The sequence below is a fragment of the Camellia sinensis genome, chromosome 10, assembly GCF_055761805.1.
Source record: "Camellia sinensis isolate YWXY chromosome 10, ASM5576180v1, whole genome shotgun sequence".
Lineage (NCBI taxonomy): Eukaryota > Viridiplantae > Streptophyta > Magnoliopsida > Ericales > Theaceae > Camellia > Camellia sinensis.
Genome location: NC_138970.1, coordinates 120,208,442 through 120,280,530, shown reverse-complemented (window position 1 = coordinate 120,280,530; position 72,089 = coordinate 120,208,442). Strand labels below are relative to the sequence as shown.

At 35.9% G+C, this 72,089-nt stretch overlaps 4 protein-coding genes and 1 pseudogene across 7 annotated transcripts in view; all 5 read right to left on the bottom strand.

Annotated features, from left to right (window-relative positions):
* The window catches only part of LOC114314014 (serine/threonine-protein kinase STY13), an 8,337-nt gene extending 8,086 nt beyond the window's left edge, over nt 1–251 (bottom strand). Inside the window, exon 1 of the mRNA XM_082890377.1 lies at nt 15–251. Coding sequence (XP_082746503.1) covers nt 15–251 — 237 coding nt within the window. The remainder of the gene's footprint in view (nt 1–14) is intronic.
* A 16,561-nt stretch (nt 252–16,812) lies between these two features.
* LOC145800658 (uncharacterized) lies at nt 16,813–17,283 on the bottom strand. Its single transcript, XM_082890376.1, has one exon. It carries the CDS (start codon nt 17,281–17,283, stop codon nt 16,813–16,815), a length of 471 nt encoding a protein of 156 aa, XP_082746502.1.
* A 19,720-nt stretch (nt 17,284–37,003) lies between these two features.
* Nucleotides 37,004–66,996, bottom strand: LOC114314042 (omega-amidase, chloroplastic). Of its 2 annotated transcripts, XM_082892164.1 has the most exons (10): nt 66,519–66,996; nt 66,268–66,384; nt 64,468–64,692; nt 63,814–63,907; nt 51,516–51,590; nt 50,667–50,745; nt 46,502–46,517; nt 42,087–42,167; nt 41,307–41,389; nt 37,004–37,371 (listed from the first exon to the last, which is right to left on the bottom strand). In XM_082892164.1, the coding sequence occupies exons 1-10, from the start codon at nt 66,786–66,788 to the stop codon at nt 37,296–37,298; spliced, it is 1,116 nt and encodes a 371-aa protein (XP_082748290.1). In that variant the 5' UTR covers nt 66,789–66,996; the 3' UTR covers nt 37,004–37,295. The 2 variants fall into 2 exon arrangements, with proteins under 2 accessions (XP_082748290.1, XP_082748291.1); XM_082892165.1 differs by lacking the exon at nt 42,087–42,167.
* Nucleotides 47,998–49,990, bottom strand: LOC145801281 (ubiquitin receptor RAD23b pseudogene; annotated as a pseudogene). The gene has a single exon (XR_014342525.1). The product of XR_014342525.1 is annotated as a ubiquitin receptor RAD23b pseudogene (transcript).
* LOC145801282 (uncharacterized) lies at nt 55,254–56,617 on the bottom strand. 2 transcript variants are annotated; one of them, XM_082892166.1, is made up of 2 exons: nt 55,732–56,617; nt 55,254–55,418 (listed from the first exon to the last, which is right to left on the bottom strand). In XM_082892166.1, the coding sequence occupies exons 1-2, from the start codon at nt 56,477–56,479 to the stop codon at nt 55,393–55,395; spliced, it is 774 nt and encodes a 257-aa protein (XP_082748292.1). In that variant the 5' UTR covers nt 56,480–56,617; the 3' UTR covers nt 55,254–55,392. The 2 variants fall into 2 exon arrangements, with proteins under 2 accessions (XP_082748292.1, XP_082748293.1); XM_082892167.1 differs by having other exon boundaries at nt 55,885–56,617.
* Nucleotides 66,997–72,089: the final 5,093 nt, after the last annotated feature.

The following is a 72,089-nucleotide window of genomic DNA, read 5'->3' as shown; positions in this document are numbered from 1 at the left end:
GAATTCAAGCTTACCTGTTGCTCAAGCTTGGGACTGGTATGTTGATGGGGTTGCGGGACCGAGACCGTAGACCCCATAACTATGCAATCAATAAGGCCTCGACAACGTCCGATTCTAGCGGTGGAGGTAGTGGATTTCCCTTTCTTTGTCGTCGTTGTTGTTGTTGTTGTGATGACGGCCACTGGTGATTGTCGGGGACTAGATAGAGTGGTCTTATTCTCCTCGGATGCATTGTCGCCCAAACTCATCATGATTTATGCATGTGATATATGTATAAGGCATACATTATATCTATATCTAGTTGGTAAGAGAGCCTGCTCTTCTATTTACTAATCAGAGTTTGAATCTCCTAATATTTAAAGTCTGACGGTGTAGCTGGATCAGCTAGCTTCCTCTAATTTGACTTATAAGAATAAATTTTAAGAATCCTGTCTTGAAGGTGTTCTGGGCATCAAAAAATAAATAAATAAATAAATAATAATAATCTATATCTGTGTCGGTTGATCGTCACTCAAATCGGAAGAGTAGGCAAAGAGAGAGGGGAAGCATAAAGCCTAGTCCCATGCTGATTTTATAGATTAGTTTTTTTTTTTTTTTTTTTTTTTTTGTTGCATAGTGCTAATACATAAAAGGACATACATGGGCGGACCTTGGGAGGAACTACCACCTCACCTCTTACTTTTATTCAACTTCCAAACCCTATATACATACACACACGAAAGTACAAAGGACACCACCTTTTGTCTATGCAATATTGATTGGACAAGAATTCTGGTACAACTTTTCAGCCTAGATTAAGTAATTCGAAATAATATATATTTTCTTCGTTCATATCATTTATTTGATTAATAAATAGCGGAGAAATAAAATAAATGAAAAAAAACAAAGTGAAACATATTTCTCTTATAATTCATAATTTTTAGTAAATAGGGGAAACAAAAAACCAACAAATTATTTTTCTTTTTATAATATCAAACCTACGCTAAATAAAAGAAAAATAAATAAATAAATTGACACCTATAAAATGTTATTTTGCTAATATAACATGAAACAATTTCTTTTTCTTTTTTTCTTTTTTATTATTATATATAGTTTAGCCAAACATGATAGGAGAAAATGCATTATCTTTTTTCGTCATTTTTGTTCTTTATTTAGCTAAACAAGAGAAAGAGTTTTTAATTTCTAAATCTTCAAATTGATTGTTATTATTAGTCTTTTCATTATAAATGTAATTTTTTTATCGCTGTCAATTTCTTTTATCCTTATCTTATTTAAATTTAAAAATTAAAATATATTATTGTGTTTTATTAGCTCTCAAGATATTGTGATTTTATAAAATATTAATTTCTTTGCTGAGAATAAATAAATAAATATGAAGTGAACAATGAATTGTGAAAATATTAATGGGGGGAAGTATTTTTGACATATAATTAGTAAGCAAGTCTATCATAGGGCAAGCTCGTGATTCTTTTCTCCAACGTTTATTTTCATTATTCCACCAACTGAACCTTTATTTTGAATATGAAGTGAACTTTTATTTTCATTATATTTCAAGTATTTTTGACAAATAATTGAACTTTTATTTTATCAATTAATCCTTCATGTTGGTCCGATGTGATGTATTTAGTTCTAAAATGACTAAATTGAACCAATTCAGAAGTGAGGCTTTTTTTTTTTTTTTTTTTAAAAAAAAAAATTGTAGGCTTAATAAAAATAAAAATAAAAAAGGTGTGTCAAAGATATTATTTACAGAATTTATAATGAATTGTTAGTTATAAGCTATTGTTATGTGGATGATGCTTATAGTACACACCCTCAAGTATGTAAAGTTGTGACATTTGGAAGTTATTTATCATAACATGTCATAACTAAATATTCTTCAACCGTAAATAAAAAATAAAATGAGTTATAATCAAACACCATGAGGTATAACTAAATATGTATAACTAAAAAAACTGAATCAAAATCAATATTGAGTTATAATCAAGTCATAACTAATACCACAATAGATCATACCCAAACATCACATGTCATAACTGGAACATATGTGCCGATCAAAAAAATATAACTAGAACATATGTTACACACCTTTTTAGAGGCATACCATAAAATCTCCTTGTTATGTGTTGCATTCTTATAAAATGAATTGAAAATTTTCATTTCATTTATGAAATTGAGAAAAAAAAAATGTTGCAAACCTAATAGTAACCTTGTGACTAATATAAAACGTCAACTCCTAAATCCGTCAAAATCTAAACTTGTTACATTTATATTCTTAAGTTATACATGTTTAAAAAAAACATTAAAAAAAAACAAAAAAAAAAAAAATTCTTGTTTGGCGAGTGTGAAAGTTGAAATAATAAAATTCAAATGTAGGTGGTTCAACAAATGTTTAAATTGACACAAAAATTGAGAGATACATAATTTGATGATATGCTAATGTGTCTGTAATTTTCTTTACAAGTACTAAGGAGTCTTTGCATATATATATATATATATATATCCAAATAATTAACTGGCGATGCTGTCGATGATCATTCAAACATTTGCACATGAGAGAGACAGATGAAGACAACAATGGACGGAATTTTTTAGGAAGGGAAAATATACCAAATTAGGACCCACTGTAAAACCTATCCAACACATTGTTTGTTTGAAGATGTTTGGTTTTTTATTTTTCATTTTTTCCATCGCATTCTCCTTGCACACTTGCAAAATAATTTGAATAAATTACAATGGGTCAATCGGGAACAGATTTTTTAGTAATTTTTTAATTAAAATATAAGATAAAAAAAAAAAAACTAAGGTAGTGTTTGGTTTAATTTTTAAATTAACATTTGGATCAAAAAAACATGCACTACAAAAAATTAAGGTTTTAAAGACCAAAATTTAAGAACAAAATTATTTTTTAGGAATCAAATAATTTTATGGCGAAAAGTGTCGTCATTATATTTTTAGCAAGGAAAATTAGACACTAGTGATGAATTATTATCTTTTTGATATCAAATTTTTTGTCTTAAAAAATAAACCATTTTGAGACCAAATTATTTTGTCCCTAAAAGTCAATTTATTAGTCATATTTTCAAAATTTTGTCGCTAATAGCCTTGTTTTTGACTTTTCAATACAACATTTTCGTAACTATTCTCATGGCGATTGAAATTGGTCCCTAAATATATTTTGCAACAAAATTTTTACTTTTAGAAACCAAAACATTTAGTTTTTAAGACTCTTATATGTTGAAGTAATGTTTGGTTAACAAATTTTCAAAACTCTTTTTAAAATTGTTTTTTCTCTCTCCTCTCTCTTTTTTTTATTATTAATAAATCAATTAATCTTTTTCTTTCTCTCCTCTCTTCTCTCTCGTTCTCTTACATTCTACAAGTCAATCAATCAAATTTTCTCTCATATCCATCTATTTAACTACAAAAAAAAAAAAAAAATTACAAATCATTCCAAAATTATTTTCAAAACTCATAATCAAACAAATTTTCAATTTTTAAAACTCTTTTCAACAACTTATCTTTTAAATACAACTCACAACTCAAAAAGCAAAACTCTTTTAAAAAACTAAACCAAACGAAGTCTAAATACAATGTTTTATATATAGTGAAGGACGAGGCTAAGGAAGAAAACTACAGTCGTGGTAATACAATCATATATATAAGAAATGAGAATATATACAGGATATATATAATATATTCTAACGCCCCTCAAGCTTAAGGTGGTGACACAGAGATCAACTTGAGCTTGGAAAGTAAGTTAGAAAAGTGTCTTGAAGGATGAGCCTTAGTGAAGATGTCAGTTGTCTGATCGGCAGAGGTAACAAAGAGAAGATGAACAGTGCCTCTATTAATATGTTGTCGTATGAAGTGACAATCAATCTCAATATGTTTTGTGCGATCATGGAAGATATCATTATGTGAAATCTTAATAGCACTCTGATTGTCACAATAGAAATTAGTGGTAGCAGGATGAGAAACCCCCATATTAGAAAGAAGCCAATGAAGCCACACAAGCTCCTAAGTAGTGTCAGCAAGAGCATGATACTCAGCCTCAATACTAGAACGAGCAATAGGAGTTTGTTTCTTGCTACGCCAGGCAATGAGAGAGTCACCCAAGAAGACGCAGAACCTTATAGTAAAACGGTAGTCGGTAGGATCCCCTGCCCAATCTGCATCAGAAAATGCATGTAACTATAGAGAAAAGTAAGCAGAGCAGTGAAGACCATGAAACATAGTGCCTTTAAAATAGTGCAAAATGAGAACCAAAGCATCATAGTGTGGTGAACGAGGAACAACCATGAACTGACTGACAATGTGAACAGCATAAGCAATATCTAGACGAGTAAGTGTAAGATAAACAAGACTACCAACGAGCTGACAATATAAAGTAGCATCAAATAACATGTGTCCATCAAAAGGTGTGAGACAAGTCTGAAGATCAACTGGAGTAAAGGCAATCAATCTTGCAATTGGTGAGACCAGTACAAGCCAAGAGATTAGAGGTATTCTTGGCATAGGAGAGAAAATAACCAAAGGAATCATGAGAGATTTCCAAGCTGAGGATGTAGCTAAACAAACCCAAATCCTTCATCTCAAACTGGCGACTAAGAAATAATTTGTGGCTAGAGATACCCACTGCATCATCCACATAGAGAAGAAGAAGAATAGTACCATGTTCCATCTTACGAATAAATATGGCAGAATCATAAGCACTGGAGGAAAACCCAAAGCCATGATGGTATAACTGAACTTGGCAAATTAGACACAAGGAGATTGTTTCAAATTATACAAAGTACGGTAAAGTACGGTGGAATTTGCAGACTTTAGGTAACGAAGTAGAGGAACTAAGAGGAGGTTGCATGCAAACTTCCTCAGTGAGATCACCATTGAGAAATGCATTCTTAACATCCATTTGACAAAGACTCAAGTGGCGAGCAGCAGCAACTACAAGTAAGCTGCAAACTAAAGTAAGATGATAAATATGAGCAAAAGTCTCCTCATAGTGAATGCCATATTCTTAAGTGAATCCCCGGCAACAAGATGAGCTTTGTAACGCTTAACAGAACCATCAGAGTGGGTCTTGATATTGTAAACCCATTTACGACTAACAACACTATTTTTAGGAGGAAGATCAGCTATATCTCAGGTATGAGTTTTCTCAAAAGCTTGTAGTTCATTAGTCATAGCTTGTTGTCGTAGAACTATGATGAAATCATGAAGAAGGACAGAAGCTTGTTTTACCCGAGTAGAATGACAAAAAGGTACCTCAGGTGTAGAAGACGATGTAGTGGAATCAAGGGATACATGAGGTTCACTGTGAGAGTGAATGAATACAAGACTAGGAAGTGAAATAGGAGTAGGAGCAGGAACAGGAGCAGGAAGTCGAGCAGCAGCAGGACCAAGAGGCGGAGTAGAATCCTCAAGATGGGCCGAAGTCAACATGTCAGAAGTACTGTTTGTATCAAGCTCATCAAATGAAATAGATAGATCTGTAAAGAATGATATAGTTGGAGGAGTGAAGAAACGGAATTAAGATATAGAGGAGAACATCATGTGTTCCCAAAATATCACATGACAAGAGGCACGAAGACGACAAGAAAGATGATCCTAACAACGATAGCCTTTATGTTTAATCTCATACCCCAAGACGCAACACAGACGGACACGAGGTTCTAACTTGGAACGCTCATGTGGTTGAAGAATGACAAAACAAGCACATCCAAACACACGAAGACCAGTATAGACAGAAGGTGTGCCATACAAACGCTTTTATGGGGTTTGATTGTTGATGATAAGGAAAGGGACACGGTTGATTATATAGACGGTTGTGAAAGCAGTTTCCTCTAAAAAACACTTAAGACAAGAATAAAAGATTAAGAGAGCACGGACAATGTGTAAGATATGGTGATATTTGCACTTAGCACGACTATTTTGTTGCGAGATACCAGGACAAGAATAGTAAGGTGTGTTATTTTGACGAAGGAATCTCAAAAAATGAGTTTCTTTGTAATCCAAGGCATTATCAGCACGAAAAATTTTAATGATGGAAAAAAACTAAGTCTTGACAGTTTGTGAAAAATCATGGTATATTTGTTGTATCTTAGAGTGAGATTTCATAAGAAATAACTAGGTAAAACGAGTGAAATTATCAAAAAAAAATAACAAAGTATTTAGATCCCCTATAGTGGCATTAGGTAAAGGCCCTCAAACATCGAAATATATGAAATCAAAAGGTGCATGAGACATAGAGGTACAAGTATTAAATGGTAAAGCAGGTTGTTTTGCAAGTTGACAAGATAGACAATCTGCTTTATCATTTGGAACAAGACCTAACTAACCACTGGAAATTAGAGATCGTAAACAAACAAAAGATACATGACCTAATCGAGAATGCCATAAAACAAGAGGAGAACTAGCAGTAGCAGGAGCAGCAGTCTGGACAGAGGAAGGACTAGATGAGAGAATGTGAAGATAGATAAGCTCGTACAAACATCCATGTCTACGACCTATCACAAGAGTTTTTTCCATCTTCGGATCTTGCACAACACAACCAGTTGGAGAAAATAAAACAGTGAGGCCAAGATCACAAAGTTGAACAATTGAAATAAGATTAAGCGTAAGGTTGGGGATCAGATAAGTGTGAAGAAGATAGACATTAGAAGTAGAAATATGACCTATATGACAAACATGCATTTGAGAGCCATCAGCAGTGTGAGTGACAGGTAAATTAGAAGAAGATGTAGTAGAAGAGAAAATTGTAGGGTCAGAAGTCATAAGGTTGCAACAAGCTTAATCAAAATACCAAGCAGAGGTACTTGGAGTGACTGAGAGAGTAATAGAGGGTGTACCAAAGATAGAAATAACCTTTTTTACAGTAGCTTCAATGCCTTGAAGAGTGTAACCTAGTGAAGGTCTATGAGTGAAAGAGAAGCCAGGGAAAACTGCAATAGATGCAAAATTATTCGAAGAGTGATATCACCTAGGTGTTATAAATGATCCAAAATAGCCATGGTACTGAGGAGAACTGTCTGATCAAGCCATGATAAAGCACCAGGGAAGCAAACCCAAATAGAAACAGTGTTATAGGAACAAAACCACAAAAAATGGAGTGTTCCAATGAAATCAGAACGTTGAAAATATGTGAGAACTAGGCTGAATCGGCCAAAAAATCACTATTAGACCAATCTGAGAGTGAACTGGCCTGAGAGAGCTAGGGATGATATCACGCGACTGCTATGAAGTGTGCATGCTGACATCAACAAAAGAGATAGAAGAATGAGGCACTGGTGTCTATAAGGCTGATGTTAGGTGAGGTCAACAACATAGGTGGCGTCAACTAGGATGAAGAAGCGCAAATTATTAGAGCAGCTAATCCGACGTAGTGGCTTACGTCAGAAAACACGTAAGTTACAATAGTGTGTATGAGTATGATGTCAGAAAGCATGGCATGCTTTTGTTAGCGTGTATAATTAGTAGAAAGCGGAAGCGGTTGACACGCTGATGCTTTCGTTGGCGTGTGAGAGCGCGTGGATGAGTTTTGGTGACAAAATTGGTGGCATTGGAATCGTGAGGAGATTCTGAGCAAGATGGTGTGGTTTTCTGAAAAGAATGATGGGTACGAGTCATGAACGGTGGCTGCACAGTAGCAGAAAAACAATGGTGCTTTTCAATGATGTTTGCTGGAAATGATAGAACCTTATAGCTCTGATACCATATTAGAGAAGTTAGGAGGGGGAAAGGAGAGAGAGAGATTTGTATATTGAATTAAACAATAAATACAATGTCCTATATCGTGAAAGATGAGGCTAAGTAAGGAAACTATGGCTACGATAATACAATCATAAATATGAAGAATGAGAATATATACAGATCTCTATCTCTCTCTTAGTGATGATTTTTTTTTTTTTACAAAAAGATGTGCAAAATGTAGAGTGAATGGAAAAAAATCTTTTGACCTTTTAGTATTTATTGACTTTTTGACTATTTTAGTAATTAATCGATTTTTAAATTATTTTGTAGAATTGCCAAACGTGGTCTGCTCAACTATGACGTGTTTTCGAATTGTCCTCCAATTTTTAAAAACTTAACACTCAACCCCATTCAAATATATAAATTATAAATGGCATAAACACTATTAATAAAAAATATTAATTTATAAGGTTTTCATTATCTTCCTTAACTAATATTTAAGACCCAACCACCTATTTCTTTTCTCTATTTCCCTTTCCCTCAACACCTACCATCTCAACCTCCCCTTTCCTCTTTCCCCTTTCCCCTTCTCGTTCTACTTACGGCCTCTCATCCTCCGTAACCTACTCTATGAGCATTGATTCCAAGATAGATCAAATGCAAAATTGTTTACAAGACAAATCAAAAATCAAAAGAAAATAAAGGCAATAGATGAAATATTTGTTGGAATAATCTTCTGTGTAAAATTAATAAATTGAAACAAATCAAACAAATAAAATAAATTACGTACCAAATTTATTTTACCAAACAAAATAAATAATTAAAAGATCAAGTCGAGTGTGTGACACTATGTCCTTAAGACAGATTTGCCCCGCTATGGTGCTTACGGTTAAGTGGCGTTTATCTCCCAAGATACAATGATTTTTACAAATTGTAGCAGCACTCCAAATAATTTTTTCAGAGAATAAAAAACTTGTGTTCTTACTTTCTGAATTTTTTCTAAAAATTATATGAAGATTATATCATGCAAGAAAGCAAAACGAGAAGGAAAATGAAGAATTTCGGATTGAATGACTACTGGAAAATGAAGTGCTATATATAGACCCGAACAGGTTTGAAAACCAAACTAAACTGGTGGATTTTTTGAATGAACAGGTGCAACAGATAACTGCTGGGCAGTTTCTATCTGTTGGAAAACTGCTGGCAGATTTGAATCTGTCTGGCAATTTTAAATCTATCCGGGTGAAAACTGTTTGGATTGATTGAACTGTTGTGGAATTTGGATCTGAAAAGAGGCACACATTATGGACAAAAACCTTTGAATTTCAATTTCAAATTCAAATTACATTGGCACAAAATTTAAATTAATTTTTCCGTAAGAAATTTGGAAAAAAATTCAAATAAATTTTGTCTAAAAAATTAATACTAGAACCGACCCGACCCACAACCCACACCCGCGCCTAGCTCGGCTCAGCCGGCTGGACGACAACGGCGGCGCGCGTGTGTGGTGGTTTAGGCTTAGGTTCACTTTGTCCATAACTCCTCCCTTCTACAAACTTGGGGTGCCCCTTGGGGCTCAACCCAAATGTTGCTACCTAGAACTTATATACTCACATAAGTTCTCTTAAGTTTTCAATGTGGGATAACCATTTCAAGGAAACCCACATTTTATTTCTTTAAATACGAACCTGAAAATGACGTCAAGTTCTCATTCACTCATAAATGGCTTTGACGAATCGCCTTCACCGTGTGACTTGTCACGCGGCAAGGAACACGTCACCTGTTCAGACCTACCCCAAAAGATGTGTGGACCCCACTCAATTTTAGGCTCAAAGATGACCCAAATTAAGCCTATATAAAACCAATTTTCCAACAATCCCCCACACGAATGGAATTTGACGGAGAGAAAATGCAACAACATGATCTAATTACAGAGAGTACATAAATTGGAAATATTCTACAAATGATAGGTAACTTTTGGCTTTAAACATTCCTTTGTGAGACATTACTGGATTTACTAGCTAATTAGTGAACATGATGTCTTGAACTATTTAGCCATTTGTGTAAACCAAAACAATAGAATTCACACAGTATATTACCAGACACAGTTTAGTTCTCACTATTGTGTTCATTTTGGCCCTGAACAACCTGGTTTTTCATGAGTGCTCTAGAGAATTGTAACCCTTTACATATCTCATAGAACCGGCCCAGTTCACACTCACATAGGTGATTCTTATGAAGAGTATCCTACCATACTCCACTAGGTTTACCTAGATATAAGAATCATTAAAAGTATTACTTAACCTAAACGCTACAGACATCACTATTTCATCATAGAAATTGGTAGGAGTTTGACTCCTCAGTGATCCTTCTGAGTCATACACAACTCGGTTGTCTCTTTGAATCTAGATCTTGGGATCTCCAGTCAATTAGGTTGGGTTGCTGTTGTGGTAACTCTTATTTAATAGGCTTAAGTCCCATTCCTTTCAATGAATTGTCAACTAACTCTCTTGCTAACCTTTTGGTTAATGGATCTGCTATGTTGTCTTTAGACTTCACATATTCAATGGAAATAATTCCATTAGAGAGTAGTTGTCTCACGGTGTTATGTCGACGACGAATGTGTCATGACTTACCGTTATACATATGACTCTGTGCTCTACCTATTGCTGATTGACTATCTCAATGTATGTATATAGTAGGCGCCGATTTTGGCCACATTGGAATATCTTCAAGGAAGTGGGGAAGCCATTCTACTTCTTCCCCAGCTTTATATAAAGCTATGAATTCTGATTCCATAGTAGACCTAGTAATGCAAGTCTGTTTGGAAGATTTCCAAGATACAGCACCAACACCAAGAGTAAAGACATACCCACTGGTGGACTTTGAGTCTCTAGTATCTGATATCTAATTTGCATCACAATACCCTTCAAGTACTGTTGGATATCTAGTATAATTTAGCCCAATGTTACGAGTAAATCGGAGATATCTTAGAACCCTTATAATTGCTTTCCAGTGTTCTACTCCTGGATTACTCATATATCTACTTAATTTACTTACTGCATACGCTATATCTGGGCAAGTGCAGTTCATTAAGTACATTAAGCTTCCAATAATTTGGGCATACTCTAATTGAGAAATATTTTCCTGTACATTCTTATGAAGAAACAAATTAGCATCCACAAGTGTTCTAGCAAGATGATCATCATCTTTGCTGAATTTGTCAAGTATTTTCTCAATGTAATGAGATTGTGACAAAGCATAACCTTCTGATGTTTTGGTAATTTTTATACCAAGAATTACATCAGCAATGCCCATGTCCTTCATGTCAAAATGTTTTTTTTTTTTTTAGGTACATCGGAATAGAAAGAAAAACAAACAGAGACTATGCCCTAGCTCTCTCCTCGGAGAGGTGGACAATATCCGCAACTAACAGACGACAAAGCTCTTGAGGAGGTTCAGAAACTATTAGCAGCTCAGCTGGTTGGTTTTCCCCAAACTTTGCCATTGCGTCAGCACATATGTTGGCGTCCCTCTTGATATGTTGAATGGAGCATTCACAGCCTCTCAAGATGATGCGAGCATCTTCCACAATGCCTCTAAATGGGCATCTTTCGCCCGGTTCTTCGCTCAAAAGATGAACCACTTGCTCCGCATCAATTTCAATGATAGCTTGATTGAAACCCCGTTGAAGGATAATTGTAAGCCCTTTATAGACAGCCCACAATTTCGCTTCCAAACTGGTACATATCTCTAGCCTTTCATAGTAACCGCTAATCCATGATCCACGTTCATCCTGAAATAGCCCACCGAATCCACCCCCTCCTCCATTCCGGCGAGTGCTACCGTCCGTATTTAGCTTAATTTTTCCTGCACTAGGACAAGACCACACTGTTAGGCTCTTGAGTTTGAGTGGTTTTGTAATGTCTAAGTTGAAAGCTTGGGCTATTGCCTTAGTAAAATTAGTTATACTATTCACACTCTCAAAAATATGAGTATTTTTATGTTCAAAAACCCATTTGTTCCGATTTTTCCAAATATTCCAAGTTGTGACAAGAAACAAAAAATGGAGTTTGTTTTTCCCTTTTATGTTCTGGGTGAACCGGTCTTTCCAAGACAGGTGAAGCATATTGGAGAACCAAGCTTGGCCAAAAACTGCACACCAAACCTACATAGCTTTGGGACAAGACCTTAATAAATGTTCAATGTCCTCCACACTCCCACAAAACGGGCAACTCGGGTCATTAGTCAGACCCCTCAGATTTCTCATGTGGTTTGTGAGAATCTTTTCATGTAGTACAAGCCACACGAAGCTCTTAAGCTTCTGAGGAGCCTTAAGCTTCCAAACCCAACTCCAATCCCCCTCCAGGTTTAGGTGCTCAACAATCAATGCATAAGCACTAGATGTAGAGAATTCTCCATCTGGGTATTTAACCCATCTGGGGTAATCCTCTACATTCCTAGTGTGGGGAGGTTGGATTTTCAGGATACTAGTGACCAAAGGTAAGGGAAAGAGGGTATGCAACAAATTTACATTCCATTCACCAAAGTCATCCATAAGTGAATCCATAGTGATAAGTTTAGGGGGAGGATTTTGGATATTGGATAAACACAATTCCTTATCCAGGACCCCTTCACCACACCACCAGTCTTGCCAAACCCGCACTTTGGATCCACTACCATGCTTCCATCTCACTCCTTTCACCAGGAGATCCCTGGTATTTAGAATGCCTTTCCATACATGAGATATACTCTTTCCTTTCCTCCTGTTAAGGAAGGAATGTTGCCCCAAGTATTTATTCTTAAGAACTTCCACCCATAAGCAATTTTCCCCCTTTAACATTTTCCAACCCAACTTGGATAGAAGGGCTAAATTCTAATCTCTGGCCTTCCAAATTCCAAGGCCACCATCTTTTTTCAACTTACACACTTGATTCCAGTTCACAAGATGAACTTTTCTTTTCTCAGGGGTATCACCCCAAAGAAAATTCCTGTTAATTTTGTCAATGTCATCACAAACTTTTCTCGAGATCTCCAAGGTTTGCATGGCATAGGCAGGCATAGCACTAGTAACAGATTGAATTAAGGTTGCTCTCCCTGCCAATGATAACATTCCCGATTTCCACCCAGCAAGTTTAGTCTAAGTTTTTCCAGAATACAATTCAAATTTTCTTTACTCACTCTGGAATGGAGGGTTGGGACCCCTAGGTATTTCCCTAAATTTTGTGTTAAGGGAATTCTACTCAAAGTACTCAGGTTTCTAGCTCTGCTCCTAGAAATATTAGGGGACACAAACATATGAGATTTTTGGAAATTAATTTTCAACCCCAAAATAGTACTAAACTCATCCAAAACTTTCAAGATGGTGTTGCAATTGTGTTCATTGGCTTTCCCAAACAGAATCAGGTCATCCGCAAAAAACAAATGAGATAAATTGGGACCATTCTTAGACAATCTAAGGCCAGTCCATTTTTTCCCGTGCACCATTTTACTAATCATGACAGAGAGCCGTTCCATGCACAAAACAAAAAGGTAGGGGGATAAAGGATCCCCTTGTCGAAGACCCTTAGCCGGTTGGAACGCATCAAGAGGTTCCCCATTCCACAAGATAGCAGTGTTAACACTAGTAACACAGCTCATAATCATATCAACAAAGCGCCCATCAAATTGAAACTCTTGCATAGTGTGTTTAAGGAAATTCCATGATATATTATCATAAGCCTTTTCAAGATCAACTTTGAAAATCATGTACCCCACCTTACCTTTTTTCTTCCGAAGGGTGTGAATAGCTTCCTGAGTAATGATGATGTTATCATGAGTGGATCTAGCCGGGATGAAACTACTTTGATTAGGGCTGATGAGAGAGTCCAGGAGTGGCCTGAAGCGGTTAACCAGAATTTTGGAAATGATTTTATAAGTGACGTTGCACAAACTAATTGGACGAAATTGTGTCACATATTCAAGGTTGGTGACCTTCGGAATAAGGGCTATATGAGTTCTGTTTATCACAGAAGGAATGGAGTAGTAGGCAAAACAATCTTGAACAAAATCAATCACAAACATTCCCACAACATCCCAAAAGGTATGATAGAATATGGCTTGGTACCCATCAGAACAAGGGGCTTTGAAAGCTTTGATATTTTTAACAGCCCTCCAAATTTCAGTCCCAGAAACAAACCTACACATCTCAGCCTTATCCTCCAGACTAATGTGTTTAGTTAAGTCATTCCAGTGATCAAAACAAATTGTAGGAGTAAAGGCAAATAGGTTTTAAAAGTGAGTGTTAACTAAGCTTTTCAAAGCAGTGGGGTTATGTCACGACCCCAAACCGGCCCACGACCCCAAACCGGCCCTAGTAGTTTGGTGCCGTGATGGCCAGTAATCCAAGATTACCGAAGGCCAACTTACAAATTCACACACAATCAGAGTACAATAATATGGGGCTAACAAGTATGGAAGCGATTTATACAAATAGATTAGTCCATAAGAGCTGTACATAAGTCAAATGAGATAGCAATCATCTGCAGATGGGTTACAACTCAATTACAAACGAATCAAAGTACAAATTACATCTTTCATATTAACAAAAGGGCTTCACAAGCCGATATGAATAAAATACATGAAATACAGCTAGAAGCAAAATCTTCAGAATTGCCGACATCCTCACTGCCGACATAACATGTATACAAAACACGCATCTTGATCAAAAGGCTTCTCAAGCCGACGTATGCAACATGCAAGTATTACAAATCGAGAAGCATAATTTTCAAGACTGCCGACGTAATTACAGGTTAGGCCGACATAATCAAAATCCAAAATAAGCTCCAGAAACACATCTAGGCGTCACCGCCTTCTTGCTCATCACCTACATATATATATAGAGAGGGTGAGCTTGAACACTCAGTGAATGGTATAAATAATAAAGGGGTTTGCATGAATAATAGCTAAAGTCCTTTCAAAACAATACAAGACAAAACTATATATATAACAAGGAATGGACCTCGTCCATCTAACATATCTTCAAAGCTTCAAGGGACACTTACTAGCATCACATATTACAAATAATAACATTCCAGCAAACGTATCCACGCGGTAAACCGTCCGTGGCAAAACAAGACGAAGCAAGAGAGGCATCTCAAACAAGGGTGCTACAAAAGTTTAGAGTCCTCTAGCACAAGGGACTTTCAAGGCAAGATGTGCTGCGAAAGTTTAGAGTCCTCCAGCACAAGGGACTTTCAAGGCAAGATGTGCTGCGAAAGTTTAGAGTCCTCCAGCACGAGGGACCTATGTTACAAAGGCCCGTAGCCCTTTAACACTAGAGTACAAATCAAGGGTACTGCGAAAGTTTAGAGTCCTCCAGCACAAGGGACTTCCAAAAAACAAGATGTGCTGCGAAAGTTTAGAGTCCTCTAGCACAAGGGACTTTCAAAACAAGATGTGCTGCGAAAGTTTAGAGTCCTCCAGCACAAGGGACTTTCCGAGAAGGTCATCAAGACAAGCTCATACTTGATATACAAAACAGGGACAATTATTCATGCTTAAGAAACACTTTCAAAACAAAGCAAAGCGAAGTCTTTATCAAAATGTATAACATATCTTTATTAGAAATACCACTCACCTAGTTCTTCAAACGTCAGGGTCAAGGCAAGTCCAAGTCCTACAACACATGGCAAAGTCTATTGAATGCACTATTCAAAACAAGTCTAGCTTACATGCAAATGACCTCGGCATTCTTCAAAAACTAAGTCAATCAAATTGAAACACAGTTTATTATCCTTGGAAAACACACTGGGCAACTACCAGGTTTGGGCCGAGGTCCCACACCTCCTTGCCGAGGTGTAGCCTCGATGGCCACATTCAAAAGCGAAGTCAGAAAAATCTGGGTTTCCCTCTTGATAAACATGAAGAACATGAGCATGAAGAATCTTGAAGAACATGAACATAAGGAAGATGAATGCAAAGGTCGAAACTTGCCATTACAACAGCTGAGACTTCATGCTATCAATTCAAAAACATGGACCTGGGTACCCACACTCAAGGATCTTAGCAAAACAAACATAAAAACATGAGCTTTAATGCAAACTTTCGGATCAAACGAGGCTTTTCCTCAAAAACACATGAAAACCGTTTTTCTCTTTCTAAAACCAAACTTTAAATCGATGAATGGTGTGCAGAACAGGTTTGATCGTGCAATGCAGCTAGATGATCAATAAGAACAACAAGAATAGGTCACGATTCTAACCTCAAAATCTAACGGTTCAAGCTCCAACGATCAAGCTTGGAAGTTCACTCTCTCTAGCTTAAACTTCTCCTTCTTCTTCCTTGAGTTTCTCTCTCTAAAAGGCAAGACTTGATACAAATGATATGTTTCTCACGACAATCACTGACTTAATCCCTAAGTCGGGACACGTGGCATCGGCCGATTCGCTCAACTCAAAAAGGTAACTGACTTGGCAAGACTAGACCAAGACAAAGTGTACTCAACAAGCTAGGCGGCAAGAACACGCCGGCAAGTAACGACATCGGCTAACAACAAAACTCCGGCAATCAAGGGGCAAGGACATCGGCTTGGAAGGACAACACTTGACTAAACTGTGCCACACCTTGGCCTAGATGTGCCACACCTCGGTCTAGGTCATACCATTCCAGGAACAAAATCACTCATGCAAGGATCAAGGATCTAGAACGCCTACATATTAACATCTCGGCCTAGATGATGCACATCTCGGCCTAGGCGACGCACACCTCGGCCTAGATGGTGACATCTCGGCCAATATGCCAGGGTGAAAATTGATGTCAACCAATGGGGTTCCAAGATAGTTCTAAGTGACAAAGGTTTCGAAGGTGTCTAGGCTTAAGATGACCTCGGCAACACACCAGACAAGAACAAAGCGTGCAAGCAATCATTCAAGCAAAACAAGACAAGATTTGCAAATGCACATATTAAAACAAGATCATCCATAAATGTATGCAAGTATAACTAAGTCAAAATGAGGGTTGTTACAGGTTATCAACCCAAACGCCCTCATTATTTTTCAAAACTTCAATTTTAACCTTGCGTCTCTTAACGAGAGTGGACAGGTGAAAAAACTTAGTGTTTCGCTCCCCTTGGGTAAACCACTAAACCCGAGACTTTTGGAACCAAAGCAATTCTTCTTGGTATAGCACTTTATTAAATTCATCAATAAGATCATTTTCAAGCTGATGGAGATTGTGGGAATAGTGGTTAGCTTGGGAAGTTTGAATTCCATTTATCCTACCAAGCAGCCAACGTTTATGTCTAAAGATGTTGCCAAAAACATTTTTATTCCAATTATTAGCCACAGTTTTCATGCACTCCAAGTTTCCCAACAGGTTATGAGTGTTGTGAGGTGGCCAGCAATTTTCAACAACTGTCTGAAAACCCTCATGGGTAATCCAGGCAGCTTGGAACTTAAACGACTTGCAAGAAGGCTGATAAGAATTCGTACCTTGAGTGTGGACAATGAGAGGTGAATGATCTGAATAAGTACGAGGCAAATTTCGAACATAACCTTCAGGAAATAAGGTTCTCCATTCTGCATTACAAAGAGCCTGATCCAATCGCACCATAGTATTAGCCCACCCTTTTCGGTTATTCGTCCAAGTGAGCCGAGGTCCGACACAACCCAAGTCCATAAGATTACAACTGTTTACCCTGTCTGTGAATTTCTGGCTTCTTCTGTGACTTTGATTGGAGGTGTGACCTTGCTAACATAATAGACTTCTTTTATCAGTTGAGCTGGAGTAGTCATTGAAATCCCCTGCTACCATCCATGGAGCTTGGATATTTTGCGCAATGGTATCCAATTCCTTCCATAATTCATCACGCATTCTGGGGTTCGGACTGGTATAGATGGCGGAGAGGATCCACTCAGGATACTCCTGTCTAGAAATTGTAGCAGTTATCATCTAGGAACTTGCTTCATTAACCCGGACATTAATTAGGCTAGGAATCCATAATAGCCATATTCCACCACTCCTTCCTATCAGGTCTACATGGGTTGATGCAGTGTACCCAAGATTATTGAAAAACATCCCCATTGAGTTCAATTCCACTTTGGTCTCCATGAGAATAAGCATGTCAGGTTTGTGCATTTGCACTAGTTTACGCAGATTCCTACAGAATTGGTCATTACCCGCGCCCCTACAGTTCCAAATCAGCAAATCCATGGACGACAGCTGAAGGGTTGGCCAGCTCTCTGTCATCATAAACAGCAGGGTTCGGAACTGATTCACTCGATGTTCGGTCATCATGATGTTCTCGGCGGTTTCTTCCATTTCTCTTAGCCTCGTGTATTTCGAGATGACCCAGTGCTTTCCCCCCTCTAGCTTTCGATCGATGAGCTGAGGGTTTACCTCCTACCGAAACAATTGAACCAAGTGTGGTATGATCAACAAGGGAAGGTTTGAGGCTAGTGAGAGAGTTAGGGTTTGTTTGTTTGTTATTTCCATCTGAGCTAATAGCTGATCCCTCATTTTGGATGGTAGCCTGCGTTATCTACGGGATATCTCCATTGGCACTAGGCCCATGTCCTATACCCAGCCCTGAAGCTGGCCCTAGAGCTGGCCCCATATCCTCCACCAATTGGGTTTGGTCCACATCCATGCCAGGTGAGCTCTGTGTATTAGTTGGCAACGGTCTTTGATTTGGACCATAAGAAATACTGTTTGTGGCAATGTTGTGGCCCAAATCTAGATCTATATAATGTTCCTGGGCTCTACTGCTTTCCCCATATACAGTAGTCGAATTTAGGACTTCAAATCTGTTACCTTTATATTGTTGGGCCTTAGACTTATGTTTTCCTTGCTGGAATTTCCGTCGACTTGGGGCAATGGTCCATGGGCCATATCCACTTTTCTCCTCCTCTGTGCAAGCTTCCTTATTCTTGTTCCCAGTGGGCCTTGATGAACCCGGCTCAGAATCTAACCCTGGTGTTTTAATGGTAACATTTTGCATCATCTTCTCCGACGAAATCACCGGATATTCAGGGCACTTATCTTTCCGGTGACCCACGCGGCCACAAGAAAAGCACAACGTATGTAGATGTTTATACTCTACCACGTAGTGGTATCTTCCAATAGTTAGGTGCGAGATAAGTGGTTTGCGCAGATCCATTTCCACACATACTCGTGCATACTTCCCGCGAGCCGCCATAGCCGTGTTAATATCGATCTTTAGGGGGTGCCAAGAACCTTCGATATATGATATAGAACTTTTTCATCATAGTATTCGATGGGGAGGTTAGGAAACCTGACCCAGATTGCCGTTGTATCCTCCTCTGCGTCATTCGATTTAAAATCGGGTTGCCATTTGCGGACTGTTACATATCGATCTAGAACTACCCATGGCCCCCCAGTGAAAACTTTAGTATAGTCCTCCATCATTTCAAATTTTACGATGAAAAAACCATTGCCTATATCCAGAGTTTCAAAATCCGCTTGCAAATTCCACACCTTTCTCATTCTGCTTACAAAGAGATTATATCCGACCTGCCGTCCCAACAATCTTATAATTAAACATTGCTTCCATGGCTCTCTTACTTTCTTGAGTAGCCCAGCAGGAAGTTTCACAACCGGGTGCGAGGTGTTCCCTTCCCCCTCCATAGCTTCCTCTGTGTCCTTCTCATTTTCCATCTCTTCATCTGAAGAGAGATATGCCGCTTCGCAATCAAAACTGCGTTCTGTTTCAGTTTCATTGAAACGAGATCTGAGGAGAGCTTGTTTGAAAGACCTATGCATGCTCTTATCCTTACCAGTTTCTCCGATGGTGCCCATTTGATCTGTTGTTTCCTCCACAGTTCAGTCATAGCCCGTTTCCATGAATTCAGCATCAGGATTTTCATTATTTTTAACCTTTTTCTTGCTCCGATCAAGGTAATCTTGTTCCTCTGTTGATGTTCCATGGTTGCCAGTTTCTCCTCCAACGGTCAGTTTCTCCTCCATCAATTCCAAATCATAGGGTTGATTATGTAAAGGTATGTCAAAATGTTTATTCAACATTTTCTTGGTAGTTTTAATTATGTCATTATTACTACCTATGATGAGCATATCATCCGTATAAAGATATACTATAACATAACCGTTGCTAGTGTTTTTAATAGAAACACATTTGTTACATTCATTAATTTGAATTCATTTGACATCATTGCCTTGTCAAATTTCTCGTGCCATTACTTTGGCGCTTGTTTTAAACCATATAATGATTTAATCAATTTACACACTTTCTTTTCTTTTTCTAGAACAGAAAATCCTTCTGGTTGTTCCATGTAAATTTTTTCATCTAACTCACCATTTAAGAAAGCGGTTTTCACATCCATTTGGTGAATTTCTAAATTGAACAAAGATGCAATAGCAATTAGCATTCTAATAGATGTTATTCTATAACCGGTGAGTATGTGTCAAAGTAATCAAGACCTTCCTTTTGTCTAAAATCTTTGACCACAAGTCTTGCTTTGTATTTGTCAATTGATCCATCCGCTTTTATTTTTCTCTTGAAAATCCACTTGTACCCAAGAGGTTTACAACCTGGTGTCAAATCGACCAATTCCCAAGTGTGATTTTGCAAGATGGATTCAACTTCACTATTGACAGCTTCTTTCCATAAAGGAGCCTCAGGACTGGACATAGCTTCTTTAAAAGTTAAAGGCTCATTTTCTAACAAAAAATTTAGAAAATCTGAACCAAAAGATTTTGAGGTTCTAGCACGTTTACTACGCCTAAGTTCCTCTTCCTCATTTTGATCTATCTCTTGCTCTTGTTCTTGATCATGTTCTTGATCCTGAGTAGTAATAGCATCATGAGATCTTTTGTTAGTATTAGCCTATTGTCCAGTCTTGTTCAGAAACACATGTTCAAAGAAAGACGCATTCCAAGATTCAATAATAGTATTTACATGCATTTTGGAATGTTCTAATTTATAAATCAAAAACCGATATGTACTACTATTCTTGGCATAACCAAAGAAAATGCAATCAATAGTTTTAGAACCTATCTTAGTCTTTTGAGGACTAGGAATAGCTACTTTAGCCAAACACCCCCACACTTTTAAGTATTTGTAGGATGGTACTCTCTCATGCCATTTTTCATAAGGTATTTGATTCACTTTCTTTTAAGGTACTTTATTAAGTATATAATTAGCAGAAAGTATTGCTTCCCCCCACAAGTTCTAAGCTAATCCAAAACTTATTAACGTGGCATTCATCATTTCTTTTAAAGTCCTATTTTTCTTTTCAGCAATTCCATTTTGTTGAGGTGAGTAAGGAGCGGTGGTTTGATGAATTATTCCATGTTCTTTACAAAACTCACCAAAAGGTGATTCATATTCACCACCGCTATCACTTCTTAGTTTTTTTATTTTCTTACCAAGTTGATTTTCAACTTCATTTTTATATTGAATGAAAGTTTCCAAAATTTTATCCTTGGTTCGAATTAAATAAACATAACTATATCTAGTATAGTCATCTAAAAAAGTGATAAAACACTTTTTCCCACCTCTTGTTTGAATTGATTTAAAATCGCAAATGTCACTATGAATTAATTCAAATGGTTTCGTACTTCTTTCAGTTGAATAAAAAAGAGTTTTGGATAATTTTACCTCAACGCAAATTTCACATTTATGATTTGAATCGATGTCAAATTTAGGTAAACATTCCATATTAATTAATCTACGTAAAGATCCATAATTAACATGTCCAAGTCTACCATGCCATAAATTTGAAGACTCAAGCAAGTAAGAAGAAGATGTATTTTTATTAATAACAGAAGGTACAACAGTCATTACATTCATTTTGAAAAGGCCATCAAACATGTAACATTTTCCTACATACATTCCGTTTTGGTAAGTACAAACTTGTCACTTTCAAAAACTAGCCTAAACCCATCTTTACTCAACAAAGATCTGGAAACAAGATTCTTGCGAATGTCCGGTACATGCAGCACATTGTTGAGAGTAAGTTCCTTTCTAGATGTCATCTTAAGTACAATCTTTCCTTGTCCTTCAACTTTAGAAGTCGAAGAGTTGCCCATAAAAAGTTGTTCACCATTGTCCACCACTGAATAAGATGTGAACATCTTTTTGTCGGCACAGATGTGGCGAGTAGTACCAGTGTCCACCCACTATTCTTTAGGATTTCCAACAAGGTTTGCCTCGGAAACAACTACAGAAAGATTTATGTCATCTGCACCATTGGAAATATTTTCCACTTCGGTCATATAGGATTGAGCAGGCTTCTTACTTGTTATTCTTTTGCTTTTGCCTTTGCCTTTGCTACGGCAATATTTGGTCCAATGTCCCTCTTTGTCATAGATGTAACACTTGCCATTAAACTTGTACTTTCTAGTTTTCCCCTCCCTTCTTTAGAGCATTGTGATGAATTTTCTCCAGAAAATTTTCGTTTCTTTGCTTTTGGAGCATGTTCCATCACATTTGCCTTAGACTCCATTGGATGCTTACCAGTCCGCTTTTCAGAATTGTGGTTGTCCTCTTCAATCCTCAAGCGCACAATCAATTCTTCTAAGGACATTTCTTTGCGCTTGTGTTTGAGATAGTTCTTGAATTCCTTCCAGCCTTGTGGTAATTTCTCAATTGAGGCAACAACTTGGAAGGATTCACTAAGAGACATGCCTTCTACGTGAATGTCATGCAGAATGAGATGGAGATCTTGAACTTGGTTGATCACAATCTTAGAATCAACTATCACAAAGTCCAAGAATTTGCCAACCACAAATTTCTTTAAGCCGGCATCTTCTGTTTTGTACTTTTTCTCCAAAAACCCCCAAAGTTCCTTTGCTGTTTTGATAGGACTGTAGACATTGTATAATGTGTTGTCAAATCCGTTCAAGATATAGTTCTGGCAAAGGAAATCAGTATGTTTCCAGGCATCGACCGCAGCAACCGCTTGCTGGTCAGTTTCATCCTCATTCAGAGTAGGAGCATTCTCACGGAGAAAATGAGCCAAGTTCAAAGTTGTAAGATAGAACGACATTTTTTTGTTGCCATATTTTAAAATCAGTTCCTGAAAACTTCTCTAGCTTCTCACAATGATTGATTGGCACAGTCACAACAGGAGGAGGGGTAGGCGTAATTGCAGCCACCATACTAGTACTTGTTTGAGCATTAGTTTCACCAGTTTCAGTAGCCATGAATTCTAAATTTTAAAACAAAATTATAATTAAAATTTTATACTACACAGAAAATTTAAATCAAAACCACAAAATTAAATTCTGTAAAATAAAAGAAACTAGAATTGTAATTTTTATTTTCAATTAATTTGAAAATAAAATAAAATTTTATTTAACCAAATTAATTCTACACAGAAAATTAAATTTCTATAAAGCTTCAATAATTAAAATATTGAAACAAAATTTTAATTAATGAACACTTAGAAATAATTTCTGAAAACCAAAATTAATTTCTGACAAAATTTCACAAATAAATATTCTGAATTGTTAATGACACCAGTATATTATTACAAGTTGTCAAAGAGAATAGACAGTATATTACTACTATCTGTCAAACAATATATTACTACTATTTGTTTTCCAATCAGAATATTATTTTGTAAAATCACAGAAAATAATTTCTATAAGAAGAAGAAAGAAGAAAGGAAACAAACGAAAAATTCTGTAAACAGAATAATTCGAATCTATCTTAAGATTGTTGGAACAATATTCTGTGTAAAATAAATAAATTGAAACAAATCAAACAAATAAAATAACTTACGTACCGAATTTATTTTACCAAACCGAATAAATAATTAAAAGATCACGCCGAGTGTGTGATACTCTATCCTTAAGACAGATTCACCCCGCTATGGTACTTACGGTTAAGTGACGTCTATCTCTCAGGATACAATGATCTTCACAAATTGTAGTAGCACTCCAAACAATTTTTTCGGAGAATAAAAAACATGTGTTCTTACTCTCTGAATTTTTTCTAAAAATTATATGAAGATTATATCATGCAAGAGAGCAAAAGCAGAAGGAAAATGAAGAATTTCGAATTGAACGACTACTGGAAAATGGAGTGCTATATACAGACCCAAACAGGTCTGAAAACCAAACTAAACTGGTGGATTTTTTGAATGAACAGGTGCAACAGATAACTGCTGGGCAGATTCTATCTATTGGAAAATTGCTGGCAGATTTGAATCTGTCTGGCAGTTTTGAATCTATTTGGGTGAAAACTGTTCGGACTGATTGAACTATTGTGGAATCCGAATCTGAAAAGAGGCGCACATTATGGACAAAAAGTTTTGAATTTCAAATTCAAATTACAATGGCACAAAATTTAAATTAATTTTCCCGCTAGAAATTTGAAAAAAATTCAAATAAATTTTATCTAAAAAATTAATACTAGAATCGACCCGACCTACAACCCACACTTGCGCTCAGCTCAGCTCAATCAGCCGGACGACAATGGCGACACGCGAGTGTGGTGGTTTGGGCTAAGGTTCACTTTGTCCATAACTCCTCCCTTCTATAAACTTCGGGTGCTCCTTAGGGTGTTGCTACCTAGAACTTATGTACACATATAAGTTCTCTTAAGTTTCCAATGTGACATAACCATTTCAAGGAAACCCATATTTTACTTCTTTAAATGTCCATTCCACGAATCTGAAAACGACGCCAAGTTCTCATTCACTCATTAATGGTTTTAACGAACCGTCTTCACGGTGTGACTTACCACGCGACAAGGAACACGTCACCTCTTCGGACCCACCCCAAAAGACATGTGGACCCCACTCAATTTTGGGCTCAAAGATGGCCCAAAATAAGCCTATATACAACCAATTTTCCAACAATATTATAAATTAGAAGCAAATTTCAAGGGATTTTATCGATCTTCTTGTGTTTAAGCATAAAGAAATAGATTAAAAAGCCAACCCATGAAATGATTTTTCAAAATCAACACATTTAAATCTCACTCTTTCTCTTTTCCCTCTCCCCCACTAGTCATCTTCCCTTCCAACCCTCACCTACCACGTATCACTAAGAAAACACCACAAAACCCATTACTGACTGACACCATTGATCATCACAACACTGCGTCCCTACCACTTCACTACCATCGTGCCTACCCAATCTATCTCACTTCCTCTCCACCTGAAAGTCCCTTCATCATAGATGACTCCAACACCAAATCAATTTATCACCCCTTGTCTTTGGTTGTGGATCCAACCATGGTGAAACTTAATTGATGACAAAATGGGTTGATTGAAGCTTTTGGAAGAGCTTCAAGTTTGATCTCTATGACTAGGGTATACAATTAGGGTCATACTCTGCACAAATTATGATGTTTGTGAGATTGATTAACACAAATGTCATAATTGAATTTTTCCAATCATAACTAAAAAAAATGATTCATAACTAAAAGAAATGATCTATAACCAAAACCACATAAGATAAAACTCAAAATCTTTTGGATTATAACAAAAATAATGTTATAACTAACATCACAATGAATTATAACTAATACCATAATATGTATAATTAAGTAATAATCAACACATAACTAATACCACAATAGGTCATAACTAAGGACAAAGATTTTAAGACCAAGAGTACATTAGTGATAAAGTGTTAATTGCAGTATCATGTGACGTGCACGTGATAAATTTTCATCCAAATATTGACGGTGTGACGAAGGAACTGGTATAATGTTACAAAATAAAATTATAAGAGGGTTGAATGTCCAGTTTTGAAAATTAAGGGACAATTTGAAAATGAATAGTAGTTAAAGGGGGATTTATTGTAATTTATCCAAATAATTTACTGTGTAGGAAAGACAAAGGGATGCAATTGCATATCATATACACTACAACATATAAGAGTTTTAGAGATCAAATTTTTTAGTCTCTAAAAATGAAAATTTTGTTGCAAAAGACATTTAAGGATCAATTTCCATCGTCATGAGTATAGTCGCTAAAAGATCGTCCAAAAAAGTCAAAAATAAAGCTTTTAGCGGCAAAATTTTGAAAATGTCACTAATAAATAGACTTTTAGGGACAAAATAATTTCGTCTTAAAATGGTTTATTTTTTGGAGAAAAAAAATTTGGTCCCAAAAGGATAATAATTCATCACTAATGTCCAATTTTTGTTGCTAAAAACATAATAACGACACTTTTCGCAACAAAATTATTTAGTTCCTAAAAAATAATTTTGTCACTAAATTTTAATCTCTAAAACCTTAATTTTTTACAGTGACATTTTAAGCTTTAGATGAGCGTTACCACAATTATGACAAATATAATGCATTACAAGCAAACTTCAACATAAACAACAAAGTAGTCAAAATTACAAGTGTTCTATAAATATATGAGTTATATAAAAATAAAAAATTTACATAATTTTTTTGTGTCAGATTTGTATATGTATTGATTTTATTCACTACAATAAATTAAGATTTTAAAAAACAAAATTATGAACAAAATTATTTTTTAGAAATGAAATATTTAGTTATCAAAAATGTTATTATTATAATTTTAGCGACAAAATTAAACATTTAGTGATGAATTACTATGAACCAAAAGTTGTCTAAAAAGCTAATCTTTTTTTTACCAAATTGGTTTTGTCCCTAAAAGAGTATTTATTAGTAACATTTTTAAAATTTTGTTCTTAAAGGTCATGTTTGATTCACAAGACTAATAGTGAAGTATTAATAATCCTATTAAATTAGTGTGGTATTCATTATCTAATTGGATTAATATCTATTGGATTAATAATCTCACCCTTACCCGATTACTAATAATCTTACAAATTTGTTTGATTAATTATCCATTGGATTAATAATCTTAAACCAAAATGTTAAAACAAACATAGGATAATTGGGCCCACGGATTAATAATCCCAATCCCATGCTCTAATCCACCCAATCAAACATGCCAAAAATCTCTTTTAAACTTTTTGAGATGACCTTTAAGCGATAACAAGAATTGATCCTCAAATATTTTTTTGTAACAAAATTTTTCTTTCAAGGACAAAAAAATTTAGTACATAAAACTCATATATGGTACTGTGATTAATTAAAGTTTAAATTTTTTTTTTCCCCTTTAAAAATCTAAGATCCAAACAGTACAATAAGTGAAAAACAACCATCAAATCCATCTAAGCATATAGCAACAATGATAGAGAGATCTAAATTTTGAACTCTAAGTAGAGCTCTAGTGATGTACAAAAAATAAATAAAAAAAATCAAAACATCACGTCAATGGAGTGGGGCCCATCCCTAGAACTCCTTTAGAGCTCATGTCTTAGAACTTCAAAACATTTTGAAGCATATAGACTCCATTGACAATGAATAGTTGTTAGCACACATAATTTGATGTGTCAAATTAGGGTTAAACTTTTTCTTATGTGCACAATTTGAAAGTAGTTTCCCATAGTTAGGGGTGGTAATTCACCGGCCCGGACCGGGACGAGTTCAGGCCTATATAATCATCTTAAGCTTAATCACAGTAGAAATTATAATTTATAAGTCCATCCATCAAATTATATACATAAGTCATTAAGAAAAAACTGAACATTATAGTACTTAATATTTTTTCATAAATAAATACAGGTCTATCAAGCAACTAATAGTTAAATATTCAATACCATATTAATTAAAACATTATAAAGTTTTTTAAACCAAACACACTCATAATTCCATAAGTTCAAAGTTTTTAAAACCAAACTGTTAGAGTAGTACATCAAACTAAAAAAAAAAAAATCAGGTTTAAATTTCAAACTTTTTCCTCTATTTCATTATCATCTTCTGAAGAGTTAGAATTACCATTAACAATTGTTTCTGATAATACTAAGTTTCCTACATTATCAACAAATAAATTATTAACATCAAATAAAAAACAAATTAAAAAATTATACAATTAAAAGGGTGTATATATTTTAATATATTATATAAATTAATTAATTTATTAAATTAAATATGTAGCGGACCGGGCCATAAGTACAATTCCCAAACCCAACCCATTTATTAATCTAGTTGAAAATATCAATCCAACCCAACCCTATAGGCTAGGCTAAAATTATATTCACAAGCCCTAAATAAATAGGGTTGGGCTAGGCAAGCCAGCGAGCCAATGCGGGCCAAAAGTACAATTCCCAAACCCAACCCATTTATTAATCGAGTTGAAAATATCAATCCAACCCAGCCCTATAGGCTAGGCTAAAATTATATTCACAAGCCCTAAAAAAATAGGGTTCGGCTAGGCAGGCCAGCGAGCGAATGCCCACCCTACTCACAGTTATGTGAACAATCATTAAGATTAGCTCAATCACTAAGGCCTGTCTACGCTAAGTAAGTCTATATGCATAAAAACCAAACACAGAATGGGACACAACCCTTTCACAAGGGATGAGTTCCACTGTGTTTGATTTTTGTGTTCCTAATATTACTGGTCTGCTCTACTAGGAGATTATGAGTAAATATATATATATATATATATATAAGGTTCAGATTCTGTTATGTTGACTTTCTCAATTTAAGAAAATGTTCAGGTTTGGTATGCCCATTTTGGGGCCTACCTCGATGATCCAAATAGTTTACTCAAGATGATCGGATATTAGTAAGAATGTCTTTGAATCACATTTGCATTACAAAAAATAAATGGCTACTCTTGAAATTATAATTACCATATTTAAAATATATATATATATATATATATATGATTCAAACATATAGTTACCGATGTCCAATTATCTTAATTTTTTATAAGAATATTCTACTCAATGAGTCCTCAAAAGTGAACGACTCGAATCACCAAAGCCGGTCTTAAAATGGGCCTACCAAGCCCAAATGCTCTCTCAAATTAGATGACCAACTTGAGAGAATCCAATCTCATGCATAAGAGGTCATGCTACAATGTAAATGGTGCATAGTATATGAAAATTATGATCTCAAAAGATGTTGGTTATAAATCATTGTGACACTAAGTTATGGGTCATTGTGATGATGAGCTACTAAATCACCAAATTGAAGCTGGTTACATCTTAGTAAGGCGTTTAGTTACGATCCATTGTAATTACATCTTAATATGGCATTTAATTACGATCCATTGTGATGATTTTAATTATAACCAGAGTGGTTTTCAGTTATGCTCCAAAGTGGTGTTAGTAACCACCTAATGTCGCTATAATAGGTCTTCCTCCTCTTCAATTCTCGAACCTCTAAATTCATGCATATAGGTATCCTACATCTTAACCGATTTCTTTTTAAATGACGTCTCTTTTTAGTTGCTCTAAAACAATTAGAAAATTCTCTAGAAGAAATACGGGGTATTGTTTCTAATAGCAACATGCTATTGGATGGTGGTCCCACTTATGGGGTCAAATCAGTATGATCTAATAAGAAATATTTGAATATAAATCTCATAAATATCATTGATCTCATAAGTATCATACTAAATCCCATCAATCGAATCACTTTTTCGAGAAATATGAGACATCTATGTCATACAGGTAAAGAGATCTATTCATTGATAAGAAAAAGAAAAAAATGTGAAAAGGGATTGGATTGATGACAAAATAGAATCCTAGGTCGCAAACAGTGATGAAGAAAGATAATTCTGGTTTAGTTCTCCACCTTAATGACAAAAAAAAAAAAAAAAGATTGATCAAATTCTATTAAGTCTGACTCATAGTAAGCATTTATCAAAGAATGACTCTAGTTTTAAAATGATTGAACAACCATGAGCAATTTACTTATGGTACTTAATTGACATTCATAAAAAGTATCTAATGAATTATGAGTTCAATACATCTTGTTTAGCAAAAAAAATATATATATATATCCCTTGCTCATTATCAGATAATCACTTATTCACAAACCTCATGTGAGGCTAATAGTTTTCTTTTCCCATCTCATGAAAAACCACGTTCTCTCCACTTAGCCTTATCTCCCTCTAGGGGTATTTTAGTGATATGTTCTATAGGAACCGAACGATCCTATTTAGTCAAATACCTAGAGACAAACTTCTATGTTCCTTTCATTACAGTATTTCTAAACAAGTTCCTAGATAACAAGACTAAAGGTTTTCTTATTGATGACATCAACATTGATGATAGTGACAATATTGATGCTAATATTGATGCTAGTAACGATATTGATGATAGTGACGATATCGATCATGACCTTGATACAGAGCTGGAGCTACTAACTATGATGAACGCACTAGCTATGGATATGATTTCAGAAATAGACCGATTTTATATCACCCTTCAATTCGAATTAGCAAAAGCAATGTCTCCTTGCATAATATGAATTCCAAACATTCATGATCTGGATGTGAATGAGTCGAATTACTTATCCCTCGGTCTATTAATGAACCATCTCTCCAAGGATTGTGAAAGATGTTCCACTAGAATAGAAAAGAATAGTCTTTTCTGTATCCTTTACCCGATTTCGTTGCTACCGTGGGCTTTACGCAATCGATCAGATTATATAGATATCCTTTCAACAAACATAGGTCATCGAAAGGGTCTCAAAGACTCACCAAAGCACGAAAGTCAAAATCTTTTAGAAAATGGATTCCTATTCGAAGAGTGCATAACTGCATGGACAAGCTTACACTAACTCGTCAATTTGGGATCTAATTTGAGATTTTCTGTGAGAGGTATAAGGAAGGAATTGTAAGAATATCAATTCATATAAAAGAAAAAGTTATCTATTGATTCAAACACTGTACCTATGGGATAGGGATAAAAGAAGAAGAAAAAAATCAAAGATTTCACATAATACTTTTGTGACGACCCCAAAATGCATATCTTCATCATGGGAATTAAATTATGTGTTAGTCAATAATTATGGGGCTTATTGGTGCATATCTGTCCAAATTGAGAAAAATATCTGTTGCGGCTACGACTTTGAAACTGAAATTGATGGCCTAAATGGGTTCAAAAACTGGAATTGAATACATAGATATGCTAATTGGAATGTTTAGAGTCATTTGGAAAGTTTAATTGAAAATTGATTTTATATGATTCGTTAAGGTGTATGAAGTCATCTAGATGTGGATATATATATAAATATTTGTTCATATAGATGCACAACTCATTAGACCATTGGTATTTTTGTATATTGCTTCCGCTAGCCCCAATTATTTTTTATTTATACAAGAAGGCCATTGGTGATCTCGAATTATTGACCGGTCACCTCACTGACCCTTACGGGGCGGGGTTCGGGTCGTGACATAAGGTATCAGAGCACAAGTTAATTTACCCACACACGTGTGCAATTGAGCTGTAGGGTGTCCTAGAAAAGAATTAGGACATTGTGTTTGCATGTATGAGTGGGTGTGTTAATTTTATGAACACATGTGAACTGAAAGGAATATATCTGAACTGCACTCAACTGAAATGAACTACACATTGTGAAACCTGTAGAGAATTACAATAGTGCTACAAAGGACAAGGAACGAAGATGTAAAAAAAATGTTGTGTGAACGAAGATGAAAAATGTTGTTTCTGTTTATTATTGCCTCTGTTCCTAAATAGACCAATGGAAAGAACAAGCAATGCAGATGAATCTGACTCGTTTGATGTTCAGATTGACCGACTAGAAAGAATGAACGATGGGAGTTTGAACTGAAATAGTAAGACAACTGATGCAGATTATGTACAAAATGTTTATGTGGAAATTAGAATGGAAAATGTAAACTTTTTGATTCGATATAAATTGTGAACATGCTAGCTGAACCCAGAGGATTAGCACTAAGAATTTGTATTGTGTACCGTGAAATGTAGAACTTTTACGAGTGGGAAATTTCTACTAATTATTGGCAAATGAACTTTTGTTGAGCATTGCCAGAGGGCTATTAATAGACTTGTGAATTTGAGCACGTACTAGACTGAACATGAAAGAATCACTTCTTCTAAACTATGGGAATTTGTCTAATTAAACCTACTGAATATATGGGAGTGAAATTACTTGGTCGTGATATGGTGTGTGTTGTAAAATATAAATGTCGGATGGGTATTGTCACTTTTGACTAATAATTGCCTGTGGGAAACTGTGGCAACATGAATAAATCTACTATCATCTATTTAGATGGACTAATTGAACACTCCTTGTTGAACACTCCTGAGACTTAGTGACTGAATGTAATGCTATATGTGGTGCTTTGAAACCTTATGACATTGACAAATCACCCTTGCAACGGAAATGTGTAGACTTGTGATTTTAAGAATTTAAAGTAGTAATGCCCTACACTGTGCTTAGCCATTTTGATACAAACTGTTATGCATGATACTTTAAACATGAGAGTAAATGTTAATATGTTGACTGAACCAACTGAAAAATGAGAATCATGAACCTATGCTTTATGCTCTAATTGTTACCAATGTGAAATGTTATGAGAAGTAATGGAATATTAGAATTGATGGATAAATATTGAATACCCTTGAAACCCTACATATTTGGAAATATTACCTATGTTATGGAAAATGTTGAACATATGATTATGAAAAACAAAATAAATAAATAAATAAATAATTTAGTAACTAGTCTTCACACTATGTCTGACCATTTGAATATGAATTGCTATGCCTGACAAACGTTTGATATGCCTTTGATATGATTTTGAGAACTAATGAACTTAGAACAAGTTGTGACCGAAACAAATTGGTTGTGACCTAGGGAACGAAATGTACTTTGTTTGAGAATGATGGGGCAAAACCTTATTTGATTTGATCTGATAACTGATTGGATTTGTTAGAACCTCTATCTAAATTGATTTTGGGTTACGGGGAAACTTGTGAATGACTTATGAATGAATTATGGGGCTATGTTGCTAAGGGAATTGATAGATTGAAAACTTGAATTGGAATTTGAATATTTACCTTATTTTGGAGACCTTATGTGAACTGTCAACAACAGATTGATTTGATAATGAACCGTATTTGAAGATATACCTTAAACTGCTTGGGAACACATGAATCATATTAACGATTGAATACTTGGGTACTACTTTTACTGTTATGGGATTGATTGTTTAGAAAATTGGTGCTTCTGTGTCATTGAAATTCAAATTCAATGCTAAGAGACTTGTTAACAATGAACTACTTGATTGTAAAACCCAATTACTTGGAAATATACAAACTGAATATGTCTTACTATTGACTGCATCAAAATTACCTTATTATGCAATTGAACTTGTGGAAAATGAGAATTATGGACATTAGATGGTTGCTTACATCAGTATTATATTGATTGCCATATGGATCTACTTTAAATACATAATGATTTCTGAATGGTTTGAACAACTGTGATGAATCATGAAACTGAATGACTGATTTGAGCTGTGAACTGTCGAACAATGTATAATGTAAACCCAAGGCATTTGATTTGCATCTGAAATATATTTAGTAACGCAAGATTGGACGACCAAACTTCTAAAGGTGGGGAGACTATGACGACCCCAAAATGCATATCTTGATCATGGGAATTAAATTATGTGTTAGTTAATAATTATGGGGCTTATTGGTGCATATTTGTCCAAATTGGAAAAAATATTTGTTGGAGTTACAACTTTGAAATTGAAATTGACGGCCTAAATGGGTTCAAAAACTGAAATTGAATACATGGATATGCTAATCGGAATTTTTAGAGTCATTTGAAAAGTTTAATTGAAAATTGATTTTATCTGATTCATTAAGGTGTGTTTGGGTCTCATTATTGTATAAAGCCATCTAGATGTGGATATATATGTGATATTAGCTTCTTTATCAGCTCAAACTCATCTTTTGGAGAGAAAAAACTAAGAGAAGTGAAGAAAGTGAAGAAGAAACTCACATTTGGCTTGGATTTGTCAAGATTATGCAAGATCAAGTGTCTATGAAGACTCTAGGTAAGGATTTACCTCTCAAACCTTGAAGATCATGTGTTATAGAGTTGGATTCATGGGTTATTGCATGTATTTTGCTAGAACATGTTAAGAAGAAGATGATTCCTCACATACATACATGAAAATGTTGGATTTTGAGGTTATAGGTCACATGCATTCTAGAATTGAGTTATTTTGAAGTTCAACCTCATATTTCGAAAGCTATGGAAAGGAATTTAGACGAGGTTTTTATATACATGAAGTGTTTATACATAAACATTGAAGAAAAATGATGAAAGTCATGAGTTCATGGGAATTAAGAACTTGATTTGGAAAATTAAAAAGGAGTTTGATTTATTGAGTTGAAAATTGAATTATAGTTCATGTATATTTCCATGTTTTGAAAGTGTATTGCATGAGTTTTCTAACTTGAGATGGAAACCTCCATGAATTTCAAAGATTGAAGCTCAAGATTATGAATTTGGTATTTTAATTCAAGGGTTTGGGGCTTTTGCATGAAATGTGAGCTTCAATTTAAGGTTATGATTTTTGTTTAAAGCTAAGTATGTTAAATTAAATTCAACATGTTTTTATGAATTTGGAGCCTTGAAATATATGGATTTGGAATTAGATTTTGAAAACATTGTATTCCAAACAAAAGACAAATTTTCGAACTGGTTCTAAACAGAACTACATGTACGGAAGTGAGGCCCGCACGTATGGAAAATAGGGAAAATTTGGGTATGCCTACTGCTTTACTCCGCATGTGCGGTGTCAAGACAGGTCCGAATTTGTTTTCTTTCTGTTTTTCCAACTTCCGAGCCTTCGATTGCATGGTTTTCACACGTATTTGACATTCATATGCATTTCATGGACATCAAGGAAATTAAAGGATGAATAAAATAACCAAATGATCAAGTAAATGATGAACTGAATAAGTTAATAATCGACTGTATGAATCGAATGTGTATTGATAACACATGTGTTGTGTTATGTGCATTGTAATTGTAGGTCGAGTTGGAGACCGCACAATCGTTACTGGAAGCTCACTGTGAGTAACAATGTTGTAAAGCTATGTTCAATTATAATTATTTTCTTATTGATATAATGCACTATTTTCTGAAATGATACTGTTTACTGAATAAATTTACTGAATGAATGATTGTCCTATTTTATGAACTATACTCATGGCATCCATAGCAACTATTACTGTTACTGTTACTGTTACTGTTACTATTACTGTTACAGAGATCTCTGTCAGTTCCAATCTTTGGAACTATTGTTTACTGTGTTGATGGCCATCTTACATGACTATTTTGGTCTTTAAGAGCTATTGTATTGTTTTGCTATTGGATATACCACGTATGACTGCTACGATTCAAAATGAATGATATGTTATGAAATACTACTTTGTGAATTTATTCACTACTGAATCTGACTGTTTTGAATTGTTGTAAGGACATCATTCATAAACCCCTTTACACATTTGTTATTCACTGAGTTTTAGCCCACTATTTATTATATTTATATAGGTGGGCGATCCAAAGATCAAGCTTAGAAAAACACTTTTGCCAAGCCACCGTTTTGAGTCTAGGTCGTGATGACCGATAGCAAGTATATGTTCCGGTATATGGATGTGTACATGTTTTGTACAAGATGTCATAAGATATGTATTGCTACGTGGGTAAATTAACGTTTATGTATGTAAATATTTGTTCATATAGATGCACAGTTCATTGGACTATTGGTATTTTTGTATATTGCTTCCGCTAGTCCCGATTATTTTTGATTTATATAGAAAGGCTTTGGTAATCTCGGATTACTAGCCGGTCACCTCACCGACCCTCACGGGGCGGGATTTGGGTCGTGACAACTTTTGATCAAAAATCAATCTGATTTATTTCATACACCTCGCTCAATGAGAAAATGAGTGAAAATCTGCGGGATCAAACCTATGGGACTTAAGGAATGATATAAAAATATTAAAAAATATTAAATAAAATATAAGTAAATAAAAATGAAGTAGAAGAGCCCAGAATGCAAATGAACAAATTCAAACTTGAAAATGATCTTTCTAATTCTCGAGGAATAAGGGGCGAAGAGATTGATCGAGAAAGTCTCTTGTTCTTATTATAAGATTGTAATTGGAGCGCATATGTTTGGTAAAGAGAATAATATTCTCCTTTGAGAAGAATATAATAAAAAATATATAAAAAATAGAAAGTGTTCAATTGGAACATGAAAACGTGTCTAAATTGATCCTATCAGGACGGAGTGCAAGAAAGGAGGAGATTCTCAAATGATGAAAAGGATCCAATGACTTCAAAAGAATTGAACGTGGACCGTATGAGGTGAAAATCTCGTGTACGGTTCTGTAGAGTGGCAGTAAAGGTGACTTATCTGTCAAATTTTCCACTATCACCCCTAAAAAACCAAACTCTGCCTTATGTAAAGTTGCCAAAGTACGATTAACCTCTAGATTTGAAATCACTACTTATATACCTGGTATTAGCCATAATTCATAAGAACATTATGTAGTCTTAGTAAGAGGGAAAGGGTAAAGGATTTACCTAGTGTGAGATATCACATTGTTCGGGGAGCTCTAGACGTTGTCGGAGTAAAGAATCGTCAACAAAGGCTCTCTAGTGCATTGTAGATTCTTATCCAAGACTTGTATCATTTGATGATGCCATGTGAATCACTAGAAACATGTGAAGTGTAAAGCTAACCCAATAACGAAAGTTTTGTCGAAAAAGTATTCTCCTCCAGAATCAGATCGCCAAATGAATTTATTTTTTATTTTTATTTTTTACATTGGAAATAATGTCTGGCTTGTCAATTGTGTGCCGCTCACTCCAACATGGGGCAAAAATATGTAAATACTCCGGCATGGCAAAAATTATGTAAATTGAAGTGAAGAGGTAAAGTATTTGATTGGCCAAGAATGTTGGATAATTTTTAGTGGTGCAGAAGGTGAATCGTAGGATGTGGCGTGTAAGAAGCTACAGGCTTGAAGACTTCTCATTTGTGGGAAATCAAACAATCACGCAACTTGCATTCTAGTTCTACATATTGAATTGGAGAGTTCTGGTTTTCTTAGGATTACCTATTGCTTGCATAACATGGACTACAGAAACCATAGTTGCACAGAACCTACCGAACAGACGACTATTGGTCCAATGAATAATATAATTCTTTACTAACGATATGGCTACAAAAATTTCAAAGTGGTGTTAGTAACCGCTTAATGTGGCTATAGTAGGTCTTCCTCCTCTTCAATTCTCGAACCTCTAAATTTATGCCTGTATAATAAAAGGTAGTTGTAGTAATTTAGTTGTAGATAATTCCATTGTCTATCTTTATGCCCAAAAAATACTCGTACCTCTAAATGAGGTAGTTGTCAGATAAGGTAGCATTTGCATATTGCTAAAACATAAACAACTTATTTACTTTACACTGACTCAGCCTTTGGTTTTATATAATAGAATAGATATAGATATATACCAACCAATTTTCCATACGGGAGTATGTAGTCACACAAAAATAAGAAGTATGCAACCTATGAAAACCAAGGAACTAACAATCTTTTCTGCTAGAAATTATAGTTTCTGCATACGTTTTCAGCATTCAGTTCTCCACATGGTAAAGCAGAACCTTACAAATCTCAATTACACCAAAATATCAAATACTAGATACTATTGTACATAGCATCTCAGTGATGAAATCTCTTCTGCACATCAAATAAAATCAACTAGTATTATTGTTCAGGAGTTGAGCCTCTGAACATCCACCAACTGATAAAGATCACCTCGGCGCTGCTTCTCCAATGGAAGGCTTGTCCTGAATATATATGTATATATATAATCAAATAATGATAGAATTAAGTGTAAAACAATTGAATGATTTAAAAGGAAAACACATTTCTGTGAGAAACTTTTCTTCTGCCAGAAAAATATGTTCAAAAGTGTTTGAAACTTTGTGAGAGTTTTCTAGTAATTCCTTTACATTCAAAAGTTGCCCCAAACAATAGGAAATACTGGGCATCCTGAATCCTCATTTAAAATAAGTGTTCCTGGCCCGCTTTACTGTTGCCTTTACCAAGTAAGGGGGTATACAAAAGATTAAATTCACAGAACTGGGAATTCTGAGTGCCTCTTTTTCAAGGCTGGGTTTGGCTCATGGATTTGGGGATGGATTTGGAAAGGGAAAGGGAAAGGGAAAGGTAGGTGAAATATGAATGAAATATAACTTACATTCACCTCCATTCCCTTTCCCTTTCCCTTTCCATTTTCAAATTCCTCCCCAAATCCATAAACCAAACACACCTGAAGGCAATGCAGGATTGGACACCTGATGATGTGGATGATGTTGGTAATGTGTCCCAATCAATGGAGGTCAGGGAGGATGCCTTGAAGTAGAAAGCCGGTTCTACATTCGAGATCAATTCCCCTACTTATAGTTCTCAACTCTCAGGCTCAAAGAATTGTAAAGCTTTCAAAGAGGAATCTAATGCCTTAGTAATGCAGGAAACCCTAGCCATTCAAATTTATGAAACTTATGGAGCAACGATGAACTGCAAGTCTTAATATGATGTTAATAATCAAATAACAATGGAGGAAAATCATACTGGTCAACTGTCTGAGATTAATGGAATATCGATGAATATCATTGATATACCAAAGCGGAAACAACCTCTCCGCTTGCTGGGGTAAGGCTACGTACATCAACCCTTCCCCAAATCCCGCTTAAGCAAGAGCTTCGTGCACTGGGTACGCCCGTTTATCATTGATATACCAGAGCCTAAGAAGCACAATCATGGACATGTGATACGACACGGACACACCGATACAAAAATTTTCAAAATATGTAAGACAAAACACATGGGGGACATGTCCAAAATATACATTTATTATGCATCATATAATGATAAATATTTATTATGTCATGTATATATATTTAAGTCGAAATTTTAAAGTCTAAAAGAGGAGAATATGTCTAATTTTACATAGTTTTTGTCTTATTATTGGATTCCAATTTATTTTCTTCAAAGTTGTAATGTGTTTTGTGTGAGTGAGTGTCAAAAAGTGTCTGATGAATGTCGTGCCGTGTCAGTGTGAGACACGACACATTACCTTCTTAGAAGTGTTCATACTTCTTAGACCAAATAAACCACTACTGATAAATAAGTATGGTTAACACAAAATGACTACTGAGATTGCTAATGGAACTACAGCAATTTGGTCAGAGGCATAGCCAAATTCTCCTATTCAGGAGAGATCTTGAAATCAAAGATCAGATGGTAAATCAAACAGTATCTAGAATGAAATCTCCAGCCACAAACAGCGAGCCTCAATTAAAATCTGCCAGAGATCATAATAGATTTGGTAGTCAACAATGGAGACCTAGAGATTCTTCCAATACCTGGGGGAAAATTTTACAAACAGCAGCTACCAATGATACTACTGTCAAAATTGATAATAGTGAACTTGGAGGGGAAAGGATGTTGGCCAAATACAGAAAACTGTAGCTTTGGAAAGAATTACTCACACAAGGTAACAAACACTCAACAAAATGAGTATGAATTTCAAATACTATCCACCACCTATAGTCAAGGATGAGAAGGTGATAGTGAACACTGCAGAAATTGGGAATTTCGATTGATTATTTTCTTGTCAGAAGACTTCTTATTTTGCTGTCAAGAACATTGCAAACAGAATATGGAATAATATGGTCTTATGAAGGTATTTAGGAACAATTATGGATTTTTCTTCTTTCAATTTAAAAACAAAAAGAGATATACTAGAAGCAGGATCTTGGCATTTTTCTGTTATATGCTATTGAAGAAATGGCAACCTCAAATGAAGTTTTCAAAGGAGAAGGTTGATAGAATCCATGTTTGGGCTCACTTTTACAACACTGGAATTATGAACAGAAGGTGGTCTTAGCTATGTTGAACGTGCAGTTGGGAGACCTTTGTACGCAGATATACTAACTGAGCAATGCAAAAGACTGAGTAACAGTGCAGTCCTTGACTCTTTAGAAGCCCATTATTGGATTTGGAAGCCTAGGGTAAAACCCGTGGGTCCGAAGGTGTTTTCGTCTCATAAATGTAATTGGTAGAATATTATTATCAATGTTAAGTTAGATTTAATTACTTGGTATTAGTATGTGATTTGATTTTGTTTCCCAAACAATATTAGGAAAGTTCCTAATAAGATTAGGGTTTTCGTCCTATAGATATTAGGGTTTTAACATTGTAATGATCAGTTGATGGATTAGTATAATTGAGAGTAAAAAGGTATGGCTGTTTGTGTTTCCCTCCCTATCAATCTGGTTCTCCATCACTGAGTTTTTCAAAATATCTGCAAGAAGTAAATACAGATGATAAATATCCTGTTGAGATTGAAGTGCAATTTCCAATTGTGAAAAGTATTCAAATTACTTCGACTTATCCATGGAAATCATCAGGGTGTTCTAAATGTGAAATCTATGGTCATAATCATCATCCATGTGAAAAGAAGATAGTCACTCAATGGAAGGAAAAAATGGAGCTGGAACACTGGTAAGGGGAAAAAGTTAGAAACTATTACTCGAAAACAAGTCATTTCAGTTGGCAATGCAAACTCTGGTGATAGCTCAATCTCTACTGAAAATAGCAATTTGGAAGGTCAGTGTAGGGCTGATGTTAGTCATGAAAATACTGAACATGAAGAGCAACAGACAGCAAACCAGATGTTTGGGGTTCAAGATTCATATACTCAGGACATGCTATTACTAATAATGAAACAAACTCAAGACAAGATCAATTGGCTGAAAATTCCCACACGGGAAATTGGAAATGATGCAAGGACGGAAATTTTGACAGAGAATAAGGCTCCTAATATCAGTGAGAATAAAGTTTTATTCCCTTAATTGCTCTGGAGAATATGAACAAAAAGAAAACCAAAGGGAAAAGTAGAGGTCAAATGCCTCCACGGTCTAAGGTAGGGAGACCAATGAACCATAGCGGAGATTCAAGGTGATGGGAATCAGGAATTAAGATTGATATTCCTGAGTTCCAAGAAGGGTTGTGGGGAAAAAATAAAAAATAAAAAAGAAAAAGGATTGGATTAATGTAGTGGAAAAGGTGCTGGAGTTCAAAGAGGTGCCAAAAAATAAGCAAGTTCCCATAGTTGATACCATATTTCAGGAACGAGTGGCCAGCTGGTGGGAGCAATCTAAGATGGGCATTCATTGGGTTATGCCAAGGTGGTTTGGCAGCATATGGGACTGTTCTAGTAGGATGCTAACGGATGCACAGCAAGCAACCCCTTTGTCTTATGGTGATCTGAAAAGAGAAGAATTGGCAAATATCAAGGAATCTGAGATCTTGGTGCATTAACTGAAAATTTTGTTGTCATAGACAACAATTTTGGAGCTCTAGAACTTGGAATCTGGACGTGGTTTTGTAGAAATATTAAGGGAATTGGTTTTTCTGGGGAGCTCTTTTTTTTCTTTTTTCTTTTTTTTTCCTTTATTTAGTTCTCCTTCATACCTTACATGTACACCTGGTATTTACCTTCACATGTAGATTGTAGTATCAAAATCTACTTATCAAATAAATAAATAGATAAACAAAACAGTAGAAAGACACCAGAAACCAAATTCCTTTTTTGGTTTGTTAAATTTGCTCCACATTTAAAACAAGCAAACAAAGCAAAAGGAAAGTATAAAGCATGTTTAAACTAAAACTATCATTAAAATAAAAACTATCCTTCAGGTTGACAGTTATTCACCTCCTGAGCTCAATTTGTGAATAATCAACCTCTGATATGATTATGGCCTCGTCATGTTCCGTAGTAGCCAAAATTTCTCCGAACTGCCACATTCATTTCTATGAGTAAGGACTTAGTTGATGTTGAAATTTACAAGAAAAACAAAGAAAAATAAATGACGAATCACAGTTTAAATCTCAGGCTTTATCTAATCTACCATCCATCTGCTGAACAGGGGAATTGTTTGCAGAGGAATGGATATAGATATAATCAAGGACGGAACAATTAATAGGCCAAGGGTGGCCATAGCCCCCTCAATTTTTTTAAAAAATTCCCATACTAGCACGCTATTTCACAAGTGTTCCTTCAATGTATAATTTTATGGGGGCCCAACTATTTCATGTATTACATAACAGCATCAATTCCATTGATTTGCTTTGTACAAGATGTAAATGTAATTTGTTGCGATTATTCAGTTACAGAAACCATTGAGATGTCAATTATATCAACCAATAAAATGCTTTAAAATGGTGGTTAGTAACATCCTAATTAGATAGCTCAAAAACTATATAAAATAATTGAAAATTAATAAGAAATAAGTGTCATAGATTTATTTATTTTACTCTAATAAAATATTTATTCCATAACACTAATGTAAAAATTGTTTTCTAATAGTAATGATGTACCAATAAACTCAAATTTTGTACTTGGCAGCCCCTAACCAAAATTTATGGCTCTGCCCCTAGCTATAATATATTCACCAATAGTATGCAAGAAAGCTCAGTTGATGTATTTACTTACAGGTCCAACAAGTGTGGAGTGGCCCCAAGCAACATAACCAGCACCAGCATCACGAGCAGGTGAACAAGTTACAACATATAACTGTTACAAAAGAAATTTTTCTACAAGTACACTTAAAAATATCTTCAAAAAAGCGAGAGGCAATGGGGAAAGAACTTTATACATGTATGCTATATGGCCAACAGTAAGAAATATTGAATTTAAAGGCCCACTATGTGGAAAGAACTTTATACGCATACACTATATGGACAACTGTAAGAAATATTTAATTAAATTAGCCCCACTCCTCTCTTCAAATGCTAGGCATACACCAGTGTTTTACAACAGCTTTGGGAAGTTGAGAGTGATTGTCACACAGAAGAAAAATATTCAGATGTTAAGTTAATGATATTTGATTTCTCCAATTTGGAATTGCAATGCTTCAAAGAAATAGCCGAACTTGATATGTCCAACAAATGCTGAAACAGTATGTCCTTTCCTAGGAAATTTACTTTTATTAAGGAGGTTAATTTACATGTTTACACAGTTGCAGCCATACTGTCAGCTATTTGGTCTTGTGTGGTTTGAACTATTAAAATACAGAGGAAGCTGCTAAGAAAGAATATTTTATGGTTGAAATAACACAAGAAGAAGATATAATCGTCATCAGTTCTTAGTGGATTGGTCAGGCATTTGCCAATGTTCTTTAACTTTTACAAAAGAAGTGGGGTTACAAAATCACAATTGTTTTCTCTTAACATGGAAATCTTAGTGAGTTTCAGCACCTTGTTCTAACTGTCTGGTGGAGCACTAATTCAATCTTTTATAAGATTCTACTACTATTAGCTCTTCTGATGAAACCTTAGAAGTACTAGTCTCCGTTGAACAGAATGTTAATATTATAATATGGGAGGTTCATACACCAAGTTGGTTGATACACCACAATTAGTTGCCAGCTAGAGAGCACGGACACTCCAAAATGAGTGTCATGCCCATGTGATGTAGGACAAGATTTTAGGAATTTCTATATTTTTTATATAGTATTTTGTTAGGAAGCTTGTAATTTAGTATAAGTATTTTGAAATGACTAAGTTTCTTAATTTGTTTGATATTGTTTTTTGTATTTTTAGGTTACTTTTTTTCCCAAGAATTAGACTAGTTAATTGTTTCCTTATTTTAGATTGCTTGGTCTCTAAGACTTATTATAAATAAATATGTACGCCTAAGAGCAAAATAACTTTTGATCAATAATATTCATAATTTCTCTTCCTTATGGATTCAAGGTTTTATCTTTCTCGTGGATTTGACAACCTATTTCGTCTACTAGAACGATATCTAGTTTTCATGTGTATTGCGTTCCGTCAAGTGGTATCAAACCAAGGATTTGCCTGGCTCGATGCCATTCATCAAAGTAGGAAGGACAAGCCCTATTGACGCAGATCGTAGGGAAATATTTAACAGGATCCATGCCAAGGGTATTTCCCAAGGTCAGCTTGTGAATCACAATGTTAATAGGAATCGCGCAATGGTATTTGCCCAAAACATCTTGAGATGATCTTTTTGTTATCAAAGCAATAGTGACAAATGAATCTGAAAAATGAGTGAATCAAAGATTCTGGTGAATATCAGTTGGTAAGGCAACAGAGAAAAATCTGTGACAAGTTCAAAAGGCATAATCGCAATGAATCATGGCTTTACAAATTATTAGGTAAAACCAGACATTTCTAATTTTAATGCTTATTGCTATGCTAAGAATTTTATTTATTGGTTCCGTAAAGTTGACGAATTCTTTGAGTATATGAAAATCCACGAAGAAAAGTAAGCAAAATATGTTGCATGTAAGTTGCAAGGTTATATTTCTACATGGTGGGAGCAATTGCAATATGATCGAACACGACAATATAAACAACCCATTAGGACATGGCACAAGATGAAGAAGTTGATGAGTGCCAAATTCCTTCAATCAACTTATGGACAGCTGTTGTACCAACAATATCAGAGGCTTGAATCGAAACAATTATTTCAAGGTAATTTTGATTCACAATATTTTTTGTACTTTGATAACTATTATGTGACAGTGGATATAGATTATTCACGGAACAAGGCAGTTGGTTTGTCAAGTGTCCATGGTCAACCAAACATTGAAAGAGAAGATTTCAAGTACTCCAATGTTTGAAAATTTTGAAGACCCACAGAGAGACTCAATGAAAATAGACGATCAAGTTGAATTTGATAACAGTGAAAAGGTTGAAATTGATGAAGAAGCAATGGAAGTCATCATAGTTGAACCAAATGTAAGGAACAATATTGATGCTGATGAAAAAGAACAGCATTGAATATCAAAGAGAATGTGAAGAACAAATATATTAGCCCAGTTGAAGAAGAAATTATCAAAGTTCAATAGAACGAAATTGGTCAATGTGGGACTTTGTGGTACCAGAATAATGATGTATTCAAGGTGGTGAAGCATAATGCTAATGACGAAGAGGCAATAGAAGATAAGGTAATAGAGTTTCCTCATGCAACCAACAAACTAATTGGGCATGTATTTGACGTTCCAAGGTCGATAACTAAAGGCTCAACTGAATCAAAGACAATGAAAAGTCATGAGAAGATGCAATGTCAACATAAAATACATTATGTTGATTTTCTTGGTGTGGAACAATTTAATTTGATTCCCAAAGTTCGTCTAGTTAATCTTGTCAACCAATTGAAGCATACATAGAAGAGCTTTCGGAAAGTACACTTTTTCAAGTTCAAGTTCTTTCGAAGAAGAGTAGTCTAATGTAAGACAAGATTTTAGAAATTTCTATAATTTTATTTTTAATATTTTGTAAAAAGTATTTTGTTAAGGATGTAATTTAGTATAAATATTTTAGAATGATTAGGTTTCTTAATTTGTTTTTATTTTATTTTATTTTTTTCCCTAAGTTTTAGGTTACTTGTTTTCCAAGAATTAGACTAGTTAATTGTTTCCTAAATTTAAATTGCTTGGTTAGCTATGCAAGCCTAAAGGCAAAATAACTTTTGATCAATAACATTCATAATTTCTTTTCCGTGTGGATTCAAGATTTTATCTTTCTCGTGGATTCAAGAGCCCATTTCATCTACCAGAACGATATGCTGATTTAGAGTCAAAGTAAAATATATAAACAAAGAAGGGGGAAAGTGGGGGGGAAAAAAAAAACAAAACAAAACAAAAATACACACGTCTTTGCTTACTTACCCAATTCACTACCACCCCTCAAGCCAGTCACAGCTTTTCTTCTCCCTGGCTGGGGACATTCCACCAAGGAGGTTTTCCCCCTTTCTCTCTATAGTGCCTATTTTCTATGTATATAGATTTAAATTAAGGGCACAAAGATATGAGGTGCATCCATGAATCAAAAGACTCTTATAAATATATATATAATATATATTCCATATCCCCTATGAAGCACAAGTACTCTGAAAATGTTGCCACATTCGTGCAGGACACTAGTACGCGTACTGATAGGGCTACAAACGCACCGGATACTCGAAATGCGTACCGGGTACTTTTTATACATTTTTTGACAGTTGGGTACTCCGTGGGTATTCAGTGGGTATTCAGTGGGTACGGGAGGGGTACAGCAGGCTATGAGACATTAGTGTAGATACGTTTCATTTATTAGAGAGTTCTGATTAACTTGAAATTGCAAATCCTTTACTTGATATGCCAGAGATAAATAATGTATTATCCAATGATGAAGTTGATAAAAGTGAAAATTGAAGTTTCAAGTTTTCAAATTTTGCTTAGCTTGTTTTTTTGAATGAAACTTCGCTTTGTAAATTTTCCTATTTAATGTCATTAAAATAGTTTATTGACTTTGCTTTGGTATTGATATTATTAAACTATGATTTCTTTTTTGGTTTTGTAATTTCCCCTTTTAGTTTTGGTGTTGAAGTTTGATTTGTACATTGAATCTCAAACTATAAATTATAAAAAATAAAAAATTTATTGACGTACCCCAGTTGTCCCCGTACCCTATTTCTTTAGGTCTTGTCATATCGGCGTACCCATAATGTACCCGTACTAGTATACATACCCGCACACATGCTTCATAGCATATCCCCATGTTTGTATCCTAATTTTTTTCAAAATCAGTGCGTCCCACGTCCATACCCATGTCTGTGTCAGTGCTTCTCATGTTCCCAGCATAGGAACAATGGAAACAGTGCAGTTCTCTCAAGAACCTCACGAAACCAGGTTGGAATGTATAATAAAACAGATGATCATGAACATATCAGTAAATTCTAAAACTGTTAAGTCTGTACTGAGTTCAAAATTTCATCCCAACTAAGAAAATTAGCATCGTCGAGATAGACAACAAATTTTATTGGAAAAAAAAATGGTTATGACTCATGAGACGAATGTAGACAGAAATACTGTTAAATAGAAGAAGTAAATAGAATACCTGATTATCAGCAGCCCTGCATCGGCAAACATAAATGATTAAAACCAATCAGTAAAATATAAACACAAGTAGAAACAACATAAATAGAGCACATGTTGCACAGATCACTCATTTATACTCCATTAAGACTTTGAATATCATGAAGGCACTTGAAAGCATTAAACTGAAAGGATGGTGGTTTAAGATCATTTTGAGTTATTTATTAGATACAAAGAACAATGTTGGGAGTATCCAATTGTAGACACGGAAAGCGTATTAAACAAGTGCACAAGCATAAGGACAGGTATAAAGAAGTAATTATTTATTCCATATTTATTCTTATATACTAGTAATTACTGAGGATGTGATTGGATATGGGTTTACATGCATAATATTACTTTTGTATAACCTACAACATAAATAATTGTTTGACAAATGTAGAAATTTAATGTATAAAGAGAAATGATTGTATTATTGATTGATTTATATTGATATATATTACAATGATTCATGATTCCTATATATAGAAGAGGGTGAGTGTGTAATAGGTAAGGAGTAGGTGAAGTGGAGGTGGTAGTGGTGTAGTGGGTTAGGTTTAGTGGAGTAGGTGAGGTGATAGTGGTGTAGTGGGTTAGGTTTAGTGGAGTAGGTTTAAGTGGGTGAAGTAGGTGGAGAGTGGGTGAAGTAGTGGGTTAGGTTTAGTGGAGTAGGTTTAAGTGGCTGAAGTAGGTGGAGAGTAGGTGGATTTTAACAGCCCCCCGCAAACTCAAGGGGATAGGAACTAACCAACTTGAGTTTGGAGAGAGTAACAAAACAAGAAAATACATAAAAATAAAAGAGGATAAGAGACACTGTATGGTCGTGTCAGACCATTGGTGAAGACACTGGATGGTGGTGTCATAACGTTGTAGAGGACACTGTATGGGGGTGTCATAACCATGTAGAGGACACTGTATGGTGGTGTCATAACGGTGTAGAAGACACTGGATGATTGTGTCAGACCAATGTAGAAGACAGTTTATGGGGTCATGTCGGACCGTTGTAGCAGACAATGTTGTGACAGTTGTTGTGACAGTTTACAGAGTCTTGCTGGACCCTTGTAGAAACTAACCGGAATCAATGTCGGGACAGTTTACAGAGTCTTGTCGGACCCATAAAGGAGCTAACCGGAATCAATGTCGGGACAGTTTACAGAGTCTTGTCGGACCCATAAAGGAGCTAACCGGAATTAATGTCGGGACAGTTTACAGAGTCTTGTCGGACCCATAAAGGAGCTAACCGAAATCAATGTCGAAACAGTTTACAGAGTCTTGTCGGACCCTTAAAAAGTCGCACCCTCAAAAGGTGTGCCCAATCTTTCAAAAGGCGTGCCATCAAAAGGCAAGCCCAAGTCATAAAAAGATGTGCCGGACATGATGGCGAGGCACGTGAGTGCCTTGACTGGCGCGCCCGTTTGTCGTCTGGCGTCAAGTGGCGCGCGATACGCGTGGCTGCCTCGCTATTTAACCAAGGTTGATGCTGAGGCTGAGGCAGACAAAAAACAACTTGCGAAGAAAAACTTCTGAAAAACTCTTCGTTGTGCTGAGAGAGAGAGTCTGTAACACTCTGTTGCGAGAGATATTCTGTAACACTCTGTTGCCCAGAAAAATGGCCTCTTCGTCCCGCCCTCTGCTTACTCTCTTTTCCGACCTCAATGAGTCCACAAGAGAGATAACTGGTGCGGTGTCCCGTGAACCTCAACCAAACACTGCCGGTTTTGCGCCGTTGAACTTTCCGATGCGGTCGGTGGAGCAAAAAATGGTTGTGCAGTCGGATGTGGAGGCCAATCAGTATACTTTGAAGTCATGTGTGGAAACCATGACTGCGGTGACAAACTTGTCGAACCGGCTGCAGAGTAGGGCAAATGAGGTGCAGCAGTTAAACTCCCAGCTGGCTCTGCTCCAACGCATGTATAAGGATGCGCGAGCAGAGATAAGTGTGCTAAAGGCAGAAAACAAGGAGCTGAAGCGGAAGGCCACCGTGATGTTCCGATTTGGAGGTCCACCATATGCTGCAGTGGATGAGCAGGGAGGAGGAAACTTGCTTGGTGGTCTAGGAAGCACGGAGGCAACACCGTCAAGGGCCGTCCAGGACGGAGGCAAGAAGAAAAGACAGGCGGCAGAGTAGAGAAGAAAAATCCCGCCTGTGTGTGTGGGTGTTTGGGTTTTTTTTTTTTTTTTTTTATGTAAAATGGTGATCGGGGTGAGGCCCGACATGAATAAAATAAGGGAAGGTTTGGTGTGCAATTCTGCCCTTTTTTTTTTTTTTTTTTTTGGTTGAAATAATAAGAATAATAATAATATATAAAATAAAGTGTTGTGCCACGTCTTGGGCAGATCAAATACTTTGGAAAAAAAGTTGAAAGAAAAGTTGAAAAGATGAGAGGAGAATGGGACAAGCCCATGTGAGTGTGAGTGAAAGTGGGGTTTAAAGAAAGTGAGGTAGTGGGTTGATTAAAAAAAAAAAAAGGATTGTGGGTTTGAAAGTGGAAAGATGAGAGAGAGAGAATGTGAATGAAAACCCAAATTGACACTTTCAGGGATCGAAGAGAGCAGAGAGAGAGAATCAAAAGGAGATGAATTAGGTGCTCCAGAGATGGGTGCAGCTGCTGCTGCACGTGTTTCAGCCCCCTCAGAAGTTGCCTGATTCACAGGCAAATGAGCCACTGGCACTGCAACTTCCGCTACTTCTGGAATACCTGAATACAAGTAATCCACAGCTCGCTCTGGATTGTTGTAAGCAGCTCGAAGTGCACGGGTAACTATTTCTTTGTCCCAGTTGCCACCACCTATATCCATTATTTGTTGAATGGTCTGCTCAAGGTTAGAACCAGCAACCAAAATGGAAGCAGCCTGACCATACGTATCAGAAGGAGCATTAGCTGTTGCCACATTGGAACCAGACGAGGTGATTTCTGGGGCCGGTGCTTGTACAGGAGCTTTAGGTGCAGAAGTAGGATTAGAAATTGGTTGAGTTGTAGATCCAGGCTGGGTGGATGAGGTCCCACTTGAGCCCAAAGTTTTACTCTTGCTAAGCATGACAACAAGAAAACCATCTTCAGAGACCTTGTTCTCTGCCAGAGTACTTTCATCTTTCAAAACCTTTCCATTGTGAATCAATAATTGCTGTCCACATGGATAATTGTCTTTTCCTTGCACATCTTCAATATTTTTCTTAACCGCCATGATGGTGTCAGTGGGTTGAACCCTAATTTCAAAGTGGCTGCCTTTGAGAGTCTTTACAGTAAGCTTCATCTTGGCGAGAAGAGTTGGCGTCAATTCGAGCTAGCAGTGGTTTGAGTTGCTGCAGTGGTTGGAGGTTTTGGTAGGTTTTAATTGGTTGAGGTCTGGCGGGCGGTTAAGGCAAAGTTGCCGCCCGCCAGAAGGCGAAGAGCACCAAGAGCTTAACCTTGCTCTGATACCATGTAGAAATTTAATGTATAAAGAGAAATGATTGTATTATTGATTGATTTATATTGATATTTATTACAATGATTCATGATTCCTATATATAGAAGAGGGTGAGTGTGTAATAGGTAAGGAGTAGGTGAAGTGGAGGTGGTAGTGGTGTAGTGGGTTAGGTTTAGTGGAGTAGGTGAGGTGATAGTGGTGTAGTGGGTTAGGTTTAGTGGAGTAGGTTTAAGTGGGTGAAGTAGGTGGAGAGTGGGTGAAGTAGTGGGTTAGGTTTAGTGGAGTAGGTTTAAGTGGCTGAAGTAGGTGGAGAGTAGGTGGATTTTAACAACAAAACACAGACACCAAGGAAAGGATACACTCATGCCACCAATTCAAACTCCCTAAATCATTATGTGTGTGTTCCAAACAAAAACTTTATGACAAACAATGCCATAGAGAAAGCATCTCTTCAGCAACTACTTTAAAAATTCTCAACATCTGATTTGATTGATGAAACAATATCCCATAATCAATTTAACAATTTTGGACATTTTCCGTGCAATCTTAGCAGATCAATCAATGGCCTAGATGTGTTGCAATCCCAATTCTGAGAACATGATTAAGCATGAGGATGAAATCTAGGAATAGGCTAACAATGACTTGTGACTTGATGGCATTAAAATATCAAGAGGGCATAATATGGCGAAGTTCTTGAGGAAAACATCTCAGCGCCAATCACTAAAACATATTTTTACCTTGCCCTCTGCAATAACTCCCAATGCAATGGTCCTGTCGTCATGTTAAATGCACCAGGATAGCAGATCAAATGAGCACCTGATGTCCACAAGTGGTACTGACAATGTTCAGCAGGTCCTTAAAAGCATTGCAATCAACATATATAGTGTAATACAAATTCAACAACTATGTCAAAGAAAAGGGTCCAATAACGTACTAAACTGCCTGAAGCAGAATCACAGAAGGAAGGTAACAATCATATATTATGATTCAAAAACACTAATTTTATCCGAGTAAATGGCATCATGGCAAAAACTATTACACTGAGGAAAGGAGTAAGCGTAGAAAATGTGATGAACTCAATGAGACCAAAGAGTGATGTCACAGAAAAACTGATTTTAAAATGAATGAACAACTTACAGCCATCGAGATCAAAGAATAAAAATTTAAAAAGTACAACAGAATTTAACTTTATTAAAACAGAACCATCTGGGAATACCTTCCTCTTACACAACAAGAATGCGCAAGAGAAACATAGAGAGGAGGCCTTTAGCAATGAAACTCTCACCTCAAAGACGAGAGATTCAGAGGCCTTAATGTTACAGCTCTTAACACCAGCTGTTTCCTTTAGCCACATGTATTCTTTGCACTCACCATTTGAAAATTACTGTTTGTTGGCTTTTGAGGTGACAGCCTCTAAGAAATTGACAATTGCTCCATGTTCAATGTGAATGTTTTTGGCTAAAGTTACAAAAAGTCTATACATATGTAAGTGATCATCTACATGAAACTACATGTTTATAACCAATGATAATCACATGGCAAAGAAGGAACATCAATAATAAGAAAATTTAAGGGACCAAACAAACCTCTAGCTGCATATAACATCGCCAGTTCCTGAAACCGGATGTCATAACAAATACCAATACCAATACGCCCAACTTCTGCACAAACAAATTGATTTTCATGTAACAGAATTCCAATCAACGGAGTTTAATTCAGTAAACAATAATGCACAACAAACTTTAAATTCTCCCAAGTCATAAAACAACCACAGTTTTTCGTCTAAAAGAAGCAAACATTAACAATATAACTTAGAATATCAAGCTCATCAGCCATTTATAAGTAGAAACATGCACTGGTACAAACATGTCACGCCCCGGATTTTAAGAAGTTAATTAGGCGCAAACTAATTAACTTAAACATGATCTTTTTAATAGACGTATCCATTTTATCCTTATCCATTCTCAAATCATCTTAGCCATTTTCCTCAAGTTTGCAAAATTTTGGTTGGCCTCGTGAAACATGCCCTTGAGCGATTATTTTGTTAAACTCAAAAAATATGCTTCATTTCCTCTTATTATCATTATTTTACTTTAAAATGACAAAATAGATGAACTTCTGATAAAATCCAGTTGCATTGGTAAATATGTCCAATTCTATAGTTTTTTGAAAAATCAGAGTCTAGTCTTAGTCTAAAATGAAGTTCTCTCAACACAATGGCTCAATCTCATTCGGCACGCATCCCGGTGTGAATGAAAACAAACACTTCATAATACAAAAGAAAAAATACAATATTTAAGTTACAAACCATGAAGTAATTTACAGTAAAATACATCAAAAATAATAAGGAACGCAGGCCCAATTATCCTATGGCTTGCGCTAACATTCTCAAAAAGATAAACACAAAGAATAGCCTGTCTAGTGTTCATGCCTGCTGGCACTTGTCATCACCTGTAAGGTAGGGATTGATACTTATATAGAACACTAATTCCTACGCCTAAACGAATACATCATTGATATAGAATTATAATATACCTTTAATTCCTAAGCCTAAAAGGAAAAAGGAGAAACTGAATATAGGTATATTCTTACAACCCCGCTCAAACTCAAGAGTTTGTCAAGAAAAAATTGAAACCGAACAGTGGTGTGAGTCTTGGTAAAGAAGTCAGCAACTTGCAGAGTCAAAAAGATAAAAGGAAGCGAGATAAAGCCAAACTGCAGATGCTGCCGGACGAAATGACAATCAATCTCAATGGGCTTTGTCCGTTCAAGGAAGACAGTGTTATGAGCAATTTGAATAGCACTTCGGTTGTCACAATAAAGAGAGGTCGAGGAAGACTGAGGGACGCCCAAGTCAGATAAGAGACAACGAAACCAGACAATTTCAGCAGTAACATAAGCCATAGCACGATACTCAGTTTCGGCAATAGAACGGGCAACAACAGTTTGTTTCTTGCTTTTAAATTAGAGAATCGCCATGAAACATACAGAAACCAAAAGTAGATTTACGATTATTAACATCACCAGCCCAATCAGCATTAGCATAGGCCACCACCAAGTCTAAAGAAGAAGTAGAAGAGAATAGCAAGCCCTGAAAGATAGTACTGCGAAGATAGTGAAGAATCCGAATCAAAGCAGCCCAATGTGTAGAGCGAGGAGCAGAAACAAACTAACTAATCACATGGATAGCATAGGCAAGATTAGGGCAAGTGACTGTCAAATAGACTAAGCAACCCACAAGCTCGCGATATAACATAGGATCATCTAGAGGAACACCATCAGTAGTGTTGAGCTTCATATTAAGCTAAATGCGGGTATCAAAAAGCTTAGTGTCAGTAAGACCGGCACGATGGACAATCTCGTTGGCATACTTAGCCTGGGACAGAAAGTAATCCTTGGGAGAAAAAGCCACCTCAATACCAAGAAAATACTGCAATAGTCCCATATCCTTCATTTAGAAGGTGCGGAAGAGATGCTGCTTAACCTCAGAGATAGTAGAAGAGTCAGAGCCAGTGATGATCATATCATCTACATATAGTAAGAGAGCAACAAAACTAGGCGAGGTACGCCTCAGGAATAAAGCAGAGTTGGAAGCAGAAAGATGAAACCCAAGCTCGGTAACAGCAATCTGAAAACAATCCTACCAAGCACGAGGAGACTGCTTCAGACCATACAAAGCACGTCGAAGACGACAAACTTGCTAGGGGAATAGTGAAGGCCAGGGGGAGGACGCATGTAAACCTCCTTAGTGAGATGGCTATTAAGAAAAGCATTCTTAACATCCATCTGATAAAGAGGCCAAGAACGAATAGTAGAGACATGGATCAAAGTACGGACAGTAGTCATCTTGGCAACCAGAGCAAATGTCTCCTCATAATCAATACCAGACTCTTGGGAGAAACCTTTGGCAACCAGATGAGCTTTGTAGCGCTCAAGAGAGCCATCATAATGAGTCTTGACTTTGTAGACCCATTTGCAACCAACTAGATTCTTACAGGTAGACAAAGGCTCTAACTCCGAGGTACTGGTTTTCTGTAGAACAGACAACTCATTCTTCATATCTTGAACCCAACGAGGATCCTAACAGGCCTCCTTGTAAGACTGAGGTTCTGCAAAAAAGTGAATAGCAGACAAAAAAGTACGATAACAAGCAGAAAAACATGTATTAGACCAACCCAGTTTGGAGAATGATGCGCTCGAGGAGGATATCAGTGTGCAGCAGGATCAGAGTCGTCAGAAGCATGATTATCAGCAGCAGGGGCAAAGACAACTGGTGGAGAAGGAGCCTTGCGACGAGAATAAACTAACAACGGAAGAGGAGAAGAGGCCGAAAGAAGAGAAACAGCCAAAGGTGAAACAGGAGGAGAAGATGGAACAAACTCAGAAGGAATTATGGAGATATACCCATCAGAAGGGACCTCAAAAGGAAATTGATCAATATGAACCAAATTCTCTTTGAAAACTGGGGTGGTGAGAGGAGGAAGCTGAAAGTAAGGTAGACGTTCGAGAAAGGCAATATGGCGGGAGACATAAAGGCAACAGGAAACAGGGTCATAACAGTAATAACCTTTCTGAGTGAGACTATAACCCAAAAAGGCACATAAGACAGACCGGACACTAAGTTTGGTCCTATCTTTACGGGATAAAAAGACAAAACAAGTGGATCCAAACACACGAAGGATGAAGTAATTAGGAAGTTAAGACAACAGAACCTTATAAGGAGACCGACCAGAAAGAAGGGGGGTAGGCATACGGTTAAGAAGAAAAGCAGCAGTAAGAACTGCCTCACCCCAAAACGAAGCCGGAACAGAGGTAGAGAGAAGAGACCTAGCTGTCTCAAAGAAATGACGGTGTTTACGCTCAGCTCGACCATTTAGGGTAGGTGTATTAGTATAAGAAGTTGGGTGAATGGTACCTAATTTGGCCAAATATTCACAGAATTCAGTTTTAAAGTATTCCCCGCCCAAGTCAAACCGCAACAATTTAATAGTAGACCCAAACTGTGCAGTGACCATAGACTGGAAAGTACGGTATATCTGATAGAAGTCAGACTTATGAGTTATAAGATAAATCCAAGTGTAACGGGTGCAATCATCAACAAAAGACACATAGTATGCAGAACTCCCTTTAGTAAGAACAGGAGATGGTCTCCAAACATCAGTATGCACAAGAGAAAAAGGAAAAACAGAAATAGATGTATTTTTATTGAATGGTAAAGCTGACATTTTGGCAAGTTTATACCCTTGACATTCATCAATTTGACTAGGAGAAACTTTACCCAACCACCCTGACTAAGCTAAAGACCGTAAGCGGCCAACAGACAAATAACCAAGGCGAAAATGCCATAAGTAAAACTGACTCGACTGAGAATCTAACTGAAACAAGGAAAGTGTAGCTAGAGAGGTGAATAAGGGGAGATGCAAACTTTCGACCACATAGAGATCTTCAACTCTACGGCTGGTCCTAATATACTTCTTGGACACCCGATCCTGCACACAATAGACAGAAGAGGAAAATATAACATCAAAACCAGATGCATCAAGTTGACTGATAGATAATAAACTGACAGATAACTGAGGGACATAAAGAACAGAAGAAATAGTAACAACAGACATGGTAGAGGGTAAGACAGACCCAATAGACAGAACAAACATACCAAACCCATTAGCAGTATTAATAGTAATAGGAATGGGTGGGGGAATACAGTTTTGAAGAAGGAAATGTGAGAAGTCATATGATGAGAGGCACCATAATCAAAAAGCCAAACAGAAGAAGAGATACTTGAAAAGGATCCAAGCAAACCTGAATAAAGAGAAGTAAGAGCGGAGGCAGATGGGGATGGCTGAGAGGCAGACAGGATATGCAAAAGTTGTGCAATTTGAGCACTCAAGAAAACCAAGTCGAGATCGGGAGCCAAAATAGATGCAGTATAAGCGGCAGAAGGTCGGAAAGTACCCGAAGTAGGACCATGGAACTGTGTCAGAGCAGATTGACGCCCTTTCTTGGGACAGTAGTTCTTCCAATGACTCCTCTGATGGCAGAAAGCACACTCATCTGAACCTAGTGGCCCTTTCTTAGGTTTTGCAGTAGCCTGCAGCTGATGCTGAGGTGGAGTCAATAATAAAGGAGGCTTAGTAGGAGCCAAGAAGATAGAGGGAGGCAGAGTCTGACTAGTCATCTTAAGACGGGTTTCCTCGGAAAGTAGCTCACGAATAATAGCATCCACAGAGAAAAAAGGAGCCCGGTGAAGGATGTCACCTCGGATAGCCTCATATTGAGGGGAGAGAGCCATTAAGAACTGCACTAAACAACCTTGCTCCTGAAACTCAATATAAGCGTCCAGTATCTTGAAACTAGGTGGTTCCATAAGAGCCAACTGATCCCAGAGACCTGTCATCTCAATATAGAGGTCTTTGAATAGTCTGATCTTGCCAACAAGCGCTCTGAATAGCTGTTCCAACTCGTATGACTTGGCAAAGTTGGACTGCTGATAAACACTTGGTAAATAATCCCACACCTCCTTGGCAGTACTATACTTGGAAAACATCATTCCAATACGATCATCCACAGAATTATGAAACCAGGTTAGAACTTAGGCATTATCACAATCCCAAGAATCACAGGAAGTCAGATATCCTTCCGCCTTCGGATCCGATGGACGAGGAACAAAACCAAAAACATAGCTCCATTTTTTCTGACCAAGAAAATTCTTCATAACACTCCCAATAGGCATAATTGCCACCAGTAAGTTTGTATTTGATGGCTTGAATTTTAGTGTCCGACATTGTAATAAAACACAAGTATGAGTCAAAGTATAAATAAAACAAATTAGGGCTTCAAGTGTAAATACCCAAAACCAGTAGAATAGAAGAGTAGATCTGAAAAAAATCACAGAATCCAGAGAAGATGAGGGATAGGGAGAGAGGCAATCTCACGAAGCGAAGTTGAGCTAGAGAGAGGGACACCACCGTGAGAGAGAGAGAGAGAGAGAGAGAGAGAGAGAGAGAGAGAGAGAGAGAGAGCAGACCTACACAAGAGAGGCGATCTCACGAAGCAAAGCTAAGCCAGAGAGAGGGACACCATCGAAAGAGAGAGAGAGAGAGAGAGAGCAGACCTTCGCGAGAGAGGTTCTTCGCGAAGCAGTGGTGTGAGTCAGAGAACGAAGTCGAAGACAACCCGAGAATCCAAGAGAGCACGAATCAAAGGACAATGGTGATAGTTCTAGGGTTTCGAATCAGAGAATAATAGTGATGGCTCTGATACCATGTGAGTTTTCTGAATGAAACTGTATATTAGTTTTAATTAATTGAACAAAGAATGCATCGCTTATATAGAACACTAATTCCTAAGCCTAAACAAATACATCACTGATATAGAATTCTAATAGAACTCTAATTCCTAAGCCTAAAAGGAAAAAAGAGAAATTGAGTATAGGCATATTCTCACAGAGCAAACCACACGCTGACCAAGTCATTACTTTAAATAACATGTGGGTATGGTAATACATAATGTAAGTGCAATAAAATGTCACATTACCGAATTTAATTACTTAACTCAATTAAGTCATTTTAGTTAATTAACACATTAGTTAAATTAAGGGTTATTTACATGGAGACCCCATAAACTATCGAAAAATATCGCTTTGACCCCCTGAATTATAAAAGCGTATAAATGGACCTCCTAAACTATTGAGAAGTATCGTTTTGCCCCTTCAATTATAAAATCGTACAAATGAACCCTAAACTATTGACGTTAACCCCTTCCATTAGGGGGTTCAATTGGTACATTTTTATAGTTCTATTTGTACACTTTTATAGTTTAGGGGGTTAAAGTGATACTTCTCAATAGTTTATGGGGTTTATTTGTAGGTTTTTATAGTTTAGGGGGTCAAAATGATAATTTTCAATAGTTTAGGAGGTGCTCGTGTAAATAACCCTTAAATTAAATAATAAGAACTATACTAAAAAATAATAACTTCTAACAGGACATCAATAACTTGTTAACGGGGCAACAATCTGGGTCTTGCCAACACATACCGTGTTCAAGCTAGAATAACAAAAAATTAAAAAATAAATAAGTCCAAAAACCACAACTACCAATAGGGCACCATACCCAACCTCGCCAACACATTTTATGTCCAAGCCATAATAATAATACATAGACCCTACCCTGATCATGCAGCTGTAAGATTTTTGAAGAGAATAGTATATTCAATTGTGCTTCTAATACAAAGAGTACATCATCTTATATAGAACTCTAATCCGTAAGACTCAAAAAGGAAATACGATATTTACACAATCACAATCATTCTAAATTCCTAAAATATAATATATGATATACAATATATGCAATATATTCTCACACCCCTATTCACTCCGAGCCACGTGTCAGAAAAACCACACCACCCTCTCGCCTGAGGTTAACTATGCAGTGTCCAAGGGTCAAACTTGCAGAAAGTGGCAACAACCGACTATCTCTGTCAGTCATACCAGACTAACTATGGCTATACAAATGCCCACTTGAGCAAAGCCCGAAAATTAATAAATCGGATCAAGCCCGAATTTTGGATATATGCCTAGGCAAAGCCCAAAAATTAATAAACCGGATCAAGCCCAAAAATCAACTAATCAACCAGGATAAACGCATAAATCAACTAAGGAAAATGAACCAAAGTCAGATAGTCAACACTTTGTTACATTTCAACTTTGTTTCTTAAATCAATTCCAACTTATGAAGCACGAACACCTCCCTGAGGCCTGCATATCAGTGTCGGACACGTTGTGGACATGTGTCCGACACTCTCCCTATGGTGTCCCCTTTTCTTTTTGAATTTTTTGTAGCCGAACACGTTTCGGACACCGCGGGGTACAAAACGCAATTTTTGAAACTTGTAAATGGGCCCAAACTATAAAAAACAAAAACCGAAAAGAAGAGAGAAGAGAAGAAAATCGAAGAAGAAGGAGAAGAGAAGAACATGATCGAAGAAGAAGAAGAAGAATGGAAGAACAGAAAAGAAGAATAAACATACCTTCCATGATAGTGAACAGCAGCCATCAGTCCTTTCTTTCTTCTCTTCTCTTCTCTTCTCCTCTTCTCCTTTTTCTTCTTCTTCTTCTTCGATTTTCTTCTCCGATCTCTCTCTCAATCTCTGTTTTTCGACATTTTTTCTTTATTCTTCTCTCTCTCTCTCTCTCTCTCGCTCCACTCCCTCCCTCCCTCTTTTTTCAACTCTCTACCTTCGTTTTCAATTTTTTGGGGGCTGAATGTAACCTATGAAAGAGAGCTAGAACCAGAGAGAAAAATACGAAGAATAAAGAAAATTAATTTGGCACTATTTAATTTTACAGTTTGGCCCCATTTAATAAAGAAAATTAATTTGCTTTTGTTTCTCTCTATTTGATTATTTTTTTTCTTTATCATTTTTGGTTGAATGTAACCCACTTTTTAACAAATGATGGCTGGTAGCTAGGAATGACATGTTATGTATTGATGGAGTGCGATTTTTATGTTATTTGTGAATGATATATGATGTTAAATCAATAAAATAAAATAAAAATTATTATTATTTTAGTTTGTGTTATTTTGATTTTTTATTACCTTTCAATGATTTTTTTTTTTAATTTTATGATATATAATAAATAAATTTAATTATATATATTGAGCGTGTCCCTAGCATGTCATGTCCCTTATTTTTTTAAAATTTACGTGTCCGTATCGTGTCTCATGTCCTGTGTCTATGCTTCTTAGATTCCAACACTCAAGCAAATTTCACAAATTTCATCTTTCTAGTCATTTAACAAAATGCTCATATGGCTATAATATGGAATAATATCTAACTACAAAATTATTTTGTCATTTTAACCCCAAGGGTCCAAATTACCAATTTACCCTTATACCTTTATAAATTGATTTCCTAAATGATAAATTCGACACAATCCCATTTTATCCCAAAGACCATTTTGCTCTCAATAGCTTCAAATGTATTAAATAATTCAACAAACTTATTTAATTAACATAAGGCATGAAAATATCATTAAAATACTCAAACTAGTAAAACTAGTAAGTAACCCCAAGTTGTAAAAATATGACCAAAATAACAAATCAACTATAAATCATGCCATCTTTTTAATTAAGCCTTATTATATCATTATCAAGCTAACTACACTATTTTTCCCAAATTTCATACAATTTAATATTTTATCATTTTCTCAAAGTTAGCTAATCAACATGATCTTTATACCAAAAATATTAAATACAACAAGGAATGCACTTTCAAACATTAGAAGATCAAAAGCCCTAATTCAATATTCTCTAATTTCTCAAATTCATGCAACGTATAGCAATATGTATATCATTATTCATCTAATCTCACAAATAATATAATACATTTTTTAGGGTTTTGATACAAAAACAACATTCTAATTCAAGTGTATTTTTGGCATGAAATACCCAAGGCATGGTAATTTTTTCAAATAATCTCCAAAAACTAAATAGAGAGCATTTCATCGAAGACTTTTGAAACAAGAAGGATAGAATATGGAAACAATTTATAATCTTGAAATACACTCTCTAATCATGTTATATTATTCACCCAAAAAAATTTTATTCACCCAAAAAATCATGTTATATTATTCAAAAAAAAAAAAAAAAAAACCAAACATGCATTTTAAAGAAATAACTTAGTCCCTACCTCTTAGAAGCTTTAGCAAATAATGCAAGAAATGAAGGTAGAAAGTGTTGTTCTTGCTCCAAACTCTCTAGGATCTTCAAGTGTTCTTCACAAATAACTTTAATCTCACCAAAGTTCACTTAAATCACTAACTAATCACTCTCAAGGCTCTTCAGTACAATAGGAAAGCCTTAAACCTTATTAACGAAGATCAAGGCATGCCACGGAAGCTCCAACAATGAAGTTTGGAGAAGAAGAGAGAGAGAGAGAGAGAGAGAGATCTGAATTTTTGGGTCCAAATTCTATCAAAGTAAGGACAAAACAATCATAACCACCCACTATCAGCCATAATTGTCTCAGGTATATATGTATAATATATAAACAAACTTATCATAAATATTAAGGCATCTTTCTCAATCCATGTAAGGAAAAAAGTGATGTAAGTTTGTGTAAGAAAAGGCACCAAAAGAGATAAAAGTTGACATATGGAGAGAGAGAGAGAGAGGGAGAGAGAGAGAGAGAGGCGCGGAGAGAGAAAGAAAGGTTATCTTTTGTCATAAATAACTCCAACACATTCAAGTTTCCCCTAAAAAAATCCCAATTTTCGTGCAAAAATAATACAGTTGTGAACTATTTTTTGTACAATTAAATCTCCAATTTCTCATAATCATCTAAATAAATTAGAAAACATATAATTAATACAAAAATATTATATACCAACCAGATTGGGCCCCTATGCACACAAATCGAGATGTTCTGTGCACTAAAACTCTCAATTCGTCATAATGATTCTAAATTAGTAAAATAATCTGTATTAACATTGTAATATCATCATTGAGTCTAAAGAGTCTGTCTCTTGGGTCTCAGGTCAGCTCGGAAATTGGTGCACGCAAACTAAAACGACTAGTCACACAGAAAAAGTAACCGACGAAGGTTCAAGTCTGATGCCACATTCTAGCCTCATCAAGTGACATGTGGCCCAATCAATCATCTCCATGCACTACCCTCCAAAAGCAAACTATGCTAGACAAGGCAAGCACATGCAATGCCTTAGCTTTGGACTTCGACATTCAGGAACAAGTTGCTCTCCAGGCTGGTTGTAGTATCCCCAGCCTAATCGAGGATCCTCTGCTAGAACAATCTTCCCTCCATGCATGATCAGCGCTCTCATATCCTCTAGCGAAACACACCCTTTCATACTTGTCCCTCCAAGAAAATAAGGCACGCCCCTTCATATTTGTCCCTCCAAGATAATAAGGCGAACTCATGTTCTAGCTAAGTATGCCCCCTCCATGACTTTCACTCGGTATCATCTTGACTCATTCAAGTGGTTTCCTTTGGTTTCCTATGCACTTGGTTTCCCAAAAAATGAAACTGATGTTACTCCATGCTAACCTAGGCCAAGAGTAAGGCTTAAAAAACCCCTCGGGGTTGGTGCTTAGCCATGGGACACACGAGCGACCCATGGCCTCACTCTAGATTACTATTAGTAGAGAATTTTTGGTTTGAAGGCTACAGTTCAGAGGTGGTCAACGTGACTCGCCAGAGTCGCCACCACCTCTCTTAAGAGGACTTTTACCCTACGTTACATGGAATCGGATGCAGATATCAAGTGCGGGTGCATATATAGGAGTTGGACTCTTCAAAACTAAAAATTGAGAATACGTGGGCATAGATTCAAATTTGGATATGGATACAAGGATACGTTAAATAATTATTTTTTAAATATTTGTATTATATGAAGATGAGGTAAATAGTTATTTTTTAAATATATTTATTATTTTTTATCTTATGTATTATTTTTATTGATAACAGTTTTAATTTATCTATATAAATTTTTTATTTTTAATTGAAATATATATATTATAAATAAATATGATTTATAAATAGTTATTTTTATTGATATATGACATATATATTAATTAAATATCTTTTGAGAGAGAGAGAAAGAGAGAGAGAGAGAGAGAGAGAGAGAGAGAGAACAGATTATAAATCAGAGAGAAGAGAAGAGAAAAGAAAATAGAGAGAAGAGAAGAGAAAATAGAGAGAGAGAGAGAGAGAGAACAGATTATAAATCAGAGAGAAGAGAAGAGAAAAGAAAATAGAGAGAAGAGAAGAGAAAATAGAGAGAGAGAGAGAGAGAGAGAGCATATTATAAATCAGAGAGAAGAGAAGAGAAGAGAAAAGAAACTAGAGAGAAGAGAAGAGAAAACAGAGAGAGAGAGAAGATAGATCCAAGCTCGTCTACAGTGGTGCTTGTCGAAGACGAAGTTGAAGAGGCCACGCTCGTCTCTCTCTTTTGTTTTTTCTGCATTTAGGGCAAAATAGAGCCGTATCCATTTGTAAAGAGCTGTATCCCAGCCATATCCCGCACCCGTACCTGTGTCGTGTCGTGTCATGTCGACATGGTTACCTCCCAAGTTTTAGAGAGTCCATGTAACGTAGCTTGTACCTTGACCAATCTTAAAGAGAGATAGGCCTCAATAAAAGGCAAACTGTTGATCAAGATGTCATGCTCCAACAGGTGTATCATGCCTATCAACTGAAACTCATCAACACAATCCTTAAGGCTTAATATACCTATCCATTATCACCTATGATACAACCCTATGATCTGGCCATGGGAAACATTGAAATTGTTGAACCAAGGGATTGAAGCACCTGTCCCTTAGTGTCACTCTATTATCTCTGGCAACTCAGAAGGCTCACTGCCACTCTCCCCCCTCTGCCTGAGGTTGCCCGCACTGTCACCTCTCTTATGCCGTTTCAGTGCCTACCATCTTCCCAACAGCATCTCATCAACCATTTGTCCACAACATACAATAAGAAAAAAAAGATACCAAAAGGCACTTTAAAGTTTAAACATTAGCAACTACAGAATAGAAAACCCAAATTGGAATTACGTGATTGAAAGCTGCAAAAACAGGTTCAAGAAAGAATACAATGCAAAGAAAAATAACTAACACTAAAGATGAGGCATTTGTATGCTCAGAAGAATTTGATTTATGAGACATTTTTACGATATATTGATAAACATTTGGGCAAGTGTTCTAGGTTACTATAATGGCCAATTAAAGAAGCACAATAGCAAAAACAAACTAAGACATGAAAAACATCGTAGTAAGGTATTTTGTGTCTTGCATTACCCCTAGATATCCATGCATGAGAAGAATCAATGCTAGGAAGTGATGACTAAGGGAGAAATAAGTACAAACCTGTGTCCACAACTGTAGGAGTTTCCCCTGCAGTAAGAGTCTTAGATTCCTGAAAGGAAATCTTGCCAGGAATATCAATATCAAACAGGTGTATCTGCAATTACACAGGTCTATCAGAAACTTTATTGCCCAACCAACAAATGAGATGCAATCTTCTACCTATCCAAAAAAAAAAGAGATGCAATCTTCAAACAACACAAAGGAAATCTGAAATATTTTCTTGTAATTCAATACTAGATGTTCAAGACGTGTCATTAACTGTTTCAAAGTAGAATTGAGGCCCCAAATCGAAAGCAATATTTCTAAACTATGTATGTGATAGTTACAAACTGGAATGAGCCCTCCCAATGCAAAAGCTTATACGAGTAAACAGCCAATACCAATAATAAAAGTTGCACAATGTTGGGCAGCTTATTTGAAGATTCCAATTATAAAGGAAACAAGCAAGTGCGTGTGAAAAATCAAATGGCGTAACTTACCTGATCAGCCTAACTATCCCTAGGAAGGACACTGGGGCCAATTAATAAGTAGCCCCAGTTTCTGGTGGAGTTACGTGTTTTTAAAGGTTTGGCTCAAAAACAAAATCTTCTTTACGAGAATGACCATCTGTTCTATATGTGCACATAACGCACGAGAAAATAAACAAAGCATTACCTTCCTGTGTTTTGCTTTAAGCTTCCCATCAGTATCAAAAACACAGCATGTGTTGTACAACCTATCACCACATCGTTCTGGTATAGAGCCACCAACTATTGTGATCTTCAATAGAGAAGCAACTTCAGACAACATAGTTGTTGAAGGAGATGCATCACCGCCTGCATCAATGTCCTCAGCATAAACAGGGAAGCTATCATTTGAATAGGGACTATTCCATATTTCCTGACATAACAAAACACACATTCATGAATCAAAATCGCAAGCTTTGAGAAGACAACATCAACATTTTAAGTTTGAGGTATGACTCATATTCAGCCTCAATTCACATGCCTTCTTTTTATTAGATGATAGACTTTCTAGAGGTGGGCATACAGTATGCATATACAAATAGTTAGATCTAAGAAGTAGTTGGACCTAAGACTGACAAATTTAGGAAAGTTGGGGATATTTTGGGAAATAAAAAATTTGTGACAGTCAAAACCAACTTCAGCCATCACTTTATATTAGTACTAGCGATCATAAGAATATTTGCAAGAGAGATGCACACCTAGTATGTGTTGCCTAAGTGGTAAATATCTTATCTATTAAACCTATGATCCCAGTTTCGAGTCTCATTCTCCTCTTAATATAATTTTTACATAAGCACCAATTATAGGGGCATATTGGGAAAACCCAAAATGGGACATCAACACCATCATCCGGAGCCTTCACATATAGACAAACTAGTAATGCATGTGCAACTCAAAAAAACGTAATAGTATAACAATAATATTAAAAAGGGTAAATTACAAACACACCCCTGAGGTTTACTTAAATTACAAATTACCCTCTGTGATTCTAGAAATTACATTATGCTCCCTAAGATTTCTAATTTCATTAATAAATAATCAAGTTAATTAATAGTTTTTAATAATGTTAAAATTTTATTTCAATTAATAATTCAAATAATTTTATTATTGTATAGTTGAATAGTTAGAATTTTACTTTTTCAATTAATTCTGTTAAATAAAAAATTCTGATAGGGAGGTATTTATAATTTTCCAAACCACAGGAGGCGATTCGTATTTTAAGCAAATCTCATAGGGTAATATTTTAATTTACCCTAAAAAATATAGCGTCTAATTAGTACACATTAATGTGTGTTTGAAAGGGAAAAGATTGGGTATAAACTTAACTTTTAACATAGTACAGAAAGTGGTTGTCCCAAGACTTGAACTCATATCCTCAAGGTTATTAGGCTAAGGTTTCACCATTGAACCAATTATGATAAAGATAAATACACATCTAGTATTTGTTACTCAAGTGGTAAGGGTTTGCTTTGCCAAAGTCAGTGATCTTGATTTCAAGTCTTGTACTCTTCTCTTTTACATAAACATCGGATTTTGGAAAAACTCAAAATATGAGACACAAATGTGTCAACACCACCCAGAACCTTCACTTTATATATTAGAATAGATAGATAGATAGTGTTAACTGCCAAACTTTTTTCTTTTCCAAGAACGCGCTTCCGATTCCAAACTGCCCTTCTACACCTACTTACTTCTATTGAGTTACTTCAGATTTTGATTTAAATTTTGATAATTTCTTCAAATTTCAATTTTTTTTTCCTTCATAACGGGTTGATTTTCATAGCACACCGGTTGTGCACACCGTCGAGTCCCATATATAAGTGAGGTGTGCTGTAATTTGTTAATATAATTTTGCAATCAGTCCAATTTAGATTTGAAGAAAGGGCTTTAAAGCCAATATTCATTCAAAGAAAATTAAGAGAGAGAGAGAGAGAGAGAGAGAAGTTACAGGCAAGACAACAAGTTGGGCACCCCTTTTTGCAGCGTCCTCAATGGCTTGACGAGCGTGAGCGATGTTCCTCTCCTTGTCGGCAGTGACTAACAATTGGCACAATCCAATCTTAAACTGAAACCCATGTAAGAAATTAAGTTTTATTCATCTAGCACTGAAAAAGATATACACACACATACCCAATTGGGAAATAGAAAGAAAAAGAAGAGGAATTATTAAAGATGAGAGAGAGAGAGAGAGAGAGATGCCTTGGAGATAGGAGGGATGGGCAATTGGAAGGCAGGGGGGACTCTAGCTTGCTCAGGTTTGAAAGATGAAGCCATTGATGATGCAGAGAAGGAAGTGATTGGTGTATGTCCGGGGATCGGGAGACAAGGCCGACTGTGGAAGATGGATAGGTGGTGGTAGTGGTTGCACCGGAAGTGGAGTGGGGGGGTTGAGTAGGAATGACCCAGAAATTGAGGCTTCAAGGTGGAGGAAAAGCACAACGAGAAGTGGATTCCAAATCCGACTTTCATTTCATCAAATTTGCCTTTTTTAAAGAAATTTTGGGAAATTTATGATCTTGGCGTCACAAACGATTAGGTCAAATTGCACTAACGATAGTAAAAGTAATGTCATCTTTCAATTTTGAAAAATGCTTCACAACAATTTTATACAAAATTTTGCTAAAAAAATGATGTGCAAGTATTATTTATGAGTAAGGTTACAAATCTCAAAAACTCTACTCAATTTTTTATCAAATGTCTTATATAAGTGTGGGAATCACACCAATCTCATGTAAAAATTTTAATAGAGCTTTTGGATCTCTAATATTTTTTATTATTTATGTACTCAAATACATTTCAGGTTTCATTTGAAAATTGACTATTTCAGTTAAATTTTTATTTTTTTACAAAAACATATGTAAAAAAATAAAGTGTTCTACTCAATTTTTTATCAAATGTCTTATATAAGTGTGGGAACCACACCAATCTCATGTAAAAATTTTAATAGAGCTTTTGGATCTCTAATATTTTTTATTATTTATGTACTCAAATACATTTCAGGTTTCATTTGAAAATTGACTATTTCAGTTAAATTTTTATTTTTTTACAAAAACATATGTAAAAAAATAAAGTGTTGTGATAATTTATAATGATTTTTTAAACTTTTTAACTAAAAATCATAGTCCCCAAATAGGGCCTTAATATGATTTTTGTTTGAAAGTGATAGGTTTAAAGGTGGTTACTATTCTTTAGGAGATTCCCAACCGTGCTTCGACCTCCTTCACACTTCTAGAATATAGGTCTATATTTTTAATGTGTAGATAAGGGGGTTTTATGTTAGGAATAGACGTTTTGTGATATTTCATTCGTTTCCTACGTAGATTTATGGTTTACCACCAATGGTTTCTTTACTATTGTTGTAACGCCTCAAAAATTATCATCTTTTTCATAACATTAGTTCAAAATAATTTGAACTAATGTTATCTGTTCATTTGAGTACAAAAGTTATCTCTTCCTCCTTGAATTATTCGAGTGATTACATCATTGTCAAGTATATTCATCGATAGAATAAATAGTCCAAAATGCAAGATATAATACCAAACATAATGCCCTACGGGCTTACATATTTTCAAGAATTTTTCTTGAATACACAAAAGATGGGGTTCTATCTCCACACAAAAAATAGCCCCAAGGCCTCATTGCATTTATAGAGCCTCTGTGCTCCTATACAAAAATGCATCTCATGCCAATCACTTGGGTATCATCACAGCATCATCTCTTAAAAGGTTATTAGTTTTGGGGTGAGCAATTGCCCAATAGGAAATATTATTAACAAGTTATATAATTAATCAAAAAACATATGATCATGTCATGCTAGAGATGAGGAAACCCAAGCATTTTCCTTTATCAAACCATGATGCGAAATGCTCTATGTCAACAACATATCATAACCAAACCATGGGGTGTAAATACACTATGACGTCCCGATACAAGAGCCGCGTACCATACATATATATAAATATAGATTTATATATTGAAAGTAGTCTCCACATTTGCTGACTCTCAAAATGACAGGGCGATGGGCACCCAAGACCTTTCCCTTTTCACATTTGCTAACTTTTGAAACGGCGAGCTCGTGGACCCCAAAAATCATGTTTTCCACATTCGCCAACACTATAAACAACACACTTGTGGACACCTTGAAATCTTTTCCACATTCGGCTAACGATATGCACAAGACATGGACATTGGACGCCTTGACTCCCCGCGTGGGTACTAATATACATTACACGACTCAAACCAAAGCTCGACTCACTACCCGAACTCATATGCTATTTACCCCCTTCCAACTCTTTCTATACATCAACTTTTAAGAGTTACAAGGTATAATTATAAATGTATATGATTCATGAATTTTCAAATCTCAATTTCCCTATGGTAATTTCGATTCACAACAATCCAATAATTTACACATCAACAATCAAGAGATTCTCTAATTCACAAACATCACCATCTCAGGGTTTTGTGTTAAAAAGTTTCAAAACCTCATATTTCAACATCAAAGTCAAGTCAATACACCAAATTTCAAGTTTCAGAGGCTAATTGAACAAAATCCCTTTTTATTGAACGAATTTGAAAACTAAACTTTTAGGAAAATTAGGGTTTTTCCCTCTTTCATGATAAAAAGGCCAATTCTTATCATCAACAACAATAATCATCAAAATGTACAAAAACTCTTCCAAAATCATGAGGTGTAGCCCCTTTTTCATCAAACCCATTTACTAACACAACATACACACACACACACACACACACATATATATATGTCTTAATATAATGAAAATACCACATATGTTTCTCAAATCAAATATATAACTAGTTAAAAGTACCCTAGCTCAAGAATGAAGACAAAAGATGAAAGCCCAACTTCGAAAATGGGTGTTAGAAAGAGATAGGGTGTGAAAAAGTGAGAGAAAATGATGTTTAGATTGACTTTTAAAACTATTGTCCCGAATAGATTACTCGAGTGAAGTTTCCATTGCTCGAGCAGTGAACGCAAGGTCTTAGAAGTTTTGTAGAGCTACTGTGAAAATACTAGGAGTCTCATTTCTACGCTCAAGCGACCACTTAACCGCTCCAGCGGTCTTATAGCGGCTTGGGTTAGACCCGACCCTTTCATGTTCTTGGATCCGGGATCCGATACTCTTTATCGTTGTCTATACTTCTTCTTATCTTGTTGTTATTTGGGTTTGGTTGTGTTGTGAACATGTTGGGAGTTAGTGTTTCAAAAGAATTGTTGTTTGTTTCTTTTCTTGTTTGCTCAAGCGGTGTTTTGGTCGCACGGGCGGTCTTTGAGTTCTCTTAGTACTTTTGCAGGTCTACAAAACTATTAGGAGTAGAGTGATCTTCGCTCGAGCGTGTAACTTGCTTTTCGTGTTCCTCGGAGAGGTTTAGTCTCCTTAGATACGATAGCCCTACAGTTCAGACTCCCGTGGTTCTGAATATGGTTTCACAAATGTTATGTGAAACAAAAAAACACAAATGAGAGTCCAAATCCGACAAGTCTTTGGAAAAGCGATTTACAATTAGAAATGCCAAAAATGGACTACATTGTCAGATTTTAGAGTCGTCACCTAAATATTTTTAGGAAATTTAGGAAATCTGTGACTTGTGCCAAAAGCCACTTGCCTGTTATCACCAAAGTGTTTCGGTTCGGGAACTTATGTATGAAAGGAGAAGGTCATGAGTTGAGCACTCCACTCACTCGGTCAAATATCGACCTCTACTAATCATGATGTGATTTTTATTTACATTATATGCTCTTATTTCGATTTATTAATGCTAACTTACTATGTGAGGCAGACAAGTATAGACTATTTCTCCTACTTTGGAATACTTTTAATTTTATGTTTGTTTTGAAAAGAATTTTGAATATATACTACTTGAAAATGCGAGCTCATATTTACATTTAATCAAATCATCCCAATTTAGGTAAATTAGCCTTCATCTACCGGCATTCGAAAAGGTATATCAAATAAGCACTTAGCCTCATAATAATAGGCTTGACTTGACAACACAAACATACATGTAATATACTAAAGCAAGAAATACTCACCTAATACTCCAAGGCAAGCCAAAGAAAATAAAATAATTAGAAAAATGCATGTTATAACACAAAGTGACTAATGCAACACATACAAAATGCAACTACGAGATTCGGTTTTTAACATTTCATATGAATCAATTCAAGGCATGCGGCAACGTACATATTCAAGTAAGTAGAAAATGACAACAATGTTAGAATGATGGAACCAAACTCGATGTATGCAAAAATGGATATTTACACATGGTAAATATATGAAACCAAAATATGATACTACATGCAACCATTGTAAGCAAGTAAATAAAGGGAGAAAGAATGAGGGTTGGAAAACATATACAATATTACAAGTGTGCCCTCATACAAGAGGGTCTGAATGTCCGAATTTAAACTAATTATTACAACACCGAATAAAGGAATAAGCTAAATTAACTAATTATTTCAAATTTTTGAATGAAGCTACTAATTACACACAACATATTACTATTAAAGCATTAATTTAAAGGATTACAGGAATCAAAGAGTCACACACGTGCGCACGAATGAGAACGTCCTCTCGAAAACCTCTTTGTTTTGCTGCCAGAAATTGTTCTGCTTGCAGTCAGAAAATTAATATTTTTTTTTTGCCTCAACTTCTGCTCTATTCTACCATGAAAATGACACTACTTGCACAAAATAGGGTGGCCAGCCGGCCTTGAAAAATAGTCGGCCGGATGGAAGGGTGGCCAGTCGGCCACCATTTTTTGGTACTGCCCTACTGCCACAGAAATGAAACAGAGCAAAAACAGAGTGTTTCTGGGAGGTGTTTATCCTTTATGCCTCTCCATATCATGAAACTGATCAATGGAGGGGTAGACTCGATTTGCAAACCATCAATTGACGTAAACTCGTCACGTGATGATCTATGAATCAATGGGACAAAGGCTCAATAAATGGAAATAAAAGACCAACAAAACCTCCTCTCTATCATGGAGTTACCTCAAGGGAAATGGTAGACATTGTTTCTCGAATCATTAGCATCACTAAAGAGTATGTAATGACTCGAGACGCAATAGGTTCAATATAACGTCCGATTGAACCCAAACCAATTTTATTACTCTTGTTACCACTTTTAGTCCAATTTTAACTTCTTTTACATTACCTTGTCATTCTTTATTCATTTTGTCCAAAAGTGATTTAATTACGTCTACCAATGAAGAGAAGTGTCAAACAAGAAGTTGCACTTAGCCTGAGAGAGATATAATGCCCTAGTAATGAACCTCTGAAGAGATTAAACCATTAAGTATAGAAGGTCTCTTTCTCATGCCTTGAACAACAATCAATTGTTTAAAAAAAAAAAAAAACCAAAACCAAGAAAGGAGGGAGATTGCAGAGATGATTATTACAAGTGTGAGTATATGTATGAAAACTATGGAATAAAAAAAACTATCAACTCAAATAAATTGGTGTCTAAGGTCTAAACCACCAAATCTATGAGGACATACAACAATACAAGCATGATATTTAAAGCACAAAGTAAATGAACATCTAAAATAGTCCCAAAATTAAGAAAACCAATGCTGGAAATTAGTATGAAAAACTAGAAAAAATTAGACAAAAGTAGGAGAGAATAAAGCTAGTAAGCAAGCCAAGGGAAGGGTGGCTAACCCCTCTATTTTTGGACTTTAAAATCACATGTTTTAGCCTTTGAAAACTTTGAAAATCAGTAGCTAAAAGTTGAGAAACAAGTG

Bases quoted from the DNA above. Each gene is read 5' to 3' on its own strand.
- LOC145800658 (XM_082890376.1), bottom strand. From the start codon at position 17,283: ATGGTGCGATTGGATCAGGCTCTTTGTAATGCAGAATGGAGAACCTTA.
- LOC145801282 (XM_082892166.1), bottom strand. From the start codon at position 56,479: ATGATGTTTTCCAAGTATAGTACTGCCAAGGAGGTGTGGGATTATTTA. The intron at 55,419-55,731 runs GTTTGCTTGGAT...TATTGTGTGCAG, and splicing joins TCTTACTTCTCTTTATTCAG to GATCGGGTGTCCAAGAAGTA.
- LOC114314042 (XM_082892164.1), bottom strand. From the start codon at position 66,788: ATGAAAGTCGGATTTGGAATCCACTTCTCGTTGTGCTTTTCCTCCACC. The intron at 41,390-42,086 runs GTAAGTAAATAC...TGAATGTGGCAG, and splicing joins ACTCCACACTTGTTGGACCT to TTCGGAGAAATTTTGGCTAC. The intron at 37,372-41,306 runs GTGAATAACTGT...ATATATATTCAG, and splicing joins TCACAAATTGAGCTCAGGAG to GACAAGCCTTCCATTGGAGA.